The 71342-nt window shown below is 45.5% G+C and overlaps 1 protein-coding gene and 1 long non-coding RNA gene across 6 annotated transcripts; one reads left to right on the forward strand and one right to left on the reverse strand.

Moving 5' to 3' along the window:
- Positions 1-14635: 14635 nt before the first annotated feature.
- LOC127679096 (zinc finger protein 32) lies at positions 14636-41901 on the forward strand. Of its 5 annotated transcripts, XM_052174670.1 has the most exons (6): positions 14636-14737; positions 16497-16635; positions 18094-18858; positions 26773-26790; positions 36234-36248; positions 40419-41851. In XM_052174670.1, exons 2-6 carry the CDS (start codon positions 16566-16568, stop codon positions 41078-41080), a joined length of 1530 nt encoding a protein of 509 aa, XP_052030630.1. In that variant the 5' UTR covers positions 14636-14737; positions 16497-16565; the 3' UTR covers positions 41081-41851. The 5 variants fall into 5 exon arrangements, with proteins under 5 accessions (XP_052030630.1, XP_052030627.1, XP_052030626.1 ...); XM_052174667.1 differs by lacking the exons at positions 26773-26790; positions 36234-36248; positions 40419-41851 and having other exon boundaries at positions 14645-14737; positions 18136-19069; XM_052174666.1 differs by lacking the exons at positions 14636-14737; positions 26773-26790; positions 36234-36248; positions 40419-41851 and adding an exon at positions 14772-14870 and having other exon boundaries at positions 18094-19069.
- A 20108-nt stretch (positions 41902-62009) lies between these two features.
- LOC127679098 (uncharacterized) lies at positions 62010-67147 on the reverse strand. Its single transcript, XR_007976679.1, has 4 exons — positions 66899-67147; positions 66247-66817; positions 64307-64530; positions 62010-63332 (listed from the first exon to the last, which is right to left on the reverse strand). It is a non-coding gene; the product is annotated as an uncharacterized LOC127679098 (long non-coding RNA).
- Positions 67148-71342: the final 4195 nt, after the last annotated feature.

Below are 71342 nucleotides of genomic sequence, written 5' to 3' on the forward strand. Positions count from 1 at the left end.
ATCCAAAACGGCCAGGGGCGGAAGGAGAGGAGCAAGGAGTCAATCTGTCCTCAGGTACGTGAGCTGTGCTGCAAACAGGTGGTGCTCCCTGCTACTGGGAAACCTACCACGCTTTAACCAGATGCTAGCGAGGCAGAGTGGCAGAAGCAGCAACGTGTGGCGTGGGGAGGGGCAAGCTCTCGCGCGCCAATATGGTCACAGTGATGCCAGATTCTGCTAACTCTGAAAACACGGCTAGGGAAGTCAGACATGCTAGGGAGATGACCTCACCCCTACCTAACTGTAAACCAGCGCCTGCCATCTTCCTGCTTTGGTTTCTCTGGTCCTTAGTGGGAAGCACATGACTGGATGCCTCGTAGAGACTGTGTTATAACCACATCATCATTCAGCTCAGCGGTCCTGTAGCAAGAATGCTGGAGATAAAAATGGGAGGTGATGGGCTGGCAGAGGGAGTTACGTGTAACAAGAGCTCCACAGAGGGTCAGTAGGAGGATCAGGCTTCCTGGACCCCACAGCAAACTGCCAGTGTCAGGGAGAAAGGTCAGGGCTGAGACCAAACAATGTTTACAATGCTATAAAAATTGTGGGGCTACTGTCCTTTAAAACCTTACCACTCACCAGGAAATCAGGGAGCGCAGAAATTGGGGTGCCCTGCGTCCTCTCTGGACATTTCTAGTACTCACAGGCATGAAAGGACCAACCAGGTCAAGGTCCCATAGCAAAGTAGGTGTGCCCACAGAAGGTCAGAAAGCCATTGTGCTTGGACTCAGATGGCCCTGTGTCAGGCCTGGGGTCTGGGCAGGGAAGGACAACGTGTGCACACATCAGACACAGTTCTAATACAAAACAATACAAAAAAGAGCAGGCAGAGCCCAGTGTCACATCCCAAAGGCATGAGTTGTAGCACTCAGCAAAGAGTGTCTTTACAGAACAAAGGACAAAGTGACATCATTCATAGCCTCCCATCCCAAACCATGCTCTCCAGGTGTGAGGACAAAGACTTGAAAGATGACGGAAAGATCGAAAGGTTGGTCTGTTCGTTATCCATGCACATATATGACATGAGAGGATGTCTTTATCTTTCCTTTCATGTATGTCTATGTTTGTGTCTCGTAGTCACGTCTGTCTATGTATCTGCGCAAGCCTCCATCTGTAAATAAATGTCTGTGTGCCATGTGTCCCCATGTCTCTGTGTGTCTCTGCACATTTCTACTTCTGTGTGCATCTCTGTCTCTTAAAGTTCACCTGCATATGTCAACATCTCTATGTGCATCTACGTACCCATTTGTCTCCCTGTGCCCATTTGCAGTGGTTTGAATGGGTTTGGCCCCCATAGATTTGTGTGTTGGAATGCTTGGCCACAGGGAGGGGCACTATTAGGAAGTGTGACCTTATTGAAGGAGGTGTGGCCTTGTTGGAGAGTGTGTGTCTCCCTCTGCATGTTTGTCTCTGTGCTCCCTATGTCCTTCTGTCTATGTGAATCTGTTTCTCTGCTAATACGCTTGTCTGAGTACAGCTTGACTGCTTGTATACATCGTCATTACATATCTGTCCCTCTGTGTATCTTTGTCTCTGGAAGGGTCTCCATTTCTGAGTTTCTGTGTGCAAGAGTGTCTCTCTGTCTCTATCTCTGATGTCTCTGTGGGAACTTCGGTAGTTGAGGGAGGGAGAAAGAACTGACAGGGAAGCCTGAGACAGGGTCCACACTGTGGTCTAGCCTCTTCCCACATCTCCTTGGACAGAGTATGGCAGTTCTGCTGCACACACCCCAGCTCCATCATGAAGGTGTGAAGACTGTCTAGGAGTAAGACACAGCAGACAGTTCCCAGAGGGCTGTGCCATCAGTCTCAGGATGGGGGCAGGGAGGAGCAGAGAAGCCAGAGAACCCCTACAGCAGTCCTCCCCCCACCAGCAAAGCATTGGGGTACAGCCCTAAGTTCAAAGTGACTCAGGAGCTGGGCACCACAGACGGTCTAGACAATGCTGGGACTGGGGTGCATGACGTTCATGACAGGAGATCTCAAGACATCGTCCATGGAGGTTTAGAGATGCCCACACTGTCCTTGCCACAGTACATCTCTGCCCATGTCACCCAGGGACTCCAGGGGCCATGGACACCATTCCAGATGCTTTCTCAGCCCTCTGTGAAAGCCCCAAAGGCTGCAAAACATGAGAGAAATAGGCAGGTCAACAGAAGCCTGAAAACACCAAGGCCCAGGAAGAAAACGGTCATCCCAAGGCCCAGGTAGGCACTCTGTGGAACCTGGAACTCCCCTGGCAGAATCCACCCAAAGAGTAAGTGGAGGGTAACCTTAAAGTTTAGCCCAGCATGCCTAATTAATCACCGAATGGAAGAAGTAGCCCTAAGTGGGTTGACTACCACTCTCAGGCACAAAGGAAAAGTTAGTCTAGCTTTAAAATCTTTGCTCCAGGTTGGAGTTAGAATCCAAACTCAAGGGCCTGGGATCTCACTTTTTTTTTCCCCCATGCCCCCTGCAGCTGTAGAGCTGGTCTTGGGCGCTCCCGCAGCGCCACCTGCTGCTGTAAGGGCGAAAAGGCTTCTGGGCTTGGGAAAAGGTTTCAGCCTCCCGAACACTTGCTAGGGAAGCCCCTAAGTGAAGCAAGAAAATCCCGAAGACACCTGGAAATTACCGCTTGCCACACACAGACTCGGACCTGAGCTTACTGAGAAGCCCGGGTACAGATCAGCCAGGTCAACTGTGGGCACCAGGAGCGACCTGCGTCTCAGTCGGGCGATTGCCTACACACAGTCAGAAGCTGGCTCTCTTGGGAACTCCGGGAAGAGGCAAGCTTGTGAAGGGAAACCCAAAATGTTCTACTTGGGTAGAACTACCTCTGAAGAAAGGAAGCAGGGGCAGCAGCTGACGCCACACAACAGGAGACAAAGGGCATAATCGCCACCCAGCCCCAACCTCACCCAGCTACTTCAAAAAGCTACCCTGTGTTAAATTTCAAATTATTTATTAACCATAAAATCAGCTGTGTGATAATTATGGTTGTGGTCTTTGCATCCTAAGAAATGCATTAACTATTCTAAAACAGAGTGGAGCTGCTATAAAGCCTTTGAAATGACCGTCTAAGGTTTTTTGCCTATTTCAGAAATAAAAATCATTGCTTGTTTCTTACTTCAGTAAAAACAAATGAAAATAAAGCTAATTTAAGTCTTGTTTGGTAAGGAAAAAATAAGGAGAAAAAGAAGAGAAAGCAAGAGGGTCATTAGTATGCCCTTATAGAGTGACCATATAGTTCAACATTATTACTGCCATCACTATTAAATTTCATAAATGCAAATCAGAAGAAATTAAGGTGACACAAGAACTGTATGAAATGCAAGACTATGAGTTGAATCATGGAACATAAAATCAACCACATTTAAAAAAAACTAATTAAAAAATTTAAGATTTATTTATTTATTTAGTATATCTAAGTACACTGTAGCTGTCTTCAGACACCCCAGAAGAGGGCGTCAGATCTCATTACGAATGGTTGTGAGTTACCATATGGTTGCTGGAATTTGAACTCAGGACTTTCGGGAGAGCAGTCAGTGCTCTTATCCGCTGAAACATCTCTCTAGCCCCTAATTAAATTTTAATAGCCAGAAATACTAAATACTTAAATATTAGTCTGGTATGTTGTAACAATGTCCTTTGGGGGGGGCTGGATTTGGTTTTTTCAAGACAGGGTTTCTCTGTGTAGCCCTGACTGTCCTGGAACTCACTCTGTAGACCAGGCTGGCCTCGAACTCAGAAATCTGCCTGCCTCTGCCTCCCAGAGTGCTGGGATTACAGGCGTGCGCCACCACCGCCTGCCCGGCAACAATGTCCTTTATGTTACGATTCTGTAAGTGTTTACTATTAGAAGTAAAAGGCATAAATGTTGTGTTGCTTTACAAACCTTTGGTAAGCCTATAATCATTTCCAAAAAAAATGTCTTTTAAGTTAAACAACTGAGCTAGAGAGATGGCTCAGCAGTTAAGAGCACTGGCTGCTCTTCCAGAGGTTGTGAGTTCAATTCCCAGTAACCACATGGTTGCTCACAACCATCTGTAATGGGATCTGACGCCCTCTTGTGGTGTGTCTAATAACATCTACGGTGTACTCACATGCATAAAATAATTCTTTAAAAGAAAAGTTAAACAACCATATTTTAAATAACCTGTCTTTACCAAAGAATTCTTTGACAAAACTGTGGTCCCTATTATTTCCTGCTGCTATAATAAGAACAAGTGACTTCTAAAGTATAGAGATGGATTTGCCTTGTGTCTTCTGGAGGCGGGAAAGTTAAAAGGCCCAGAACTAACACCTGGTGGTTGGCTTCGTGCTGCACCGTAACACGGCAGAGGGCATCACCTGGTTCAAGCTTGCTGACTGGAATCTCTCTTCCTCTTATGAAGCCACTAGGGCCATCATGGCGTCCCACCTTCATGACCTCATCCAATCTCATTTGCCTCATCCAGTTTTTATGATAACTTGACGTGGGGTGGAGTTATTTGGGGAAACGGACACTTAGTTGAGAACATGTCCCCTCCAGTCCGGCCTATGGACAAGCCTGTGGTGCATTTTCTCCATCGATGACTGGTGTGAGAGGGCCTATCCCACAGGGGGTGGTACCACCCCTGAGTGGATGGTCCTGGGTGGTATTAGAAAGCAGGCTGAGCAAGCCAGTAACCAGCATTCCTCCATGGCCTCTGCATCCAGAGTTCCTGCCCCCAGGTTCCTGCCTTGGTCCTGCCAACTTATCAGATGATGAACTACCGAGTAATAAGAGGAAATAAACCCTTGCTTTCCCAAGCTTATTTTGGTAGTAGCAATTTTTTGTTTGGTTGGTTCATTGATTTGTTGGTTGGCTGACTGGCTGGTTGGATGGCTGGTTAGTTGGTTGCTTGTTTGATATTTTTTTGAGACAGAGTTTCTCTGTGAAGTTCTGGCTGTCCTGGAACTTGCTCTATAAACCAGGTGGGTCTAGAACTTGGAGATCAGCCTGCTTCTGCCTCTGAGTAATATGATTAAAGGCATACACCACTACAACCTGACTGATCCTATTTTACCACAAAAAAACAAAAAAATAGAAAAGTAACTAAGCTAGCTTCCAAAGGCCTCAATTTCAAATACCACTAAATTTGACTTTAGGGAATAACTTTCCAACATATGAACTTTGGGAAACATATTCAAATAGTAACAATTGTGCTAATCATTTTGAGGCTCAGCCAGACCTTCATATAACAAAAAGTATACAGACACCTAGCCAAAGGTCCTCCAATCCCACTTCTACAATTCATGTGCAGAGCTATCTTGTGAGCCTCAGAGAAAATCCTGGATCCAAGGGTCTGAACTGAGGTGTCAGGTGTGGGAGAAACTGGCATTTAACAGAATCTGAAGAGCTAAATTGGCTACATCCAAATTTCAGTCATACTGTGTCTTTACTTTTGGCCTTCATACAAAATGGGTGACAGAAATTCAGAGCTCTGTGCTTCACCTTGACCAGTCCCCATAAGGTTCATTTCAAGAGAACGACTCTATCAAAGGGCACTTCCTGTCTGTAAGCCAACCAACACCCAAGTCCATCTTGAAAGGGTCCTAACTGCAGCCCAGCTCGGTGACACCAAGTAGGACTATCAGGTCTGGATGCTAAAGCCAGAAATGGCAGTCTGTCCCATAACCTGGGAAGAGACACAAATGTGGACAACACCCAGTCACCGGCATGTCACACACTTCCACTCCCACGTTTATAAGCAGCTCCAGCAGGAAGCTGGAGAAGAGTGTGTCTAGTTAAAGAGCAGAAACACATAGCAAGAATGAAAACATGTCTGAAGCCTACACAATAGCTTATGACTCAAATAGTCTAGAGAGTTCTAGAGAGACCATCAGTGATGGACACCTGAGGCTCATGAAGGAAAGAGTGTCCTGAGTTACCAAATCAGGTACCAATGAACTCAAACACAAGACGTGTGAAGGAACAGAGAGCGGTGACTTCAGAGAGCCAGAATGTTTGTTGACATGATTTCCAGCCCCAAGGAATAGGTAATAGGTCAAAAGACGCTGGCATGATCTGGGCAGTGGCAGTACATACTTTAATCCCAGTACTCGGAAGGCAGAGGCAGGTGGATCTCTGAATACGAGGCCAGGCTGATCTACAGAGAGAATTCCAGGCCAGACAGGACTATACAGAAAAACCTTGTCTCAAAAAACAAAAGCAAAAAGACACTGGCATGGCCCTAGCCCAGAGGACACGAGCCTTTCCAGGGAATTTCACGGAAGTAAAGGTTTTCCCTTCCAGGTGAGCCCAATGGCCCTAGCTAGTCACTGAGCATGGAAGGCTGAGAAAGCCAACTCTCTCCTAAGCCCTGGACTCTGTGGTGTAAGAAAGTTTGGAATGCTGGAAGGCAGCCTACAGAATGTGCAGCCATTGCTGAGGGGATAGGGGCTCAGCTGTTACCCAGGCTGAGCCTATACTTCTGACAGTGTCGAAACAAACGCAGCCCAGAGGCAGGATGGAAACTGTTCTTATAAATAAACTCTCCCAGGGGAAGAAGAATGGCAAGAGGTGGGCGCTCCTCTTTCCCTGGGCTGGCCATGCCACAGAACCTTCTAGAGCAGCCACTCCATTCACAGGAACTGAGAGTCCTTTCCAAGCCAACTGTTCACTTCAGAAATATAGACCCTGCAGTCTTCATTTCATTAGTACACTTGTTTAAGTTTCCTCCCTGAAAAAAATAATTCTGAATGAGATAGATAGATAGATAGATAGATAGATAGATAGATAGATAGATAGATAGATATTCTGAGATATTCTGAAATATATCTAACCTTTGACAAATATTTGAAAACATCAAATCAGAATTGTAGAGACCAAGGCCAAATATGCACGCTTGCTCCGCCCACTCACACCCTGTGTCAGACACTCCCTTACTTTCACTATTAAGAGAACTACACTTTTGCTACAGCTTTTCTGCATTTTTCTCTATGCTTTGACCCAAAGCACCTGGATATCACATCATACAAGATTTCTAAGACCACATCCAATAAAAGGGACCAGACTTGAACAACCGTAGGCGTGGAAGTGGGATGGGTATGGTGTGACCAGACCCCCACTCACACCCTGCCACTGCCATGATGGGATTCCTCTAAGGCCCCTAAACAAAATGGGAGACCTCGGACCCTGTGAGCTGCACTGTCACTGCTGTTCTGAAGAATGAGCCCAAGGTCCCAATAATCGTGGCCTTGAGCTCTTCTAGATCTGGTTCAGACAGTGCAAGAGGTGGCTAAGGCTTTCAAAACTGGGTTTTCTGGTCTGGGAAACTTATTTTCTGAGGGAGCTAACTGGCCCATAGACACAAATAAGGGTACCATTCTCTGTCTGTTCTCAATACGTGACATCCTTGCGTGAGATGGTGGGGCAATCTCTGTGAGACATCTTGACCTTCGCCCCTCCTCTGCATTCTCACCTGGAAGACACACAGGAGACCCTCCTCACCTCTCCCAGTTCACCGGTACACCACCTCATCAGAGCGAACTGCTAGAAGCCCACCAGGATGCTGGTAATGGCCTCCCTTTTACCCCTGAACCCCTCCCAGGGGTAAAATCCACTAAGCTGGAACGTAACGAGTAGGTGGAGAGAAAGAGGCATTCTCTCCCAAACCGTGTTGTAGAAAGGGAAAACCTCGGAGGAATGGATACAGAAAATGTGGTATATTTACACAATGGAAAACTACTCAGCAATTAGAAACAATGAATTCACAAAACTTTTAGGCAAATGGTTTGATCTGGAAAATATCATCCTAAGTGAGGTAACCCAATCACAAAAGAATACACATGGAATGCAATCTCTGATAAGTGGATATTAATTAGCCCAGAAGCTCTGAATACCCAAGGCACAAATTGCATAACAAATGACTCCCATGAAGAAGTATGGAGAGGGTCCTGATCCTGGAAAGGATTGATCTAGCATGGGAAGGGAATATAAGGACAGAGAAAAAGGAGGGAGGTGATTGGAGAAGGGATGGAGAGAAGAAGGTTTATGGGACATATGGGGAGGGGGGATCCGGGAAAGGGGAAATCATTTGGAATGTAAACAAAGAATATAGAAAATAAAAATATTTAAAAAAAAAAAAAAGAAAGAAAAAGAAAGGGAAAACCTCATAGCATGGCCAACAGGGTCACACCACACAGTCACTGCCAGTGGCGGCTGCCCGCAGGAAAGGCAATGGTGGCCACTGATGGCTATCAGCAATCTTGCAATACAGGGAGCTTAACATCTCCTCTTCCTTTTCCCCCTCTCAGGACCCTCAGTGAGCAGCACGTGGGGCCTCTCTCCTAGTCTCCTCTGGCTTCTATCCCTGTACTGCTCACCTTTCTCTCTCCTCTGTCTTCATTTCTCTCTCCAGCACTTGTGGCAACTTCTGGGTAGGGTATGCTAATATGGCCTGTGTTTGTGTGCCCTGCTGTACTGGCTGGTTTTGTGTGTCAATTTGGCATAAGCTGGAGTTATCACAGAGAAAGGACTCTCCCTTGAGGAAATGCCTCCAGCTGTAAGGCATCTTCTCAATTAGTGATCAAGGGGGAGGGACCAGACACTGTGGGTTGTGTCATCCCTGGGGTGGTGGTCCTGGGTTCTATAAGAAAGCAAGCTGAGGGCTGGAGAGGTGGCTCAGCAGTTAAGAGCACTGACTGCTCTTCCAGAGGTCCTGAGCTCAATTCCCAGCAACCACGTGGTGGTTCACAACCATCTGTAATGGGATCCAATGCCCTCTTCTGATGTGTCTGGAGACAGCTACAGTGTACTCATAAAAGGAAGGAAGGGAGGAAGGAAGGAAGGAAGGAAGGAAGGAAGGAAGGAAGGAAGGAAGGAAGGAAGGAAGGAAGGAAGGAAGGAAGAATGCTGAGTAAGGCAGGAAAAGCAATCCAGTAAGCAGCACCCCTCCATGGCTTCTGCATCAGCTCCTGCCCTGTGTGAGTTCCTGTCCTGACTTCCTTTGGTGATGAACAGCAATGTGGAAGTGTAAGCTGAATAAACCCTTTCCTCCACAACTTGCTTCTTGGTCATGATGTTTTGTGCAGGAATAGAAACCCTGACTACGACACCCTCCACATCACTTCTTTCCCAGCCAAATGTCAGGATCCAAGAAACTTCCAGGCATTCATGCTTTTGCTTCTGCAGAACAGTGAGTTTTCCCACTTGCCCTCACAACCAGTCAGCCTGTGCCCAAGTTTTGAGTCATGAGTCCCTTCTCAAAGTCAGGCTGGTCTACCCGACCAGAAGTTCTGCTTCCACCACCATGGATGGCTCTCAAGTGAAAGTGAGTTTAGCTTTTACAAGTGAGAGCTCCCACCTCAGGAGACGCCTCCCTTATGGTGCTGCTTCAGGCTCCTTTCAAGTGGACAGGGGTCTATCACTAACAGCAGGAGCCTTCTTTGTAGACTCATCCTCTATTCCAACTTGCTCCCAGGATGTAATCTCAAAAACAGATCCTTAAAAAGTGATGATACATGCCTTTAATCCCAGTAATTGGGAGGCAGAGGTGGGCAGATTTCAGTAAGTTTGAAGACAGCCTGGTCTACTCTACAGAGTAAGTTCTAGGACAGCCAGAGCTACCCTGTCTCAAAAAGCAAAGAGAGAGAGAGAGAGAGAAAGAGAGAGAGAGAGAGAGAGAGAGAGAGAGAGAGAGAGAGAGAGAGAGAGAGAAAGAAAATCCTAAAACTGTATACACCCCCAGGCCAGAAATAGTGGCCTCACCGCCTCCATGACAGTCAGCCTTGGGACCATCTGTACAGCCTTATCTGGTCTGTCACAGCCTTTAAAATGCATGTCATTGCTAATCTTAACAGTCTCTCCCTTTCTTCCCCCTCCTCCCGCTTGTCCCTCCCCCTCCTTTGTCTCTCCAAGAAATTATAACCATGTCTCCCAATTTTTTAAAGTACAAGATGCCTTTTGTAGCAAAACCTACAATTACATAAATATTTTTGGTTCTTTATGTGTTTTCTCTGCTTATTTGCTGTCCAAGAGTTTGCATACCTCTAACAAACAAACCCCTACATTTTAACTATCTGTAGACAGGTTGTCTGGTCTTCGATTGCTGTGATAAATACTCTGACAAACACAACTTAAGAAAAGGGCAGGGGACTAGATAGAATGGCTCAAGAGGACTGCCTTACCCGGGTTCAGTACCAACACCCACATGGTAGGTCATGGTACCCATAGGTAGGTCACCCATACGTAATTCCAGTTTCAGAGGATCCGACACCCTTTTCTGACCTCTTCAGGCACTAGGTACACACATGGTAAACAGGCATGCATACAATCAGAGCACCCATATACCTCCCCCGCATACAATCAGAACACCCATATACCTCCCCTGCATACAATCAGAACACCCATATACCTCCCCTGCATACAATCAGAACACCCATATACCTCTCCCGCATACAATCAGAACACCCATATACCTCTCCTGCATACAATCAGAACACCCATATACCTCCCCTGCATACAATCAGAACACCCATATACCTCCCCTGCATACAATCAGAACACCCATATACCTCCCCTGCATACAATCAGAACACCCATATACCTCTCCCACTCCTTAGTTTTTGAGACAGGGTTTTTCTTTATAACCTTGGCTGTCCTGAACTCACCCTGTAGACCAAGCTGGCCCTGAACTCACAGTCTACCTGCCTCTGCCTCCCCAAGTGCTGGCATTAAAGGTATACACTACCACTGCTTAAATAAAAGTTTTTTTTTTAAAGAAAATAAGGACTTGTTTTAGCTGACAGGTTCAGGGAACAGCTCATCACAGCAGGGAAATGATGGCAAAAGGAGCTTGAGGTAGTTGGTGACAGTGCATCCAAAGTCAGGAAACAGATTTGGTAAGTGACACTGCTAGGATGCTCAGCTCAGCGACACTTTATCTTTTCTTTCTTTTTTTTTTTTTTTTTTTTTTTTTTTGGCTTTTTTGTTTGTTTGTTTGTTTCCAGTCCAGTATCCAAGCCAAAGAAGAATGGTGTCACCTGCTTTCAGGGTCCATCCTCCTGCCTCAATGAAGCTAATAAAGATGATCCCTCCTCAGGGGCATGCTGAGAAAGCTAACCCAATCTAAAAACTCCCTCAAACCGTATGTCTGGAGATTTGTCTCCTAGGTGATTCCTATCAGGTCATCACACAGAAAATCTTGTTTGTTACATTATGTCATAAACATAATTTGGATCCAATTGTATTAAAATGTTTATAAATGTTTACTCTGTTATTCTGCCACTTTTTTTGTTGTTTTTGTTTGTTTGTTTGTTTGTTTGTTTTTCGAGACAGGGTTTCTCTGTGTAGCCCTGGCTGTCCTGGAACTCACTCTATAGACCTGCTGGCCTTGAACTTAGAAATTCGCCTGCCTCTGCCTCCCAAGTTCTGGGATTAAAGGCGTGCACCACCACCGCCCAGCTATTCTGCCACTTATTAAAGAAAAAAGTGTGTAAAGGTTGTTAACATTCCAAAGATGAAAACCAATACACTGGTATAAAACTAAAATCCAGCCCTCTATTTAAAACAATGTGCTTCTCTTAAGCTCTGGTCTACAACGAGCAACATTACAAAATGTAAGTTAATGAACAGAGAATTTATCAAGTTTATCAAGATGTGTGCTTATAGTTTTGCTGTTCATCAGGGTTTTAATTACTTGTAATAAGTCTTAACAACTTGGGACTTATTTTATTATTCTATTACTCTCACTCTTCTGACTCTGTGAGCACTATGCATTATGCATGTGGTGCACAGATAGACCAGCAGGCAAAACACTCATACACATAAGTCTTATTTTTTAATAAAAATAAAGAAGCCGGGGGACTCCTGAAAAGTTCCTAAGACTAAGAGAAAACCTCCTAAAGAATATCAGTTTATCTTGACAGAAAAGAAAAGAAAGAAAGGAAAAGAAAAGAAAACAAAGTAGGGGCTGGAGAGATGGCTCAGTGGTTAAGAGCACTGGCTGTTCTTCCAGAGGTCCTGAGTTCAAGTCCTAGCAACTACAGGTGGCTCATGAGCATCTATACTGAGATCTGATGCCTTCTTCTGGTGTGCATGAAGACAGAGCACTCACATACATACATACACACATATATACATACATACATACATACATACATACATACACACATACATACATACATACATACATACATACATACATACATACATACATCTTATAAAAAAGAAAAAGAAAAAATTACTTTGGGGCTACCACCTACATAGTCGTAAACACCCAGCATAACTGAAAGTAAAAGAACCAAGAGCAATATTTTAAGACCAAGAAACCCCTCCCCGACTTATGAAGGACTCCCACCCCTTCTCAGCCATGTCCTCTCTCTAAAAATATGCCCACAGCCTCCTTTCAGTGTATCTCAAAAGATTCTGTTTCTGTGTGTGAGAGAAAGACTCTGGGCAAATCCCCTTCCACACCCATGTCACCAATCCTCTCTAGAGCATGTCACACACCAAGAATGATTGTCTCAATTTACACATAGATAAAACATAAGTCTTCCTTTATATAGACGCCATTTAGTAATTGAGGGAATGCTTTTCTTTGTTTCAATTGGCCCTTTCTTTAGTTAATAGTTGAGTCTCAGTATTTTTATTTACTTGCTTTTGGTGAGTGTTGCTGTTGTTGGCCATATTTCTATTAGCATGTTGTTTCTCTGTCTTATTGACTTGCATGATGTCTGTCATTAGGGTCTTCCCCTTAGCTTTGTCATGTGTCCTCTTCGTTTAGTGGTGTTGGCCACAAAGAGTGTTAGATTTTAACCTTTTCCTTACTCATTTTTGTCCTTGTTATCATGGTTGCAAAAACCCTTTCCTACGCTAAGATTAATTTTTTTTAAGATTTATTTATTAAATGTGAGTACACTGTAGCTGTCTTCAGACACCCCAGAAGAGGGAGTCAGATCTCATTATGGATGGCTGTGAGTGACCATGTAGATGCTGGGATTTGAACTCAGGACCTTCGGAAGAGCAGTCAGTGCTCTTAACCACTGAGCCATCTCTCCATCCCCCTACACTAAGATTATAATCACATTAATTCAATTGTCCTTCTGGGTCTCTTATAGATCTGTGCTTTATTACACATTTGGTCCATGTGGAGAGGATTCTAGCGTAGGAGTTCATTGAGTACTTTCTTCATCCAAAAAGTGAGACTGTCATAATGTCACTTTCTGAATTATCATCCCTTCCCCTAGTGATCTAAAGTACCAGGGAAGGGGACATCTTTAACAAGCATTTAAATCTGCACTGACAGAACTCCCCTCTAGCCCTCACTCGGCACCCCCTTCCTGGTGCAAGTGTCAAGATGCAGGCAGTGGCTGAGGAATCTATGCCCCATTTAAGATCGTGGCAAAGTCTATGTGTCTAGGGACTCTGATCTGTCAACCCCAATCCTAGCCACTCTATCAAATGGATCTGGGCCAGTAAGATGGTGTGTAGGTAACAGCCCCTGCTGCCAAGTCTGATGACCTGTAGGAAGGGGCGAGCCCACTCAAACTAATGATGAGTTCTCCTCCACAGGCACAGTAAGGTACCCCTCACTTACACACACACTAAACAAAAATGGGACCAATTTTTTTTCAAAAAATAAGTGTACTCATATCCCCAAGGCTGTTTAAGAGAATCTTTGCAGATTTATGAAGGAAATATTGTCTCCCTTGACGGCCCCCTCTTCCTAACAACGCTTTGTCAACTGAAACTTTTCCTAATCCCACATCTCATCTCACAGAACAGAGATATCCTGTGAAGTCAAATGTTTAGTCCAATTTGACACATGGAATTCTGGGAAAGGAACAAGGGCACTGCAAGAGGAAACATTTCTTACGATCTCTTTCATTCAATAGAATAACTAAGTCTACTAAGAGAGGACTCTGGAGAAGGCTCACTACCAAAGAAGTCAAGTCAAGGCTCCAGATAATGTCCTTTAGAAAAGCTATTAGAAATGCATATATAAATAAATGCTGTCGATGGAAGTTTAAGACATTTTAAGAGAGATTTTATTTTATGGATGTTTAATAGCATCCATGCCCCTCCCAGGACCAAGGACTCGGCTGTCCAGCTGCTGTGGCTCTCCAGAGGCAGCTCCTTGGAAGAGGGCTACTCTCCAATCTCCTCGGTAACTTTTAGAATATTCAAATCTCAACCCGTGGGTCACACTTCTTCAGTTAGAAAGAAAATGTGTCAACTCGGGGAATACTGTTTCGAGTTCCCTTGGCTCAAAAAGTCTTCCGGGCCCCGCGTAGGTGCCCAGTGGGGTCCTGGAGCTGTTGGTCCTGGACTCCCCACAAGTGAGATCCCCTTTAGTCAGGGTAGTATCTAAACTCCGAAGCCCTACCATGCTTCGTCCATCTTTTGGGTGAAAAAATTTATTACACCGGCCAGAGAGTGTTCCTGATTCTTTGTCCGAAATACTTGGTCCCGATTCCTATAGAGAACCCTGAGTCTTCCGTAGTTTTAAAGTCTTAAGCATCCCCAAGCTTCAACCACCATTCCTCCACGGGACGGCGCTCCCCTCCAACCAGAACCAGCCAACGCTGGGACTGAGTTTCGCGTTTCTACCGCAGCTCCGCCGCGGCGCTTCCCACAGTGCCTCGGGGCGCGCGCGGGCTCCTGGGAGTTGTGGTCCGGCGACGCGCAGCGTTGCAGTGGCTGCTACGGGCTCGGCGCCGGCTTTGTCTGTCTGCGGGCGCGCGCCGCTGCGGTGAGTGAGTGAGGCTAAGGCCGGGTCTGTACGCCCGAGAGAGGGGGCTGTGTCTTGAGCCTGCCGCTCCGGCCAGGGTTCGTGAGCAGGCCAAGCTGGCCGTCCGGGCCAAAATCGCCAGCCGCAGACAAGGGTGCGCTGGTCGGAGAGCGGGTGGGCCGCGGTCTGCTGCGGAAGGGCCCTGCAGCGATGTCGGGGTCCGTGGGAGGCTGGGGCCCCGCGAGCGTGGGAGGGGCCATAGGAAGGTCCAGCTAGGCCAGGAGATGCAGAGTTCACGCCTAGGGAGCTGAGAAGGGAGTGGCGTGGGGGGAATTCATCCTCTCCCAAAGCTCCTAATCGCTCCTTAAAATGCCTCATTAGATTCCCCCCAAACCCTACAGATCACCCTGTCTGTCCTCCAGCCCTTTCTCCTAAAAAAGCACCATTTTAGGGCTTGGATTTGTAGGGCGTGTCTCAAATGTAAGAGATCCCTCACTTTCTGGTTATCTCTTCTTCCCAGAGCTATCTAATAAGATAGTATTAACTTGTTTACTAAGTGAAGAAAGTGGAGTCGGGACTGTTAAATTGCTTTGCTCCAGGTCATACTCCAAGGGAAACAAGGCAAAAATCCAAGTCTGTCAGAGCCTAATTCTGAGCTGTGGTAACATTTCTGATAGGAAAAGCAGCGGTTTTGTGTTGTGAAACCACTCTCTTCCGACGTCTTCAAGAATTTGATTGCTCTGACTTGAACAGGTTCTCCCTTGACAATTTCCTGTTGCCAATTAATTGTCTTGCTATTAGTCAGGGAGAGTCTGGAGACACAACTGAGGCATATTGGCTACCTCTTAGGTGAAGAGATTCAGGTATATGCTGTGCTCACTTATTTTGACTTAACTGTGTTCTCTAGACACTCCAGAGAGCAAAGTCCTGCCCCAGGGAGGACTTGCCATGTGCTTTTCTTTGTGCATGCACAGGGGGCTCTTGTTGGTTTTATTTTTAATCCATAATATCTCGTATTGCTAAGTGAATGCATTTGCAGCATGACAGGGGATCCCTTTATAGCTTGTGTTCCAAGTTGGAAGTGAATCTTTCGTAGATTTCTTATCAGGATATACTGAATGGATAAAAAGGTTAGCTACTTAGTTAATAAAATAGAACATTGTACCATCAGATTGCTAATTCATGAAGCTAGGAGTCCGGCATTTTGATTGGACATACCGAAACAAAGATTATACTGTACCACTACATAAATAAAATATACAGAATCAGGAATTTGATCCTTAAATAAGCATTCCACAGGGTAAGAAAAGTGGTGGTTTGGGTTTAGAGCCTACTAAGATTTGCCAGAAGGTAACAAGACCTTCTTTGTTTGGTCCTTGTAACTTCAGGGAAACTGGAAAGAGGGGCTGGAGCTCTTCCTTCATAACACCAGTCAGGAAGGTTGAAGTGCTGACTACTTAGGCTTAAGGGATAAAATGGACAATGGCCTGGGAAATAGAGGATCCCCAACTTCATGTCAAGGGCAAATACAAACAGAAGCAGCCCTTACCTGGGGACTAACAGTAGGAACCCCTGTTTCTCTGCTGTCTGTCTTCCTCTGCCTCTTTGCTCCAAGATTTTCTGTTTCAGTCAGTCCTGCTATCCTCAGTCCTCTTTGCGGTGACATTACCTCAGTCAGTTTGGGTTTCCTGTGTTCACACTCCAAATTGATCTCACCACTCAGGTCTGCCCTTTACTGCTCATTTTCTGGTCTGGTTTATTTATTTTTTGTGTCCCTCAGGTACTCCGACCAGCCCATGGAAGACTCATATGAAGAGGCTGTGAGCAACGCCATCGAGCAGGAGTGGAGATGTTTGGGTTTCCCACAGCTACCCTGCTGGACTGTCATGGAAGATATGCCCAGAATGTAGCATTTTTCAGTGAGTGAGTCAGCTGGTTGCTGGGATGACTTCAGAGTCTCTATAAGAAGAGGCATTCATTTGGGGATGCTCACAGCTCTTCAGGTTGCAGGAAAAGCCTGCAAGCAGGAATTGGAAGTGATAATCAATACAAAGCAAGAAAACAGTGTGAAGCTGGGCAGTGGTGGTGCACGCCTTTAATCCCCCCCCCCCCCCACACACACACACACACTTACGAAGCAGAGGCAGGGGGATCTCTATGAGTTAGAGGCTAGCGTGAATGAGTTCTAGCACAGCCAGAGCTATATAGAGAAACCCTGTCTTGGGGGGAAAGAAAAAAAAGGAAAAAACAAGTTGATATGGAGGTGATCTTGAGGTTGTCTCAGGTTGAATGAGAACCTTTAACTCTCAGCTCTAACACTGAATAAGAGACAGCTAGAGAAAAATGGAAGAGCATGAGGGCTTGGTCAGTTCTACTGTAGCTTAACAGACCGGAAATAATGTGGATTTTAAAAGAAGGAATTCCAGTCCTGTTTGCATTATTAAAGAAGTTCCTTACGCTTTAGGCTTTTCATGTGTACAGTGGAACAGACAGTAAGCTGCATCTTGTAAGAATTCAAGGCACAGACAGAAAATATCTGAAATTATACTGATTATTTTCTGAGATCATAAACGACTGTTGGAGAGCAGACAGGGATTGGGTGACTGTCATGAAGCCAGTGCAGTGTGAGCCTGGGGGCTTCTCACTGGATTGGTCTCTCCTTTGCCTGGCTTTGCTTGTTTTAAAGGAGTGCTTTTAAGGTTTTAAAGCTTTAGTCCCTTCCTAGTCTGCCTCCGCACCTGTTTGGGAGTCAGCTAAAACTTAGGTAAAAGGTTATGTGTGATTCTCTGTATAATTTTCTTAATTTTATGAGCCCTTTGTTTTGTTTTGTCTTTTTGGACCAGGCTTTCTCTGTAACCCTGGCTGTTCTAGAACTCATTTTGTAGATCAGACTGACCTTGAACTCACAGAGATCTGCCTCTACCTCACTGGAATCAAAGGTGTGCACTACCTCCGCCTGGCCTTATGAGCCTTTGTTTGTTTGTTTGTTTGTTTGTTTGTTTGTTTATAAAATAATCTTATTAGGGCTGGAGAGATAGATGGCTTAGTGGATAGCTCTGGCTGTTCTTTCAGAGGACCCAGGTTCAATCCCAAGCACTCCCTCCAAAAACATTAATAATAATAATAATAATGTCTACCTCCCAAGAATTTGACAGGCTCCATTAAATTTAAGGCTGTGCACAGCTATGGAGCATGCTCATGTTTGAATCCCAGATTAATAGTTATGTGATCTCCCCATGCTCCTAGTTTCTTATCTCCAGCAATCTTGGGATGGTTTTCACGATTCAGTTGTGTAGACAGAGTTCATAGGACAGCACCTGGCACATAAGAAGCCCTCTAAGGATTATGTTTCTCTTCTCCCTGTTCTTCTCACTCAGCATATTGGTGCATCTTACATGACTTCCCTCTCATTTTACCAGATGTGATGACAGAAGCCCACAAGTATGATCCTTCAGAAGCCACAGGATCCTCAAGCTGGGATTTCCAGAGTTCTTTCAGAAGAGAGAAGCTGGAACAAAAGTCCCCAGATTCTAAGGCACTCCAGGAAGACTCGCCTGGAGTGAGACAGAAGGTCTATGATTGCCAGGAATGTGGGAAGTCTTTCCGGCAGAAAGGTAGTCTAACATTGCACGAGAGAATCCACACTGGTCAGAAGCCCTTTGAGTGCACCCAGTGTGGAAAGAGCTTCAGGGCCAAAGGCAATCTAGTTACACATCAGAGAATACACACAGGAGAGAAGCCCTATGAGTGCAAAGAGTGTGGAAAAAGCTTTAGTCAGCGCGGCAGCCTAGCTGTGCACGAGAGACTCCACACCGGACAGAAACCCTATGAATGTGCCATTTGCCAGAGAAGCTTCAGGAATCAAAGTAACCTTGCTGTTCACCGAAGAGTTCACAGTGGTGAGAAGCCCTATAGATGTGACCAGTGTGGAAAAGCTTTCAGTCAGAAAGGAAGCTTAATTGTGCACATCAGAGTTCACACGGGTCTCAAGCCCTATGCGTGTTCCCACTGCAGGAAGAGCTTCCACACCAGGGGGAATTGTATTCTGCATGGAAAAATCCACACAGGAGAGACACCCTATCTCTGTGGCCAATGTGGAAAAAGTTTCACTCAGAGAGGGAGCCTGGCTGTGCACCAACGAAGCTGCTCACAGAGGCTCACTCTGTAATCACTCTCCTCAAAGGAAATTCTTCTTACAGATTAAGAGTACAAAACCCTCAGTAATCAAGAATTTTATCCAGTGTCATAGGGTAAGTGGAAGTTCTTTCAGAAGGACCAGCATTTGATAGGGCAAACTGACTTTTTCCCTTTCCCCCAAATGAATATGAAAAATAAATGTCCTGTTTATCATTATCAGCTATTTTTCATAATTTCTTTATTTTGATATAATTTCCTGAAGCATACTCAGTAACCTCTCCTGTCACAATTGACCTTTTTCTTAGTATAGCAGATACAGATTTTAGATTTATAGTCAATACCATAAGCCTTTTTAAAAAATTATCTTCTGGGCTAGAAAGATGGCTAAACCACTAAAGAACAAGCTCACAATGAGAAAAAGTTTTTAATCTCAAGGTCCTTTCCTTCTATACACATTCAATTTAATCTGCACTCAAGACTACTGGGTGGGATCCAAGGGATAAATCTGTTTTAGTAATCTTTTTATTGAACCTAAATAATGAGTCATCGCAGTAATGTAACGAACCACCAGTATCCATAGCAGAGGCCCCAGCCTTACAAAACAAGTTTCCCTTACAAGGTTGCAAAGGTTTGGAATATGCACATAGAGATTTGCTTCAGTCCTGTAATTCACTATCTGACTGACTAAGAATCGTGTACTTGTATGTTACTTTCCCTTAAGGGAAGTCCACACTCCCTGAGAAACACAGTGTTCTTCTCTTAAAGTAACTCCTTTGGAGACAGCAGCAAAGTCTTGAGATTGGGAAACCTGGGAAGAAAGGACTGACTTGTCGTTGTAACTGAGCCTCTACAGTAATGAAGTTCCACTTGGAGCAGTGCCATGCTTCTCCTACACACTGACAATTTGGAAACATAACTCCCTCTGAATTCTATTTTAACCTCTGCGAAATGAAATTTGGAGAAAATGGAGAGAGGAGGGGCTGGTTTTTGTGGGGAGATTTTTGTTATCTAACCTGAAGTCACTATAATTCTTCCTGCTGAGCATTTTGTGACTAGCTGATGAATGAATGACATAGGAAAGTTTTCACATTAAGGCACTGTCTGAGAGTTACTATGGCTACCATGAAACACCATGACCAAAAGCAAGTTGGGGAGGAGAGGGTTTATTATCAAAGGAAGTCAGGGCAAGAACTCAAGCAGGCTAAGAAGCTGGAGACAGGAGCTGATGCAGAAGCAATGGAGGAGTGCTCATTCTGCTTTCTTATAGACCCCAGGATCACCAGCCAGGGATTGTGGGCCGCCCTCCCCCACAGTGGGCTGGGCCCTCCCCATCAATTACTAATTAAAATACTTTACATGCCTGCCTACAACCCAGTCTTCTGGAGGCATTTTCTTGATGGAGGTTCCCTCTTCTCAGATGACTTTAGCTTGTATTAAGCTGGCATACAATCATCCAGCACAGGTACTGTTCTGTTCTTGGTAGAAAAATCTTATAAACTGTAGCCTCCTTAATCTCAAAAAACTCATGATAGCAAATTATCATCTACAGGGGTAAAATATGTCAAAGGTCTTTGGACAATCACTCAATGGATTTGATTGGTGATAAAGAGTACTTATATAGGAATACTTACGTAACATTGAAGATGTATACAAAACTAACATTCCCATTTTTTTTTGTTTTTAAGATTTATTTATGTAGTATGTATACAGCATTCTGCCTGCATGTGTGCCCGCAGGCCAGAAGAGGGCACCAGATATCATTATAAATGGTTATGTGCCACCATGTGGTTGCTGGGAATTGAACTCAGGACCCTTGGAAGAGCAGTCAGTGTTCTTAACCTCTGAGCCATCTCTCTAGTCCAACATTCCCTTTTTTTTTTTCTTTTTTTTTTCTTTTTTTTTTTTTTTGGTTTTTTGAGACAGGGTTTCTCTGTATAGCCCTGGCTGTCCTGGAACTCACTCTGTAGACCAGGCTGGCCTCGAACTCAGAAATCTGCCTGCTCTGCCTCCCAAGTGCTGGGATTAAAGGCATGCACCATGACCACTGCCCGGCTCAACAATGTTCCCATTCTTAATGACTACACACTAGAAATAAATTAGAAATTTAAAAACTAGAATACAGGCTAAAGAGATAGTTCAGAAGTTAAGAGTACTGTCTAGGGCTGGAGAGATGACTCTCCAGTGGGTAAAAGCACTGACTACTCTTCCAAAGGTCCTAAGTTCAAATCCCAGCCCCCACATGGTGGCTCACAACCATCCCTAAAGAGATCTGATGTCCTCTTCTGGTGTGAAGACAGCTACAATCTACTTACAAAATAAATAAATAAATCTTAGAGAGAGAGAGAGAGAGGAGGAGGAGTGTTTGCTCTCTTTCAGAGGTCCTGAGTTCAATTCTTCTGGCAAGCAGGCATACATGCAAGCAGACTGCTGTCTACATAATAAATAAATACATCTTAAAAAAAAGAAAAAAGTAGAGGTTAATCCCAGCACTTGGGAGGCAGAGGCAGGCAGATTTCTGAGTTTGAGGCCAGCCTGGTCTACAGAGTGAGTTCCAGGACAGAAAAAAAATGGGAAAAAAAAAAGTAGAGAAAAAAACTGGAATACTTATGTGGTGGAAGTAAATCCAACAATAAAATATAAATTAACAAAACATGGACAATATTATGGATAAATCCTGCATTAACAGAATCTGAACATATATATAAAATGTATGACTCCCCTTGTGTTTCTTCATAGAACAGGTAGAACTGATTCTTGGCTTGAAAAGTCAGGAGAGAACTTTATGAAGTAAAAAAACAAAAAAAAAACAAAAAATGTCCTAAACCCTCAAGTAGTATATGCATGAGTCTATATAATCATTACCATCTACTAAAATCACAGTTAAGATCTGTACTTGTAAAGTACACCACAGTAACAATCAGGCACTTTTAACATTGCACACAAGTTCTTTGTCATTCATTCTTGAAAAGATAGTATCTGTGTCACCTCTACACAGGCTGATAAGTTAATAGAAAACGGAAACAATGCTGCCTTACAAAGATAGGCATAAAAAGCCCTTTCAAGGTCTGCAAAGTGTGCCTGCATCTTTGGGAATACTTGCTCTATGGGAAATAAGTTACCAGTTACCACGTTAAAAAAATAAATAAATAAAAAATAAAAAAGAAGCCACTGGGGGGCTGGAGAGATGGCTCGGTAGTCAAGAGCTCTGTCTGCTCTTCCAGAGGTCATGAGTTCAATTCCCAGGAACCACATGGTGGCTCACAACCATCTGTAATGGGATCTGATGCCCTCTTCTGGTGTGTCAGCAATAGGATGCTCATACAACATTAAATAAATAAATCTTGAGAAAAAAAGAAAGCCACCATAATGTACAAGCTCCAGGTATTCTCCAGTTGATAGGCTCAGCTCAACAGACAGCATCAACCCTCTTCATTTTGTTTCTCCTGCTGTGATAAAATACTCTGAAAAAAGCAAGTTGGGGAAGACAGCATATTTTGGTTTGCAGTTCTGTATCCAGGAGGATGCAGCCAAAGGAGTTCCAGAGTGGTCTAGTTCTTAACCACTGAGCCATCTCTCCAGCCCCAATACTCATTTTCTTTGTTTGTGTCAACACTCACTACCTAGCCCTGGCTATCTTAGAACACACTATGTAGACCTGGCTGGCCTCAAACTTACAAAGATCTACCTGCCTGCTTCTGTGCACTGGGATTAAAGTGTGCCCAATTAGAATATTCAGTTTCTGATTGGGGGGTTGTTTTCTTTTGGGGGGACTTCTGCCACCTTTTTAAAATTTCTCAAGACACGGTTTCTCTGTGTAGCCCTGGCTGTCTTGGAACTCACTCTGTACACCAGGCTGACCTCGAACTCAGAGATTCGCCTGCCTTTGCCTCCCAAATGTTGGGATTAAAGGCAGGCACCACCACCATATAGCAAATATTCATTTTTCTATCTGCTGAAACAATACTACAAACCAAATGAGTTGAGACAACAATGATGCAGTTATCTGAGAGTTCTGGAGGCTAGAAATCTGAAGATAAAGTATCTTCAGGGTGACAGTCCCTCCAAAGCATACAGAGTATAGAAATCTCCAACTCCTGTTGGTTGCTAGTAATCTTTGGTGTTCCTTAACCAGCCACAGGATTTCCATTTCTACTTTTATGGTCTTATGGCCTATGTCTCTTTGTCTCTTCTTACATAATATCATCAGTCCTGTTGGATTAAGGACCTCTTACTCCAGTCAGGCCTCATCTTAGCTAATTACATCAACAAAGACTATTATTAATAAGCAGGTCACTGAGCCATTACACTTACAGCATGTTTGCCATAGTACTGGAAACATCCTTTGAAGAAAAGCAAATACATCTAACATAATGGATTTACAAATATTGTTTAAGGCCATCGGAAAACTTGGTAGAAATCAGAGTTTTCAGGCCCTGTCTGACACCTGCTAAAAAAAGTAATCGGTCAGGGAAAAGGAAAGGAAGGGACAGCAGTCTGTTTAAATATGCCTAGTTTACCAACTGCATATTTGACTCCAATCCCGCAGGCCTCTTTATGCAAATATAAACCTCCCTGGGGGATAAAACAAGCAGCAGGCAGCCCAGGAGTCCCTGCCTATTACACATGGCATCAGGAGAAAACACGTCTTTTTCCATGATCGTTTCCTGATTATTGGACTTTCTCTTCAAGATGCAATGCCACAGTTCAACATTAGTAGTAAAAGTGTGATTGCTGCAGCCAGGTGGTGCTGGCGGTGGCAGCGGCGGCAGCGCTAATCCCAGTACTTGGGAAGCAGAGGCAGGCTGATTTCTGAGTTCGAGGCCAGCCTGTTGTCTCGAAAAAACAACAACAACAACAAAAAAAAAAAAGGGTGACTTCTGACCTAATGTTTTATGATTTGGATTTTGGCGGGTTTTGGGTTTGGTTATCGTTTTTTTAGTTTTGCCTGGGGGGGCAGGTGTTGGTTGGTTGGTTTGGGGTTTTGGTTAGCTGGTTGGTTGATTTTTTGAGACAGGGTTTCTCTGTGTAGCCCTGGCTGTCCTGGAACTAGCTCTGTAGACCAGGCTAGTGGCAAACTTGGAAATTTACCTGCCTCTGCCTATTGGGTGATGGGATTAAAGGCGTGCACCAGCTTAGGACTCCCAGCTAAGATTTGGATATTTTTTAATGTTCAGTTATAAGTGGGTCAAAGGGAGTCCCTACCTTTGGGATGCATTTCTAGCATTCTAATACTAGCACTCTAATAGAAGGGTGTTTAAACAATGCTTGATCCTCCCTTGGCTAAGTGCTGTTGTTTAAGTGGAGACAGTTGGTGCTGGTTTGTGGTAGGAGGAGTCTGAGGTACTCAGCTGCTCTCCTGTGGTCTCTGACTCCACAGATGTGGTCAGAGGGTCAAAGGTTCAGTGGGAGCCAAATATTTTCTAGTACTATGGGATTTCGTATGGTGATTGTACTGCATTCTAGATTGTGTTGGTAGTGTAGTTGTTTTTACAATAATAATTCTGCCGATGCATGCAACATGCTAGATCTTTCCACCTTCTTATGTTTTCTTCAGGATCTTAAAGTTCTTATTGTTGAGATCTCTTCTCCTTGGCTAGGTTTTTCTCCTGGGTATTCTTTGAAGCTGATAAGAATTTGGCTTTTCCCTGATCTGTTCCCCTGTACATTGTTGGTATATAGAAAAGTATTGATTCTGTATCCTATTGCTGGATGAAAGTGTTTATCAATCCTAGGAATTTTCTGATGGATACTTAGGGTCCTGTCGTTTCCAAGCAGTTACTTCAATTTCTTCCTCTGGTGTCCCTTCTTTATCCTTCCTCCATGTTGCTTTATCTAAACTTAGAGCACTGTATCGAGAGGGGGGACTGGACACCCCTGTGTCCTTTCTGATATTAGAAGACATGCTTTCAGTTTTGGTGGGCGATCTTAGCAAGAATTCCACAGCCAATTTTTTTTAAGATTTATTTATTATTATATGTAAGAACACTGTAGCTGTCTTCAGACACTCCAGAAGAGGGCATCAGATCTTGTTATGGATGATTGTGAGCCACCATGTGGTTGCTGGGATTTGAACTCAGGACTTCAGAAGAGCAGTCGGTGCTCTTAACCACTGAGCCATCTCTCCAGCCCGCCAAAGCCAATTTTTGACTGGATTGTTTGCTTTCTTGGTATTTAGTTTTTCAGTTCTTTGTATAGTCTACATATTAGTCCTCTGTGATATGTGTAGCTGGCAAAGCTTTCCTCCCTCACCATTGGGTGCCTCTTCATTCAGTTAACTGTTAGGTGGATAAAACCTTTTTTTTTAAGACTTAGTTATTTACTTTGTTTAATGTATGTGAGTTGATGTCATTATTGAATCTTCTCATCTCTGTTGAAGATGGTGGGGACAGTAAGAAGGGCTGCCATGGCTGTTTGGGAACATGCTCCCACTTGGAGTGTACCGACAGCAGATGAAAAATTCCCCAACTAGCAACCCACCTAGGATAACAGTGAGGTCTACCAAGGCCAAGGGCGGGGTCTTTGAAACTTGATCATGAAGATTAGATTATCAAGGATGAATCAGTGCTTGATCCCAGAATATGAACAAAACCTTTCATGTACTACAGGGAAAGAGGAAGGCCTCCAAGGTCCAGGAGAGTCTGGGGATCAGATGAGAAAAGACTTTGGGTCAGAGCAGTGGGTCTCAATCCTCCTAATGCTGTGACCCTTTAATACAGTTCCTCATGTGGTAATCCCCAACCGTAAAATTATTTCACTGCTATTTCATAGCAATAATGTTGCTGCTGTTGTGAACTGTGATGTGAAGAGCCTCTAGGTTAGACGTGAAGGGTCCCTGGGACAAGGGACGCTGAAATTACTCTGTAACTTACAGACAGTAAATCATAATGAGAAAGTACAGAAGGTCTGAGGATGGATCTGGAGGAAAAGGAAAGTACTTTTCTAACAAACCTTAGGGTTTCATGCTCTTCTCTACCCTCACCTGAACAAGGAAAATAAATGTCTCCTGTCCTCTTACACCGCAGTTACATATTTAACATGAAAACATCTTTGGTTCTGTGGGTATTTTCTTCCTGCCTTTTCTTTCATACAAAGAGTATTCTGCTCAAGTTCATTGGTAATACACCAAACTCTGGCTAAAGTGTAAACTTTAAGTCCAAATGGGCAGAAGATTTTTCTGGAGGCATGCAATAGAAGAAACCTTGGATGTTGCAAGTAGGTATACAGGTGATCATATTTGCTATGATATGTCAGGAATATAATTTGCCTTAAACTCTTGCCTAGGAAAATGAAATAATAACTAGGAGAGGGAGAGAGAAAAAAAGAGAGAGTCGTTGAGAAGGATTAAGAATGAGGTCTTTATATTTTTGGTAGAAAGTGTTAAAAAGACGAGACTGTTTTAGATAGTGGTGGGATTTTTATCCTAGGAATTTAAAACAGAAGATGAAGACAGAGGCATGAAAGTCCATCACAGAAGGTCTGAGCTAGCTGCACAAGGCTTATGGAAATGAGACTGTAGCTGTCTTCAGACCCATCAGAAGAGGGCATCGGATCCCATTACAGATAGTTGTGAGCCACCATGTGGGTGCTGGGAAGAGCAGTCGGTGCTCTTAACCTCTGAGCCATCTCTCCAGCCCTGAAAATGAGACAAGGGTGATATATGTTAGATGATTAAAGGTTATTAAAAATCCCTAAAGCAGCCGGGCGGTGGTAGCACAACGCCTGTAATCCCAGCACTCCGGGAGGCAGAGGCAGGCCCTCAAGGTCAGTCATTCCAGGGAATGATAGGGGCTAACTGATCCTGCCTCCTGATCAGAGAAACCCCAAAACTCTCCAGCAAGGCTGCATCTTATAAAAAGAGGGGAAGTGCTGGGGATCTCAGAGTGTGTATGCTACAAGACAAAGTTACAATGCGATGGGAGTTCACACCATCTCTAAACGTCCGAAGGGCTTGGCACTTGCCAAAGGACATTTTAAAAGGATTTGTTTTAATTAGAAACAAACCCCATAGCAGGGCGGTGGTGGTACACACCTGTAATCCCAGCACTCTGGGAGGCAGAGGCAGGTGGACTTTAGCCTGGTCTAACAGAGTGAGTTCCAGGACAGCCCGAGCTATACAGAGAAACACTGTCTCGAAAAAACAAAAAAATTCAAAGGAAAGAAAGAAAGAATGAGAGAGAGAGAACAAAAAAGAGAGAAAGAAAGAAAGAAAGAAAGAAAGAAAGAAAGAAAGAAAGAAAGAAAGAAAGAAAAAGAAAAGAAACAAACCCCATAAGAGAGACCCCATGAACTGAGACCCTTTCAAAGTAACCAAGAGCACTTCTCAGAACCTCCTAAGGTAGAAAGCTGGAAGCATTGACTTTGTCTATGGAAACCCCTCCTGTGGGTAGAGGCCGTCCTCCACCTAGCCGCAACAGCTGACAGGATTGTCTTAGGGTAGTTGGGACACAATTAGGCCTTGTAGAAAATACAGACTTATTACTGGGTGATGGTAGCACACACCTTTAATCTCAGTACCCTGTGAGTTCGAGGCCATCCTGGTCTACAGAGCAAGTTTCTGGACAGTCCAAAGAGGAGAAACCTCTCCCGGAAAAACAAACAAACAAAAAAGGAAAAGAGATTAAATTAGACTCAGATCATAAAGGTCACCTTATCACTAGCAATCTAAAAGACCTCATGGAAGCATTAGACGTCAAGTGGGACTATCACACTCCTTGAGAACCTCCCTTCTCTGGCAAAAATTCATCAGGCCTTTAAATGACAAATTACTAAATTAATTCTAGAGACTAAATTGCCTGGGCCAACGTGCCTGCTTATAGCTTTGCTCAGAATCTGCACAGCCCTCAAAAGGACTTAGACTCTCCCCTTATGAAATGTTATATGTGCCAGGCAGTGGTTGACACGCCTTTCTGAGTTCAAGGACAGCCAGGGCTACACAGAGAAGAAAAAAGAAAAAGAAAAAGAAATACTATATGCATTGCAGTGCCAGGGAAGGGCCGCTGATCTCCACCAAGGAAACCAGATATGGCTTTAAAAAACAAAAAAGGATTTATTTATTTATTTTATGTATATCACTACACTGCAGTGTGTCAGAAGAGGGCATCAAATCCTATTACAGGGTGATTGTGAGCCACCATGTGGTGCTGGGAATTGAACTCAGGACCTCTGGAAAAGCAGTCAGTGCTCTTAGCCGCTGAGCCATCTCTCCAGCCCTAAATATTGGGTTCTTGGGAAGCTTCACTGTGTTCTCTCTTAGTTCACAAGGCCTTCCTTCTCACTCAGACTCCACTCGAATGCCCAGCCCAGCCTTTCCAGCCTAGAGAATAAGTTGTGATAAAAAGCTGGAAAGAAAACAAATTAGAAGTCCAGCATGCTGGGGTCCCCCATTACCATGATAGAGAGGGACCCAAGTGAGCTTGCAGGCCTGATTTAAATCACATGAGGGAATTCCGGGGTAGGTGACCTCTGTGTTAAAATGTTGGGTCCATCTCTAGAGACATTCCATTACCTGGGTGTGGGGCCTGGGGCCTTGCTGGGGAGGTCTGGAAACTGCTGCTGAAGAAGTAGCTGGGGAAGTCTGGAAACTGCGGCCGACATTGTCCTTGCCTCAGGCCATGGGGCAGCTTCTGAGGCCTGGACTTGCCTGGAGACAAGGATTTTATTTGAAAAAAAAAAAAGATGTGTGTCTTTTGCAGAAAGGACTGGCCCACCTTCAATGTGGGTTGGCCTAAAGAAGGAACTTATGACCTCCCTATGATCTATAGTGTTAAGGACTTGTCTATGGAAAGCCCAGTCACCTGGACCAGGTTACCTATTAGCCATCAGGCAGGCCCTGGTGGAAGAGCCTCCTTCCTGATTAAAACCCTTCTTTCCTCTCCCTACCAGTCGTTGCGGTGACAGCAGAGAAAAAGGAGAGAGGGCCCTAGGCCATCAGCTCCCTGGTATCCCACCCCGCCCCACTCTGGAAATTTTGAAGAGGAAATTCTCTCTCCACCCCGACCTTACAAGCCATCAGGAAGTCCTGTTGGGGAGGGAGGAGCAGTGGGAGAGGAGCTAAGGCAGGAGGAGCTGGAGAACCGGCAGAAACACAGCCTCCAGAGGCAGGGTCTACGGCTCTTCCCTTGCGGACAGTTGCCCCCTCCGACTCACAGGGAAGGCAACAGTTTGTTCACTGGCCTTTCTCCAGAGTGACCTCTACAACTGGAAGTTCCAAAATCTCAAATTCTCAGAAAGCCTGCAAAACTTACTGATTTGTTAGAGTGTTCTTTTCATGCATTAGCCTTCATGGGATGATGGTTACCAGCTACTCCAGATCCTCTTAACCACTGAGGAAAGAAAGGATCCTGACTGAGGTCTAGAAATTGGTTCTGGGCTCAGAAGGGGCACCAACTACAAACCCCGACTTCATCAACGGGGAATGAGGGGTTCCCCTTCACCCAGACTGACTGGGACTTCAACACAGTGCCAGACTCTAACGGGGGGGGGGGTCTCCGGGTGGCCCACAAATTTGTCCAAAGTGAGCCAGATACAGCAGGAACAGAACGAGTCACCAGGAGCCTTCCTGAAACAGCTGCTAGAAGTTTCCTGAACTTTCACACCCTTCAACCCAGAAGCCAAGGAATACCAGTCGGCGGTAAATATGGTCTTTGTCCACCAGGCGGCGCCGGGCGTTTGTCTTAAGTTGCAAAGACTAGAAGGTTTCAAAGGTTGCTGGTGCTAGAACTCACAGCAAAGACAGAGAAGGTGTGTAGCAATAAAGAAGCTCCGGAGGATAAACCGATAACGGGATTGGCTAAGATTGGCACAATCGGTGGTGGTGCACGCCTTTAATCCCAGCACTTGGAAGGCAGAGGCAGGCGGATTTCTGAGTTTGAGGCCAGCCTGGTCTACTGAGCAAGTTCCAAGACAGCCAGGGCTATACAGAGAAACCTGTCTGGAAAAACAAAAAACAAAACAAAAAACAATTAAAGAAGGTGGCATTTGGAAATATAAATTTAAAAAAAAGGGAGGATGAAGTCAGGATTACAGAGAGATCAGATCAGGTGCCTGGTGTAAGAAGGTAGAACATTGGGAAAGTGAATGCCCCAAGCGGAACCACCACCTCCCCCCACGGAAGCTAAGGTGCTGGAGCTAGAGGAGATGGGCGATTAGGGGAGACAGGGCTCAGCGCCCCTAAACATGAAGGGGAACCCTGGTGGGTGCAGGGGCACAACACTCCTTCCTAAAACAACCTCAATCATTATCTCAAAGACAGGCCTGTGTATAGGGGCAACGGGGATGGACCATATTCATGGACTACAATCCAAGATTGGTCGATTCGGGAAAGGGACGGGTAGCTCAGTCTTTCTCATGTGTTCATGGGTATCTCGCTCTCTCATGGTCATCCCGAATGCCGGTACCCCTTGCTAGAGAGAGACTTACTGACTAAAGTGGAAGCCCATATCCACATCAGTACAACTGGGGTCTCTGTGACCAATTGGGAAGGAAAATCCATACACGTCCTCACCATGGCCTTGGTAGATGAGTACAAACTGTTCACAGACTCCCCCGCCCCCCATCTCCCAACTCTTGGGAAAGGAGAGAAGCAGGGGAGATCCCAGAAGCCCACAAACTGTTTAACCTGCCCTTAAGGTAGCATGTAAGCAGTCGCAGTCTCACTATGACTTGGCTTACCATATAGTCAGCTTTTATGACCTAAGCTGATGCATAGCTCCATATGTACTGTTCCGTGCCTCAGAGGAGTGTGTGGTGTGGTGTGTGTGTGTGTGTGTGTGTGTGTGTTGGGAACATTCACTGAAAGCAGCCATAAACAATGAACATCCTATAGACGTTGGAATCAACATGTGGACATAGGTTGGTAGCGTCTATTCATGGATGTGAATGGCATTCCAGGGCAGTAAAGTAACTTCTTTCCTTGTAAAGCTCTGTCAAAGGTTTCTGTAGAAAAGGATTCCTCCTTCATTTCTCATACCATGTTTTCTGTGCTGCTCAGTAAATACAGAGCACAATTGTGTCCTTTGTTGGAGACAGACACAGATCAGATACACACAATAGACAAGCAACATTGTCCGACAACAGAAGCCAACAGATCATAAACACAAAGACAGACAAGCTACAGACCACAAACTATAGACCGATAGAAGGCAGATGAAGAGAAGCAGAGACTTCAAAGTTGGGCTAAGGGCACACGTGCTAAGCCTAACCCCTGCCTTTTAGACATGTAAGAATAACTGAATCCGGAACCTGCTACACCCAAGGCTGCACCTGATAACCTGAACCCGGGGACATCACTCTCTCAAGATTACCAGAAACGGGACTAGAATCCCAGGACTCCCACTGGACAGTGCAGGAGCAGAGACCAGGCGCAGTGCTCTGCTCTGCACATCCTCAGGACTGCTGGAGACACTGGAGAGACACCACCTTGATCTGCCCTACAACTGGACCATCTGCCTCCCAGATTCTGACTCTCAAACCGTGAGAGACTGGACCGGACTTCAGCTAAGATTTGTCGCACAGGTAAGCAGCTTTGGGGGGATAGGCTTAGGACAAATAAGAGTGTGAACCTTGTGTGACAACCCCCTCAGCATAATAAAATATAAATAATAAACAAATAATAATAAAATAAAACTGTTTTACCAATTACAAGGTCCAAAAGGAAGTCTTTTTTTTTATTCCTTAATGTGGTATCGATACATTTTGCTGCCTTCTCTGAGGTTTCTTTAAAACATAATTAATGCAATTAGCAATGTGAGTAAATATGAACTCTACCTTACATAAGAAAAAAAATTTCAGTCGGGCGGTGGTGGTGCACGCCTGTAATTCCAGCACTCTGGGAGGCAGAGGCAGGCAGATTTCTGAGTTCAAGGCCAACCTGGTCTACAGAGTGAGCTCCAGGACAGCCAGGGCTACACAGAGAAACCCTGTCTCGAAAAAAAACGAAAAAGCCAAAATAAATAAATAAATAAATGCAACAGAAAACCTTATAGAAATTAGTGCAAGTCAGGCGGTGGTGGCACACGCCTTTAATTCCAGCACTTGGGAGGCAGAGGCAGGCAGATTTCTGAGTTCGAGGCCAGCCTGGTCTACAAAGTGATTTCCAGGACAGCCAGGGCTACACAGAGAAACCTTGTCTCAGGGGGAAAAAAAAAGAAAGAAAGAAATTAGTGCAGAATATTCCTATCATGAACCTGGAGAAACAAAATAATAGGAAAGATACAATACAATTAATATTAAGTCAGGCATGGTGACTCGAGCCTTTAATCTCAGAGCTCCAGAGGCAGAGGCAGGCAGATTTCTAAGTTCCAGACCAGCCTGGTCTACAGAGAGTCCAGGACAGTCATGGCTACACAGAGAAACCCTGTCTCAAAAAACCACACACAACAGAAAAAGTAATAAGTAATTGTTGACAATATATAATAAAGTATTGTTATTTTAAAAACAGACACAGAGCTGGGAAGATACATCAGTCAGTAAAGTTCTTGCTTAACATAGATTCTGATCCCCAAATCAAGGTGAAGAAAGCTAGTATGGGGGCGTGCACTTGTAAGGCACTAGGAAAGTAGGGACAAGAGTCAGCCTAGCCAAGTGGATGCGTTATCAGGCCAATGATAGACCCTGTCTTAAAAATATGACTCCTAAACTATACCTAAGAATTATGTAAGCTTTTTATCCCAGCCCTCAAAAGGGAGAGGCAAACAGATTTCTGTGAGTTCCAGGCCAGCCTGATCTACAAAGTTGAATTCCAGTGAGAAAGGAAGAAAATTGACCAATAGGTTGAAGTGGAAGGGATGGGTAAGACAGATAAACCCTTTCCTCCCCAGGCTGTTTTTGTCTTAATATTGTGTCACAGCCACAGAAAGCAAACTAAAACAGAGTTGGAAAGAGGGAAGGGAGGAAGAAAATTTAAGTAAATACAGCACCTATATATGAAATTCTAAGGAAATATCTTGTTTTTTCATAGTTCTCTACTTGTACAAACTGGCATTTAAGTTGGAAAGTCAGGACTCTCAGGTTGATTTGAACATCATAGAAATAAAAATTATCAGGGCTGGAGAGATGGCTCAGAGGCTAAGAGCACTGGCTGCTCTTCTGAAGGTCCTGAGTTCAAATTCCAGCAACCACATGTTAGTTTACAACCATCTGGAATGGGATCTGACACCCTCTTCTGGGGTGTCTGAAGACAGCTACAGTGTACTTACATATAACAAATAAATCTTTGGAGGAAAAAATAAAAATTATCAAGAGAACATGCACCTTGGATTCCTAGAAAGTGGAAATTGATACCATAAATTTTATGTTTAAGTGTTATAATCTATTTTTATAATCTGAAAGCACAACACCTAATTTAAGCATTACAAATAGCACTGACTTTTAAAACTGTAGGCCTTTCCTAGCCCCATTCTGTTACTAGTTTCTGCTATGAAATACCTAAGACCCTCTGAGCAGAACAAAGTTCAGGACAACTGTTAACAGTGTGTCCAACCTTCTGCGACACACACCGCTGTCATTTACAAAGGCCACATTCAAAAGAGCCAGTGGGCTGTTCAGGTTAGTGCACCTGCCAGCCAGTCCTGCCAGACTGAGCTCAATTCCCAGGACCCACGGAGCAGAAAGAAGGAGCTGACTCCTGCAAGTTGTCCTCCGACTGCCACACCCGTGGTGGCAAGGGTGTCCACACACATACAGAGCAAAATATATGAACAGAAAATATTTGTAAAAAGAACTGTGTAATTAAATTGCAAAAATAGTCTCAGGTTTGAGGTTTATGAGTTTTGTGACGGGCTTTCACAACTTTCCTGGGGCACATGTGGCCTCAGAATGGACGTGCATGTCACAGGTTTACCTAAAGAGCCTTTTAGGAGATGATTGCACACACTCAAAAAGCACTCTGAAATCCTTTTGGTAAGTGAAACTTAACTACATATAATGCTATCTATTCCTCAGGAGTTTGGCGACATTTTCTTCCAGATTTGATGGCACCAATTTATTTTTAGGGGAGATCTATTCTATGTTTAAAATTCCTTTTGGGGAGTTCACTGATCTATTAAATCAACCTTATGATCCACTTTTTTAGTTTAGTTTCGTTTTGTTTTGCTTTAGTTTGTTTTTTGTTTGTTTGTTTAGATCTTTATATCCAAAAACATTATTGGTGATTTTTAAAAAATATTCTGTTTTAGGCTGGAGAGATGGCTCAGCTGTTAAAAGCAATGAATTTTCTTCCTGAGGTACAGAGTTCAATATCCCAGCTTATAACCATCTGTAATGAGATTTGATGTCATCTTCTGGTGTGTGTGAAGACAGGGACAGTGTACTCATATACAAAAAATAAATAAATCTTTAAAAGAAATTCTGCTTTTAAGTTTGTGTGTGTAGGTTTGTACACCTGAGGCCAGAAGAGGGTGTTGGGTTCACTGTAGTTAGAATTACAGGCGTTGGTGACCTGCACAAACCTATCTGGAAACTGTACTCCAAAGATAAGAACATGGAATATCCAATGATCGATTCTTTTCTTTCACTTTTAAATTTTGACACGGGCTTCTCGAACTCATAAGCCTCCTTTCTCAGCCTTCCTAGGGATGGGATTACATGCTGTGGTTACTTATACTACACTAGTCACTTAAAGTGGTTAATAACAGCTTCAGAATATTTTTAAGGTTAAAGACAATTTTATAATGGTTATTTACTCTCCAGCACCACCAAAACAAGTAAAAGACACCTTGGGGAGTATTATGAAACTGTATGTGTCTGCAACGAAAAGACTGAACAACAATTTGATCCATACAGGGCCAGCCACAACCACAAATTTGGGGTTCACAAAAGCAGCGGTGGCCCCCTCGTCACCGGAAGTGAGCTCGGAAGTAGCGCTTCCCTGCCCGCGGTCTGCTGGGACTTGTAGTTCAAGTCCTCGAAGATGCTCCGGAGTCTTGCGTTACCAGGTGTGGGTTCTACCTGCACAAGAGGTGAGCAGGGCTGGGCTGCCCCAGGGGTGGGCAGCGGTGACCTGGTCCAGACGAGGGCGCATCGCTACTCGGAGCCAGGCTCAAAGGCTGGGAAGGCGCCCTGCAGGTGCGGTCCCACATGTTAGCAGCCGCGGTCCCCCCAGTTACACCCCGTGAACAAGGCCACCCTCACGGAGGGCCAGGCCCCTGCAGCAGAGCAAACCGAGAGTCCCCCAAGAGACACGAGGGGGTACTAAGGTTTCCGCTACATAGGATCCCCTCTGCATCCCATAGGACTCCCCTCTGCATCCTAGAAATCAGTCAGATTTCTGAGAATAAGGTTTGGCGAGGGATAATGGGTAGTTGTACTACACGCAGTGAGAAGATGCACACAACCTGAGAACACCTACTCCAGAACTTCATCAATACAGACATAGGCTAGTCTGAGGAGACGGGCATGTCAGAACTACCTTTCGAAGAATCTGCCCTTCCCAGAGAATATGACCGTGCTCCAGGTGACTTGGAGTTTCTTTCAACAAAAATGCCTCATCTCTGAGCTAGATACAGCTTTCTTAGAAGAAAGGTACCTTGTGATCTTTCTCTTTATTGTCAAGCTTCTTGTGAGTTTGGTATGTTATACAAGGGAACAAGAGTGTTTGGGACATTAAAATATTATGAGTCTAGCAAACGGTATCAACGGGTTCAGCATAGGGTCTGCTGACCCTGAAGTTCACGCTAGTTCTCACTACACTGCCTTGCCACCTTGTGGAGTCCTCCCCAAAGCGTACAACCAAGCTCCTCTGAAAGGCTCGATGGAGCATTTTTGCCCTGTAGACTGGAAGTCAGCTTCTTCTATCAGACATTTCACTTTTGAATGTTACACAAGTTATCTCGTTGTTAAGACCAAAATATCTTGGGTAATAAAATATACCCAAGGATTTTGTAAGGAGCAAAGATTTGTCTGCTTACAGTTCAGTCCTTTTAGTATATCATTACTTGACTCAATTTTGGACCTGTGAAACAGAGTTTGGTTCACCTCATGTGGGAAAGACTTGGATCCCAATATCATCTTTAAGGGCACGTCCCCAGGGACCTCAATTCTTCCTACTAGGTCTACCTCTTAAGGATTTCACCTCCCCACAACCTCAGAGGTGTCAGAGGTTAGGAACAAAGCCTTTAGAAAACCAAGATCAGCCGGGCGGTGGGCACGCCTGTAATCCCAGCACTCTGGGAGGCAGAGGCAGGCAGATTTCTGAGTTCGAGGCCAGCCTGGTCTACCGAGTGAGTTCCAGGACAGCCAGGGCTATACAGAGAAACCCTGTCTCAAAAGAAACCAAATCCAAAAAAAACAAAACAAACAAACAAACAAAAAAATCAATGTTAAAAAAAGAAAAAAGAAAAACCAAGATCAAAACTGTAGCCCATTGGAGATCGTTCAGAGTTAGCATATATATGCTCAGTCTAATGCTAAGTGGGAAAACAAGATTATAACCCGAAGCTTTTCTTCAAAGAAATCTTCTTGGTGAGCAGATTTTCTGTAACCATCATACATATGACTGATAATTGAATTGAGAGATTCCTGGGAACTAGTGAAGCACACTTCTTCCTGAGTCTCTAAAGGTGTTTCCAGAGAGTACTGGATCATGAGGCTCTAGCCTCAGGAATGGTTTCATTGTGGATTCAAACCTTGAGACTATCAGAGGGTGGTCGAACTCTGGAAGGCGGAGCCTGGTGGAGGAGGCGGTCCCTGGGTGGAGGAGGCGGTCCCGGGGCTGAAGCCTAGCCTCGCGAGGCTTGCTTAGCCTGGCTCTTGCCTGCTCTTCTGCCCCACTTTATGCCTGCCATTAGCTGAAGAGCATGTTTCCCACAATGCTCCACCATGATAGGGGTCTAAAACCATGACTCAAATAAATCTCTCTTTATGTTGTCCATTTGGGTCTTTAGTTACAGCTACGAGAAAGCAAGTGTCATGTGTAGTAACAGTGATCATTGTTCGCTGTGAAAGAGAAGGACATAAGGAATTTAAATAGCTGCTCGGTAGCCACAAAGTCATGCTTGAAAAGGTGCGTCAAACCATGTGGTGGTTTTTAAAACTTCCGATTCCTAGCCCTGCTGGAAAGAAAGGTCCTCTTTCATTCTCCCGATCTCTGTGCACCCAGTGTTACTGTGAAATATCTCCACATATGCTTTTTTTTGGGGGGGGGGGTTGTTTGTTTTTTGTTGTTTGTTCTTTTTTCAAGACAGGGTTTCTCTGTATAGCCCTAACTGTCTGGAGCTCACTCTGTAGACCAGGCTGGCCTCGAACTCAGAAATCCGCCTGCTACTGCCTCCCAGAGTGCTGGGATTACAGGCGTGCACCACCACCGCCTGGCTTCCACACATGCTTAATGCCAGTGATTCTAATGGGAGGTGAGATGAGTTGCCTAACTAGATCTCTTATGCTCTGATTGCCCTCTGTCCTTTTTTTTGGATTTGGTTTTTTTCAAGACAGGGTTTCTCTGTATAGCCCCGGCTGTCCTGGAACTCACTCTGTAGACCAGGCTGGCCTTGAACTCAGAAATCTGCCTGCCTCTGTCTCCCAGAGTGCTGGGATTACAGACGTGCGCCACCACCGCCCGGCACCCTGTCCTCCTTCATCAACATGTTTGCATATTTAGTTATAATAAATTTTACAATTGCCAAACAGTTGCCAGGCGGTGGTAGCACACTACTTAATTCCAACCCTTGGGAGCTTGGGCAGGCAAACCTCTGTGAGTTCAGGCCAGCCTGATCTAGAGAGTGAGTTCTAGGCTAGGCAGGGCTACATAGAGATTGATACCCTATCTTGAGAGAGAGAGAGAGAAGAAAGAGAGAGAGAGAGAGAGAGAGAGAGAGAGAGAGAGAGAGAGAGAGAGGAGGGAGGGCACTGGTAGTCGACTTCACGCATTCTTCAGATTTTTGTTTTCTCCATAAACCCACAGCAGAAAGTCACCTCAAACCTGACATCGGGGTGGACAGAGCTTTCCTCGCTCTGGTGCTCGTGTTTCATGCCACTGAAGAACTGTGACTATGCTGAAGAGAAGGGCAGCAGACCCAGAAGTAAACCTCGAATTTTCTAGATCCAGGCCATTCTTCATAAGTAAGTAGCACATCCAGGAGTGGTAGCAAATGTCTATCATCCCAGCACTCAGATGTCGGGATAATCACAAGTTCAAGGCCAGTCTGAGCTGTATAATAAGACCCTGTCTTGAAAGAGAGGGAGGGAGATAATTATTCCGGATCTAAGCTAGATTCCTTCTCTTCTCCCTCTTCTTAATGGGATGATATCTCCGTACCCTCAAACTCATGGATTAAAGTTATCGGCCTACCTCCACCTCCCAGGTAGCTGGAAATACAGGTACGTGCCTCCATGCTTAGTTTAAGCTGAATTTAACAAGGAAGGGGTGGTTCTTAACATCTCCAGCAGCAACGATCAGATCTTTTATTATTTGGCAAATACAGTCAAATAGAAAAAGAAAGTCTTTACACAGAGGACCTGTGAGCTCCCTCGGGGCACTGAGAGACTGGAAAATACTGAGGACTTCACGAAGATGACCGTGTGTAAGGCCATGGTTCCGCACGTGTCCTTCCCTCCCCATCTGTCAGTTCCAGGATGGTTATTTATTCAACAGAAATAATATTTATTCAATAGAAATAAGATTTCTATTGAACAGAATTTATTCAATAGAAAGATTTCTATTTTGTGTCTTATAGCGCTAACAATTGTGAAAGTAGCACACCGACTGAATGGGCACTGAGTCAAAAATAAAGTGACATGTGATGAGATGTGTGACCTGTGGCGAGGTACAAGACTCATGGTCTTTCACAATAGTAAATACATATCTATATTCAGCTCTGCTTAAAAGCAGAGAAGCAATTTCTGTCTTGTGAACACAGGTCACAGGTTCCCCTCTTGAGGACAACCCAAAAGATATAAATGAAAGCACAAACTAAGGCCTGAGGCTGCAGGACAATGCTAGAGTATTTGACTAGCTCCTTGGTTCAATCCATAACACCACAAGGAGGAAAGGAAAGGAAGGGAAGGGAGGGGAGGGGAGGGCAGGGGAAGGGGAGGGGAGGGGAGGGGAAGGGAAGGAAAGGGAAGGAAAAAGGAAAGGAAAGGAAAGGAAAAAAAGGAAAGGAAAGGAAAGGAAAAGGAAAAGGATACTTCAAGCCAGGGGGTGGTGGCGCACACCTGTAATCCCAGCACTCTGGGAGGCAGAGGCAGGTGGATTTCTGAGTTCAAGGCCAGCCTGGTCTACAGAGTGAGTTCCAGGACAGCCAGGGCTATACAGAGAAACCCTGTCTCATGAAAGAAAGAAAGAAAGAAAGAAAGAAAGAAAGAAAGAAAGAAAGAAAGAAAGAAAGAAAGAAAGAAAGAAAGAAAGAAAGAAAGAAAGAAAGAAAGGAGAAGAGAAGAGAAGAGAAGAGAAAAGGAAGCTAGCTAAGTTCTGAGCTACCAAGTGCCCAGGCCTTAGGTCCTCCTAGTCTAGAATCCTTTGCTCTTCTCACTAAATTCTCAAATTCTCTGTTTTCTAGGAGAATCAAACCAAATTCTGTGGAGAATCTTCAAGAGAAAGGCCTTCAGGAGTCTGGAGAGCTGACTCAGAAACCGAGAGCACCCCTGGCTCTTGTAAGTTCAGTTCCCAGCACCACGTGGTGACTCATCACCCATCACTCCAGTTCTAGGAGATCCAAGGCCCTCTTTCACCTCCACCAGCACCAGACAGGCATGAGTCGCGCAGACATCCTTGCAGGCAAAACACTTAGGAAATAAAAATCTTTAAAGTGAGAGAAAGAGAAAAGACTTCGGAATTTTTTTCTAGTGGCTAATTTTGGAAGACATGGTCAGTCAGAAGCTGGAAGTTGAGTTTAAACGCTGAATCTTCAAGAAGTACACACAGATACTGAAATTGATTGCTGTCAAAAATGGCGAGAAGTGTCTTGCCATATTTCCAAAAACCACAAATTGCGATGACTCTTTAAAGTTATTTCACAAACATTGAAAGTGAAAAAAAAAAATTATCTTTGAAATCCCAAGCCAAATGGCCAGACAGGACTCCTCTGAGAAGTTGTGTAAGGAGCCTCAGGTGGGGAGGGGGGAGTTCTCTCTAACTTAAGAAAGAGGGAAAGAAAAGGAATAGGGGGGATTGTCATTCCATACACCACTGTTCAGAGAATCGTCAAGTCAAGCTTCCAACTGATGCAACAGAACTGTCACCTCCAGCGTTCTCTGCTGAGACGACTCGCCAAAATGTCCAGTGCAAAGACTCTTTAGTCGTCTTTGACTGTAACAGTAAAGACATTTTTAGATGGAAGTCACCCTTAGTCACTTGGAGTCTTCCAAGAGACCACACAGAGGAATCCTGGAACTGGAGAATCCCAGGAGATGCTTATAACCAACCCAGACGGTCATCTCTTCAAGAAAATCCCCCCTTCAGAGCAGCTATACACACGTGATCGGTGAGGTGAGGACCACATTCAGAACGCAGAAGTAATGCGTCATCAGAGAGACCACCTGAAAGAAAAGGCCTGCGGGAGTGGGGGTGAGCATTGTGGGCGGGGCTTCAGCTGATCTGGGCGTTGTGGGAGGGGCTTCAGCTGATCTGCGCATTGTGGGAGGGGCTTCACCAGGCGCTCAAGTCTCTTTCTGCATCAAGCAGTCCGCATGGATGAGAAACCTTACAAATGTGACAAGTGCGGGAAGGGCTTCACCAGGAGCTCAAGTCTGCTTGTCCACCATTCGGTCCATACAGGCGAGAAGCCTTTCAAGTGTGACAGGTGTGGGAAGGGCTTCAGCCAGAGTTCAAAGCTACTCATCCACCAGAGAGTCCACACTGGTGAGAAGCCGTATGAGTGTGAGGAGTGTGGTATGAGCTTCAGCCAGCGATCAAACCTGCACATTCACCAACGTGTCCACACGGGAGAGAGGCCCTACCGGTGCGGGGAGTGTGGGAAAGGCTTCAGCCAGAGCTCAAACCTCCACATCCACCGGTGCACCCACACCGGAGAGAAGCCCTACCAGTGCTATGAATGTGGGAAAGGCTTCAGTCAGAGTTCAGACCTTCGAATCCACCTCAGAGTCCACACTGGGGAAAAGCCCTACCACTGTGGCAAGTGTGGGAAGGGCTTCAGCCAGAGCTCCAAACTCCTCATCCATCAGAGAGTCCACACAGGAGAGAAGCCGTATGAATGCAGCAGATGTGGAAAAGGCTTCAGCCAGAGCTCGAACCTCCACATCCACCAGCGGGTTCACAGGAAGGAGCTTCCTTAAAAAACATGAGCCCACTCAGGAGTTCAGAATACATTTATTGTAAAAGATAAATATTTTTCACGGCTGAGTATGCACATCAGAGGTAGCATGCTTGCCTAGCACGGATAAGACCCTGAGTTTGAGCCCTGGTACCCCACACAGTTTCCATCTTACTACTTTGTGCATGTAGGAATGTGTGTTCATGCAGAGAGAGTGCATGTGCTGTGCTGGTGTGTGCATGCATGTGTGCACGTGTGTGGAGGTCCGAGGACATCTCAGGTGCGCAGATGCTTATCACATTCTTGTGTGAGACTGGGGATCTGTCTGTCACTCATGGTATAGAATGTCAGCAAGTAAGCTAGACCAGAGTCCCATGGATCCAGCTGTCTCCCCTTCCCAGCTCACCATGGCTAGGATTACAGGTGTGTGCCACCACACCCAACTTTTTATGTGGATTCTGTCTCAAGCTTGCTAGACAAGAGCTTTGCTGACTGAACTATCTGCTAGGGCCCCAGTTTATTACGTTCAACTCTTACCTTTGTCTTCCTCAAAGGAAAGAAACAGTAAGGGTTATTTCAATATAGCCCCTCACAGAAGAAATTAGTCGGAGTCCCCAGCACATTTTATGTTATACGGTGAATGGATTACACTGGTTCCTCATATGGGTAGAGTGTATAATGCAGTTCTGCCAGTGTTGTTAGACGTGTATTCCACAATTCTACCTGCAAGAGCTCTGTATTTTTCCAAGCACAGCACGGCTCCCTTCGTTCGTCTTCTCTGAGAAATTGGAATTCATGTTTCCTCTGAAATTATGTGCCTTGTTTTCCATGTTTCTTTTAAGTCCTAAATAGCTCTTTAAACTGTGACCATACAGTGTGTCCATTCGAGAGTGGGTGGGGGAGCTGGAGGCATAACAGGCGTGGTGACCTGCTGTGTTTAGTACAGAAGTGTGCACCAGTTCATGCTCACACTATCAAAGTGCTTTCCCACACACTACTGTGGTGGAAAGTCCACTCAGCCCCTCCTCTCAGGCAGCTGTGCAGGCATGTAAATAATTAGTTTTTACCAAGGGAAGTTAGTTTGGGGATACTTCCATAGTAAAAACAATGGAGAAATCCCGAATCAACATAGCCAAAATAGTTAGGGGAGTAAAGCTAGCCTGGGTGCTACAGAGAATAGATGATCCGGCGGAAGAGCTGAGACAGCTGCAGACACAGTACCCGGGGAACATGTGACAGCCAATCAGAGGCTTCAGAAACCACAGTAAGGCTTGATAAATTAAAATGGACTAGCAGAGCCGGGCAGTGGTGGCTCACGCCTGTAATCACAGCACTCTGGGAGGCAGAGGCAGGAGGATTTCTGATTTCCAGGACAGCCTGGTCTACAGAGTGAGTTCCAGGACAGCCAGGGCTACACAGAGAAACCCTGCCCCGCCCCCAAAAAATGACTAGCAGAGCTGGGGGGGTGCCCCATCCCCAGCTTTAATCCCGGCACTTGGGAGACAGAAACAAGAAGATCTCTGAGTTCAAGGCCAGCCTGGTCTACAGAGTGAGTCCCAAGACAGACAAAGCTACACAGAGAAACTCTGGGGGGATTGGGAGGGAAGGAAAAATTTTTGAGTAATGGAGAAACTACTAAAGAATTTGCCTTTGTTAAGCAGGTCTAATCTATTTTCAGGAAAGTCCTAAAATGATAGAAAATGTTTGCTTATAAAACTACAGCAGTAATGAGAACAAGAGGAAGATAATCATCAAAAGAGATCTCAGCAAGAACTGACTCAGATTTCTGAGATTGAGGCTAGCCTAGTCCAACAGGTGAGTTAGTTCCAGGACAGCTGGGGCTACACAGAGAAACCCTATCTTGAAAAACAAACAAACAGAGGCTAGAGAGATGGCTCAGCGGTTGAGAGCACTGACTGCTCTTCCAAAGGTCCTGAGTTCAAATGCCAGCAACCACATGGTGGCTCACAACCATCCGTAATGAAATCTGATGCCTTCTTCTGGGGTGTCTGAAGTCAGCTATGGTGTACTTACATAATAAATAAATAATTTTAAAAAAAAGAAAAGCAAACAAATAGACTAACTCCCAGGCTAGGAAGGTGGTTGGGTGGGCATTCTGTCAGTACAGAAGCAGGTACATCTTTTGCCACTCACATACAGGGTTAAGGAAAAGAAAGATCTGTTTTGGTTTCAGGCCAAAAAGTGCTTAATGAAACAAAGGCTAGTGTCTTAGTCAGGGTTTCTATTCCTGCACAAACATGACCAAGAAGCAAGTTGGGGAGGAAAGGATTTATTCAGCTTACACTTCCACGTTGCTGTTCATCACCAAAAGGAAGTCAGGACTGGAACTCGAGCAGGTCAGGAAGCAGGAGCTGTTGCAGAGGCCCTGGAGGGATGTTACTTACTGGCTTGCTTCCCCTGGCTTGCTCAAATTGCTTCTTATAGAACCCAAGACTGCCAGCCCAGAAATGGTACCACTTACAAGGGGCCCTCCCGCCTTGGTCACTAATTGAGAAAATGCCCCACATCTGGATCTCATTGATGCACTTCCTGAAATGAAGCTCCTTTCTCTGTGATAACTCCCGCCTGTGACAAGTTGCCACACAAAGCTAGGCAGTACAGCTGGGAATGAAGCATGCTGGGAAAGCCATGACATGAATAACCAAAGCTATGTGGGACATTCCCTTTGTGTACACATGGGCTATTTTCACCAGCTGCTCTATAGAACCAGCCAGAACTTAGCCTCCAGTGAAAGCTCTGAGGCATAACTGGAGATGCTTCTGGCTTTGGGGATCCAATGGTAGAGCAGCTCTCTAGCTCTAACGTACATAAAGCTTCACTGCTGATACAGGAGTGCAGGCACGTTTCCAGTTAGAGCTATTTCCCTAGTCTGAAGTAACTGGCTGGCACAAATGGAAGGATATGAGTGGCTTACCTAACCCTGTCCATTAACTGGATTCATCAGTATGTGCACAACAGTCCACTAAGGAACATCATACTATGTATCTTCTTTTTTTTAAGATTTATTTATTTATATGAATACACTGTAGCTGTCTTCAGATACACCAGAAGAGATCGCATTACAGATGGTTAAAAGCTACCAAATAGTTGCTAGAAATTGAACTCAGGACCTCTGGAAGAGCAGTCGGTGCTCTTAACTGCTGAGCCATCTCTCCAGCCCCATACTATATATTTTCAAGTCTGTGTATCATATATTAGAAAACAAATATCTAGGGGGCTGGAGTGATGGCACTGACTGCTCTTCCAGAGGTCCTGAGTTCAAATTCCAGCAACCACATGGTGGCTCACAACCATCCATAACAACATCTGACTCCCTCTTCTGGGGTGTCTGAAGACAGCTACAGTGTACTTACATACAATAAATAAATAAATCTTTTAAAAAAGAAAAGAAAAATATCTTTTAAAAATTTAAATGAAGGGGGCAGTTAGTGACTCAGTCATGCCTGAAAACCTGAGTTTACTTCCTAGAACTCCCAGGGTAGAAGGAGAGGACCAACTCCCCAAAGTTGCCCTCTGACCCGCCATATACCATGTGGCGTGCATATACACACCAAATAAAAATGTAACCTAAGTTTTTAAAAATGAAAACCATCACCGGGCAGTGGTGGCGCACACCTGTAATCCCAGCACGCTGGGAGGCAGAGGCAGGCGGATTTCTGAGTTCGAGGCCAGCCTGGTCTACAAAGTGAGCTCCAGGACAGCCAGGGCTATACAGAGAAACCCTGTCTCAGAAAAAAAAATAAATAAAATAAAAAAAAAAAAAAAGAAAACCATCAAGTTCAAGGCCAGCCTGGTCTACAGAGTGAGTTCCAGGGGAGCCAGGGCTACACAGAGAAACCCTGTCTCAAAAAAACAAACCAAAAAAAAAAAAAAGGAAAAAGGAGAAAAATGAAAACCAGAAAACCATCTAAGATACATTCTCTTTGGAACTGAAGAATCAAACAGCACCTGACTCCTAAGTGAGCAACAGGCTAAAGAGAAAGAAAAAAGAAGAATTTGTAAATATTTTTTAATTGAATGACTATTAGAATTAGAGACTCCTGTTAAGACAATGCTTAGAGGAAAAGCATTGTGGTGCTTAATGTGTATCTCAGATCAGGAGAAATTTCAAAATGGTCTAAACTCCCAAAGAAACTAGAAAAGGCCAGGCGTGGTAAAGACTTTGCCCATTTCAAAAGAAAAGGCACGCTTAACACAAAGCAAAGAGAAGACAATAAAGGTAGGAGCATAAAATTAATGAACTAGCAGATGGACGAACAGAAAATACAGAACTACAATGGAGACAGGAATGAGAAAGAAGCACTGCATGTCCGGCAGTTATTAAGGGGATATAGGAAGTTTAGCCTCAAGTTCACAGCTTAGGTAAGACTTTCTGTTAAAGGCATATACTAACAAATCAATCAAAATACCTTAAATAGCCGGGCAGTAATGGCGTGTACCTTTAATCCCAGCACTTGCGAGGCAGAGGCAGGCAGATTTCTGAGTTTGAGGCCAGCCTGGTCTACAGAGTGAGTTCCAGGACAGCCAGGGCTACACAGAGAAACCCTATCTCAGGGGGGGGGGGGGGAGGACCCAAAACCTTAAATAGCCATCTCTTTTTTAAAAATACACCAACTGGTGCTGGAGAGAGAACTTAGCAGTTAAGACTACTTGTTCCTCTTGCAGAGGACCAAAGTTTATTTCCCAGGACCCACACTGTAGTTCAAAACCATTTGTACTGGCTGGTTTTGTGTGTCAACTTGACACAGGCTGGAGTTATCACAGAGAAAGGAGCTTCAGTTGGGGAAGTGCCTCCATGAGATCCAGCTGTGGGGCATTTTCTCAATTAGTGATCAAGTGGGGAGGGCCCCTTGTGGGTGGTACCACCTTTGGGCTGGTGCTCTTGGGTTCTATAAGAGAGCAGGCTGAGCAAGCCAGAGGAAGCAAGCCAGTAAGAAACATCCCACCATGGCCTCTGCATCAGCTCCTGCTTCCTGACCTGCTTGAGTTCCAGTCCTGACTTCCTTTAGTGATGAACTGCAACATGGAAGTGTAAGCTCAATAAACCCTTTCCTCCCCAACTTGCTTCTTGGTCATGATGTTTGTGCAGGAATAGAAACCCTGACTAAGACACCATCTGTGAGACTGTCACAGGGACTCCAATGCCCCTTCTGATTTCCATGGGCTCTAAGAATGCATGTGGTAGACATACATATATGCAAGAAAAAATGTAAAATGAACAAATATAACAACAAATATTAGTGCATTTACTTATTTTGCATGCATTTGGGGATTCAAATGCTGACTTGCACAGATGGAAGTCAGAAGGCGCTGTTCTAGATTTCCATCCCGCTCCAGAGAGTGGACTCAGGTCCTTCACTGTTAGTAACACCCCTACTTGCTGAGGCTTCTTGACAACCCTTGAGTAGCTATCTCAGTAGCCCTACTGAATTGGATTTGTAGCTGATAACATTTTTTAAAAAAAATATTTATTTATTATATGTAAGTACACTGTAGCTATCTTTAGATGCCAGAAGAGGGAGTCAGATCTCCTTACGGATGGTTGTGAGCCACCATGTGGATGCTGGGATTTGAACTCATGACCTTTGGAAGAGCAGTCAGTGCTCCTACCCGCTGAACCATCTCTCCAGCCCAGCTGATAACATTTTTTTAAAGAAAAGTCATGGCCTAGATGCTGCAAGTACTACCAACCATTTAAGAATGATGCAATATGGCCTGGAGAGATGGCTTAGCTGTTCAAAGCATTTGCTGCTCCTTCAGAAGACCTGGAGTTGATTTCCAGCATCCACATGGTAGCTCACAACCATCTCTAACTCAAGGGATCTGACAGCCTCTTCTGGCTTCCTTGGGCGCCAGGCATGAACTTGGTACACAGGCATGCTTGCGGGGAAACACCCATACACACATTAAAAAGGGTTTTTGTTTTATGTTAAAGATACATGTTGGGGGTGCTTTTAATCTCAGTCCGTAGGTCTGTTACACAGAGGAACCCTGCCCTGTCTTGAAAAACAAAAAAGAAAGATACAAATCTACACAGAATCTCCCAAGAAGAATCCCTTCCTAATCCATTTGTGAGATCAGTATGACGCAGTAACAAAGACCACAACGACATCACAAGGAAACTATATGAATATCTCTCAAACATAAAGCATATATCTAGTTGTTAAGAATAGTAACTTGAAGCTGGGCGGTGGTGGCGCACGCCTGTAATCCCAGCACTCTGGGAGGCAGAGGCAGGCAGATTTCTGAGTTCGAGGCCAGCCTGGTCTACAAAGTGAGTTCCAGGACAACCAGGGCTACACAGAGAAACCCTGTCTCAAAAAACCATAAAACAAAAGAATAGTAACTTGGGAGCTTAAGAGCACATGCTGCTCCCCTGAAGACCTGAGTCCCATTCCTAGCAGCACCCACATCAGGCAACTCACAACTGCCTGTAACCCCAGCTCCGGGGTGTGTGTGTGTGTGTGTGTGTGTGTGTGTGTGTGTGTGAATCTGACACCTCTGACCTCTGTGGGCCCTGCATTCATGTGCACGTACACTCCCATACACACAATTCAAAGTAATAAAAATAGCCCAGTGGTGGTGCAAGCCTTTAATCAATGCCCCTCAGGGGGCCAAGGCAGGCTGGAATCTTTGTAAGTTCAAGGCTAGCCTGGTCTATAGAATGAGTTGCAGAATACCCAAAGCTAAACAGAAACCCTGTCTCAAGAGAGAGAGAGAAGGGGGAGGAGGAAGAGGAGGAAGAAGAGGAAGAGGAGGGAGGAGGAAGAGGAGGAGGAGAGGGAGGGAGGGAAGGATGGAGGGAGGAAGGAAGGAAGGAAGAATTATATTTTTAACATATAGTAAGTTGAAAACAGCAATCTTACAGATGTGATCCCCACCCACAATGCCAGCACTTTTTAGGCAGAGCTAGGAAGATCCTGGCCTTGTCTATGTAACAAGAACTTCTCAATAAAAACCCAAAGGAGCACAGCAATCTCTACAGCATAATAATGTGTCATGGTGAAGTAACTGAGGTCTGCCCTGGAAATGTAAGGGAGCTTTGCCAGTGAGAAAGCAGTGAGGTGTGGGTGGAGAGGAGGCTAAGGAGTGGATGGCTCAGCAGTTAAGCACACCTGCTGCTCTCACAGAGAGCCCAGGTTCAGTTCAAAGCACCCACACGGCAGCGCACAACCGTCCACTAAGTCCAGCTACAGGAGACCTGAACCTCTCCTGGCATCGCGGGCACCAGGCATGCACACAGTGCACAAATATATATGCAGACAAATCAGTAATACACACAATATAAACCACAGGACAAAAAAGAGTAGGACTGGGGATAAAGGTCAGTGGGTAGAGTTTTGTGTGTGTGAGACCAAGGGTGTGGTCACCACCTTGAAAGAGAAAGAAGGAAGGAAGGAAGGGAAGGAGGGAGGGAGAGAGGGACGGAAGGGAGGTGAATTCTATGGGAGATGACAGACAAACTGTCTCTGTGATCTGGTGAAGCAGGCAGGATAAGGGGGGAAGGATTATTACAAAGAGAACCTTAGGGAGTTCACCCAGGAGCAATGTAACAGCTGAAAAGGAGAAAGAAAAGAAAGGTGGGAAAGAGCCCCAGGCATCCTTCTGGCTTGGGGTTGATAAGCATAAGCCTTGTCCGAAAGGTAAGGCAGGCAGCTCTGTGGAGAGAGTACTAAACCACAGCACAAGCTCAGAGGCCTCAAATTCACTTGCAGGTTCTGAAAAGCTAGAGATTCACCGATGGGCAGATCAGGGAGAGTAGCCCAATCTTGACAATGTATATGACTTGGAAGACAGTGGCCAGGCTCCACCTTGAAAAGAAACCTATTGTTTAAATCTGGGTAATTGTGGAGTCCAGAAAACAATAAATACACAAATCAGGAAGCCTGAATTTAACCTCCCACAGCCCCAGGAGGTGGTTTGGTGAGCAGGATGACCAAATGCTTCCAAGTCACAAAAGGCAGGTGTGTGAAGTTAGGTCAGTGAGTGAAGTGACTGGGAAAGGTAGTTCCGCCCTAGGTAACCAGGAGCAGCGCTCAGTTGAGAGTGAGGTCTGCTCACCCTGAACCTGAGGTCAGCAGGCACCATCACCCTCAGAAGCCACCTAACACGTATTCGAGCATTCGATGCTGTGGGGGGGGGGGCGGGGGGGGGTCCAAGCACTGTGGGCCCCTGAGGACTGTTTAAGACCCACAGCTGCATCTAGCAAGGTGGTTGATACTTAGCAGGTTTTGCAGATATGAAGCCAGGCCTGTACAGATCTTCATGCTGTCTTTACTGCCCGGTCTCGCAACACACCTGAGAGGCACTGTGTAGTCGCAACACACCTGAGAGGCACTGTGTAGTCACAACACACCTGAGAGGCACTGTGTAGCTAGAGAATTAGCCACACCATAGGCCGTATGAGCCAGGAGCTCTTGGGAGAATAGGAGAACCTACTCAGCCCACACACAAAGGTACAGCTAGTGTCGCTCCGTTATTAAAGAAAGGAGACTACCAAAATACAAACAGCTCTCCTGGTCACTGGACACTTCTCCAAACAGGCATAAACTATAAGAAAGACAAGAGCCCTGAGAGTCAAAAAAGGGTTAAAAAATAAAACCCCAGATTGACCCCAATTAAAGATAGTGGGTGATTGTAATGCTTGGCTTACGTCACAAAGATGGTCATTTCACTATTCCACTTATACCAAGTATCCAAATGCCCAAGATATACAGGAACCACATCACTCAAACCGCAGCACTTCACGCGCCCGTGAACTGACAGGATTATTATTGTGAAAATGGCTACCCCACCAAAAGCTATCCATAGATTCAGTGCAATCCACATCAAAATTCCAATGCACTTCTCCACAGAAATTGAAAACAATTCTAAATTTCATATGAGAATGCAAAAGACTCAGGAGAAGCAAAGCAATCCGAAGTTTAAAAAAAAAAAATTAGCAGCCTCTGAGCTGGGCACGGTGGCACATATCTTTAATCCCAGTATGGGGAGGGAAAAGGTGGCCCTCTGTGCCCTCAAGGACAGTCTATCTACAAAAGGCATTTCCAGGGCTGTTACACAGAGAAACCCTGTCTAGAAAAAAAACACCCCCGACCCAAAACATTAACAACCTGGAGGTGTGCCCTCTGACCTCCACTTGCCTCCCATGACACATATGCACCTCCCCACACATGTACACAGTCATGCATATGAAACAGGGTTTCTCTGTGTAGCCTGGAAAATGTGATTTTTAATAATTAAATGGCCGTGTGGCATGTCTCATGCCTATAGCCCTGGCTATTCAGGAGACTGAGACAGGAGGGTCATTTGAGTGAATCAGAGTGTCTGCTCTGCACTACATTCTACATCAATATCGTGACCTCCCTGGAGGGAGTGGGGACAGGTCAGGAAAATTAATAAAATCAAAACTCTGAAGAAAGAAATTGAGGCAGAAGTACAAAAGGGAAAGACTCCCTATGCTCATTTGCAAAAGAATCAATATTGTGAAAATCCTACCAAAAGTCATCTACAGGCTTAATACGATCCTAGTCAGGACTCCACAGAAAAACGAAACAAAATAAAACTGTGCCCTTCCCAGCCTTGAGTAGGCAGAACAGACCTTGAGCAAGGTGGAGCCAGCCAGCTAGGTGGCACGTGCAACTTCCTACAGGACTTAGAAGAATAGACTGCCCACTGACTTGCTTTGCAACAGAATCCAGCTGAAACAAAGGATGGGGCTGTGAGCTTTCCCTATAAAACACACGGCTGAGTATTAAACTTGGGAGACTTGATCAGAACCTTGTCTTAGCTTCATCCTCCTCTCGCCCCTCCCACCCCCATGCCCTCCTTTTCATTTCCAGCCCCTTTCAGGTAAATCCAGTTTGTCCATGGCCACTGTTTACTGATGCAGCCAGCGAGAGGGCTCAGTTGGTAACTGAGTACAGCAGGAGCAGGAGGACCTGGGTTCCATTGAAAGGATAGAAAATACAGCCTAACACTCTAATGACCCCAAGAAGTCAGAAGTTTAAAATGTTATCTCTCTCCAAAGAAGCTCTAACTCCAGCCTTCTAAGAAGCCCCAAACACTTCATATTCCAGAGCCTGCTCTTTGTTAGAAACTAGGTAAAAGGTCGCATTCCAGAGCCCGCCCTTTGTTAAGAGCTGGGCAAAAAGGCCTTGAATCCTGGCCCCATAAGGTAAATGGAAATGAGCTAATTATCTGCTTATCTTGCTTCTGTAAACTGCTTAGGCCATTACCCCCACCCAGGAGTTCACGCAGCTATAGAGGCTGCTGTGTACATAAATAAAAATAATTGCTTTAATAAATTGGTTGCTTTAATTAATTTGGCCAAGATGATTTGAGTCAGTGGTCTTTCTCCTTCCATCTTTGGAAATAACACTTTCCCAGCAGAATTGGAGGAGGGCCCTTCTAAGAGGTTACATGTGTGTGTGTGTTTGTGTGTGTGTTTCCTGTATTCTCAGTTGTATTGCAGATGTCTCTGTCTAGCTAGGTCTGCGCCTACCCTACATACTCTTAACCATTAAAAATATGCATATCAGCTAGGCTGCACACACACGTTTAATCCCTGGGCCTCTTTTTTTTTTTTTTTTTTTTAATTTGACGTCAGCCTGATTTACAAAGTGAGTTCTAGGACAGCCAGAACTTCACAGGGAAGCACTTTCTCGGTTGTTTTTTTGATTTTTCGAGACAAGGTTTCTCTGTGCAGCCCTGGCTGCCCTGGAACTCATTCTGTAGACCAGGCTGGTCTCGAACTCACAAATCTGCCTGCCTCTGCCTCCTAAGTGCTGGGATTACAGGCGTGCACAGCCACAGCCGGGCTAGGGAAGCCCTTTCTCAAACAACAAATAAATGTGCAATTCTGTAGGCATTAGTTTTCTGCCTTGACTAGTTAATCCTTTTTATTTTGGTGTAAATTTTTTAATTGTCAATTCTTATCTCTACTCTCAAACTGATGAAAAAAAAACTTTTTAAAATTTATTTTTATTTTTATTTTTTATTTATTTATTTTTTTTCTATACAAGGTGTCTCCTGGCTATCCTGGAACTCTGTAGACCAGGCTGGCCTCAACTCAGAAATCCACCTACCTCTGCCTCCCAAGTGCTGGGATTAAAGGCTTGCACCATCACAGTCTGGCTTGATGACATTTTTTATTGCTTTAAATCTACCTATTGACTTAGAATGGTCACATTGATATTAACTAACAATTCATGAACACTTAGTCTTGTTGTTTTTCTTCTGTTTTCTTTCGAGCCAGGGTCTCTCTCTACATAGCCCTGGCTGTCCTGGAGCTCACTTTGTAGACCAGGCTGTCTTGAACTCACAGAAATACTCCTTCCTCTGCCTCCCAAATGCTGGAATCAAAGGCACGCGCTGCACTTAAGTATAATTTAATTTTTCTCAGCAATGTTGGTCATCTATGGGGATTTTTTTTTTCTATTTTGGCATACAAAAGTTATTTGTATTTGAGTATATTAGTATGTGGAAATTTAGGTAGTTATGGTATATTGAATTTGTATCAGGTGACCTTATTTGTTCAGATATTTTATGTACAGATTATTTTAGATTTTTGTTTTTTAAAGGATTTACTTGGTTTATGTGTATGGATGTTTTGCGAGTGTCCTGGAACTGGAGTTATAGAGGTAGTGAGCCATCATGTTGGTCCTGGAACCAAATCTGAGTTCTCTGCTGGAACAGCTAGTGTTCTTAGACTAAGCCAGCTTACCAGCCCAGAGAGTTTTAGTTTTTGAGATAGGATGTTACCACATGTATTTGAGAAGGTTCAGTAAAGAAGGGGTAAGGGTTTTGTTTTTGTTTTTGGACAGCAGAAAGAAAATATCCAGAGGCATCTGGAAGAGTCCAGAGCTGAGAGAAGAGAAAGCAGACAGGACATGGCCAGGGTTAGGGAAGTGGGAAGACAGGAGAGAATAGTGGAGGATCATGGAGAGAGAGATGAGGGTGGACAAATTATGCAGATTATAGCATAATGATAATAGCTGGGGGAGAGAGCTGGAGAGATGGCTCAGTGGTTAAGAATACCGACTGCTCTTTCGAAGGTCCTGAGTTCAAATCCCAGCAACCACATGGTGGCTCACGACCATCCGTAATAAGATCTGACTCCCTCTTCTGGGGTGTCTGAAGACAGCTACAATGTACTTACATAAAATAAATAAATAAATCTTAAAAAAAAAAGAAGACAATACAAAAATTAAAAAAAATAAAATAGCTGGGGGAGAGTCTCCTTTTGGGGACCAAAGCCTTTCACGAATTCCTGAGGGATGCTGGGGGTTTTTGTTTTGTTTGCTTTTGTTTTTCAAGACAGGGTTTCTCTGTGTAGCCTAGGCTGTCCTCTATAGACCAGGATGGCCTTGAACTCACAGATATCTGCCTGCCTCTGCCTCATGAGTGCTAGGATTAAAGACTTGTGCCATCACACCTGGCTTCTTTCTTCTTTACTTTTTTAATTCATTCATTCTCTCTCTCTCTCTCTCTCTCTCTCTCTCTCTCTCTCTCTCTCTCTGTGTGTGTGTGTGTGTGTGTGTGTGTGTGTGTGTGTGTAGTCAGGTTCTGGAGATCATACTCAGGTCATCAGGATTGATGGCAAGCACCTTTACATGCTGTGCCATCTCTCCAATCCTTGTTCTCCACTAATTATTCCTTAACTACTTTTCTTCTTTCTTTCTTTCTTTCTTTCTTTCTTTCTTTCTTTCTTTTTTCTTTTTTTTTTTTTTTTTGGTTTTTTTTCGAGACAGGGTTTCTCTGTATAGCCCTGGCTGTCCTGGAACTCACTCTGTAGACCAGGCTGGCCTCGAACTCAGAAATCTGCCTGCCTCTACCTCCGAAGTGCTGGGATTAAAGGTGTGCACCACCACGCTCAGCTATTCCTTAACTTCTTATACAAATTCGCCAGGAAATGTATCTGGCATCTACAGTTTCTTTTTTGTAATTTATTATCATTCCCATTTTTGAAACTGTCTTATGTGTCCCTCCATAGTCTGTAGATAACTGAACTTCCGACCCTCCCTGCCTCTTTCCCTCTGGGTGCTTGGATCTGACATGCCTCACCAAGCCAGAGCTACATTCTTAGCCTTCTTTAGAGTTACAGACTTAACTACTCGATGTTTGAGTTTCTCCTTTAGAACATAGGTGTGGCTGTTTCTTCCTAGGGACACCATTTGTCATCCCTAGATAGGTGAAAGGTGTTGCTTGTTCAGCGATCAAGTATGACTTTTACAGAGTTCACATGACCTCAGTCACACTGAAGGTTTTTTTTTTTTTTTTAGATTTATTTATTTATTATATATGGGTACACTGTAGCTGTCTTCAGACACACCAGAAGAAGGAGTCAGATCTCATTACGGATGGTTGTGAGCCACCATATGGTTGCTGGGATTTGAACTCAGGACCTTCGGAAGAACAGTCAATGCTCTTAAGGTTTTTTATAGTTAGTCTTGCTTCCTGTGTCTGTGTGACGATGAACCAGAGGTCAGCAGCATAGGAGGGACTAAAAGCCTTAGCTTTGACCCGTTCCTTAATATTTCAGAAGATATCAGAGGTAACTTCCAGCCTCTGTCATTTTGCATATGACCTTCTAGCCCATTGATTACTTTTTCTTTTGATTCTTTTCCTTGACTTCCAGGGTGCCAAGTGCTCTTTAAGGTCCTTCCTCCTTATCACCAGGTCTGCCCTTCTCTTCCCATGTCTGAATGCTTGTATGATCTGTTAGCACTTCCTGTCTTGTCTCCAGTCTCTGTCGCAGCCTCCTCTCTCTCTCTCTGTGCAGTGTGCTCTGTTCTAATCAGTCCTCCCTGATCTTTCTTGGTGATCTCTCCACTTGTGCTCCATCCATTCTGGCTGCATATCCTCTTGAATGGTCAGAAGACCCACACCATGTGATCAAACCTTGTCTGTTGGCCTCTGTCGCCCAAGCCCACACTTTCTCTTCTTTAACATCTCTTTCCACCATGTGGGCTTGGGACAACTTCACCCTGGGAGCCATCTCACCTGCAGCTGGCTTTACCTTGTTTTTGTTCTCACTGTCATGGTGATAGAGGCCCAGACATTTCTGTATGATTCACAGTCTACAGGGCTCTGATCCCTTGATTTCCTCTGTGCTGTAGCAGAAACAGGAAAAGGACTTGGACAGGGGCAGTTCCAGTTAATTTCTCCATGTGGCAATACATCCACATTCAGCTATTAACTCTGTACCATTAGGGACTCCGTGGTCTTCTTTAGTTACAAATATGATTTTCTCCTTGATGAGTATAGCAGAAAACAAAAGGATGTCAGTAATCCCAGCTACTTGGCAGACTGAGGCAGGAGGATTGACAGTTCAAGGTCTTGCCTAGGTGTAAGGCTTTTCCTGCTGTTCACATCCCTCTGACTTTCCAGAGGAGAATTGGTATCAACCATTGCGGACTTGCTTCTTTTTTCTTTTCAACACAGTTTCACGTTGTACTGCTAATTGCACATGCATTCACTGTGGCTCAGGCTTACTTCATTGATTAAGTTGTTCTTTCTTATCCTTTTAAAATTGAAATTGGGTCTTTAGCATGTATCACTTCTGTACATTTGAATCTGTTTCTGGACTTTCTCTTCAGATGATTCTCTTCTCTTTACCCTCCCCCCCCCCACTTCTTTCCCCTCCTTCCAAACACCTTTCTTTCTTCTCTCCAGTTCCATCTCCTTCCCTTTCACCACTCCTCCCCTTCCCTTCCACCACTCCTCCCCTTCCCTTCCACCACTCCTCCCCTTCCCTTTCACCACTCCTCCCCTTTCCTTTCACCACTCCTCCCCTTCCCTTTCACCACTCCTCCCCATTCCCTCCCCCACACACACACACCTTTTCTCTCTGACATCATCTCACCGTGTAGTCCTGCTTGGTACCTGGAACTTACTGTACAAACCAAGCTGCTTTTGAACCTGGTCACTCTCCTGCCTCTGTCTCTTTTGTAGTAAATAGCGACTGTAGTTCTGGTCATACTGCACTCACAGTTAACATCTGTGGTCTTCTTGCCTTCTTGCCTTGCCTAGGTGTAAGGCTTTTCCTGCTGTTCACATCACTCTGATGTTCCAGAGGAGAATTGATATCAGCCATTGGGTTTCTTTCTGTTTTCTTTGAGACACTGTCTCACTGTGTTAATCGATGAAGTAAGCCTGGCCCACATAGTAACTGCTGTGCAATTAGAATACAGTGAAACCGGGTCTAAAAGAAAAAAGAAAGAAACCCACGACTTCTCGGAGTTGACTTTCAGGCAGGGTAAAACATTGGACTTTACTTTCCCTGTGCTATTTGTTGAAGACATGTCTTTTTATCGATGAGTTATTTTTGGGATCATTGCAAAAAGCCTGGTGGCTGTTGCTGTGTAGACATACGTGAAGTGAGTTTTGTCTTTTGTTTCATTGATCTACATGTCCACTTTTATATCAGTACTATGCTATCTTTTGTACCTTAGCTCTATAACTTCAAATCAGGTATAGTGCCACTTCCAACATTATTGTCTTATTTGTATTTAATTTAGTTTGAGTATGGATGTGCTTATGAGTGTGCTCGCAAATGTATGTGAGGTGAGTATAAATGTGAGTCAATGTAGGACTGATGAGTATTGCTTTTTTCTTATTTTTTTGGGACAGGGTCACTTTTGAACTGAGTGCTTACTGATCCTACTAGACTGGCTGTCCGGAAGGCCCAGAGATCTGTGTGCCTCACCTCCCCAGAGCCGGGATCACAGGCACGTACTGCTGCACCCAGCTCTTATTGTTCACACGTAGGTGGGAGAAAATGTAAGACCCCCAAGAACTGAGGGCGCCCCAGCGCCCCATGCCTCAGAAGGCGACACCCATGAGAAACGCTCTTAATGCAATTAGCAGGTGGATTTTTATTCCAGAGGCTCTGGGGTCCACAGTCCCAGAGCAGGGCTAGAGGACTGTGGGCCCTGAGTGCAGAATTGGGACAGCTTTTATAAGTTTACAACAAAGCCAGCAAATCACAAACCAATCATTCCTTAGCATCGAGAGCCTGCGTAGTGCGAGCCAATCAATTTGTACCACTCCATAGTTTTTAGGCCAATCAGTTTAAATTATCAGAGCCTGCGCTCTGTGGACCAATTAGTTTCCTATTTTCTTGTCTCCTTAAAGTAGGGTTCAGGGCCAGCATTGAATGTGAGGAACACAAGGATTTGAAACGTGTCTTCCTTGGTTTATAACCTTGTTCTGTGATATAAAACATTTTATCAAATCGTTATCACATTAAGCATGGAATTTTAGATGACCTGAATCTGTCATCCCGGACCAGTCACTCCTAAGTAGCTCGAGAAAACTCCCTCTCTGCATTAACACCGTAAGAGAGGAATAGGAGCACAGTGTGAAGGGGCCCGCGTTCTCCTCGCTACCCTACGGCGTGACATTTACGCTCCCGTACAGCTCCTCTCACAGTCCCGAGAACTAGAATACATTTTACCGGATTAGTAATTTGACTGGATCACTTCCGGGAGCCTGCTGAGGGAACTTCCGGTATCCGGTTCGACCCAGCAAGTTTAGTAGCTCGCACTAGGTCTGGCGTCCTCCATTATTATGAAGTATGACGCAAAAGCCCAGAGACACCACAAAACCCAAAATACAAGCGCCTCAAGGTAGAGGAGACCCCACAGCGGAGGCAAGGCGGCAGGATGCGCGCTGTTCCGGCCCCGCGCAGCTTCCCGAAGCCCCTGGAGGCGCGTGCGCCTTGCCCACGGGCCTTTGTGCGACAGGGCCTGGGCTGCTGGTTGCGCGGCGCGCCCTCTCCGAGGCGCCAAACTGCGATCCCGCGCTTCCTTCCGCCGAACTTGCACTGCGCGTGCGCAAGAGCGTCGTTGCGCGTCGTTTTGCGTCCCCGGTGCCGCTCGCTAGGGGGCGAGCGTGCCCTCCCGCCAATGGTGTTTAAAGCGCTGTGCGTGCGCAGCAACAGCCGCGCCCAGGTTCCGAGGGACGCGTGCAGCCCCCGGGACGAAAATCAGAGTGACAGCCGTGTTCTAACAGGAGTGGGACCACGTGGCGCTGGAGAGCGCGGCGGAAGTAGTAGTGGTGACAGTGACATGCTGCGTAGCAGAACTGCGCAACAGAAATGAGAGAGTGGCTAGAGTGCTCGCCCGGCGCTCGCGAGGCCCTTGGGTTCCCTTCCCAGCGCCTCAAGGTAAAAGCATGGAGGAGGGAGTGACTCAGCCTCTTCTCCCTAGGTGACTTTTACGAAAACGGGAAGAACGGAACCACACAAGCTTCGGAAGGCGCATGCGCGCCGGAGCTGCTCCTTTTCCCTGGTTGGACGCGGGAAGGCGAGATGAATCGTTCGGCCAGGGTTGTCGCTCCTTCTGCGTCGGCCCTAACCGCCGCGGTCAGATCCGTCCGGATCAGATCCGGAAATGGAACCAGGGCACAGTACGCAGTTTCTTTTCCTACCGATGGCCGCGAGCGAGGTCTTTGTACAAAAACAAATAAATAACCTTCAGAACTCAAAGAAAAAAGAAAGGTATGACTGTTCTCAGAAAACAATACCAACATTTCTTAGCCAGGGCTTGGAGCAGAGCTTGCCAAGAATCTGCAAGACCCTGAGTCCGATTCCATAAAGTAAAAAAAATTAATAAGTGCTAGAGTTTGAAAAAGGTAACAGTATTAAGATAGAAACCCAAGTTAGCAAATCATCCACGAAAATTTCCAAGCACCCATAAATGTTTCTTGTGCTAGACAGGCACTGTATACCAATAACAATTTGGTATTCATTAGCTTTGAATATGAGGTCAGCCTGGAGTACACAGACCATTTTGAATATGAAAACATTAAGAAATTGAGTATTTGGAACTTAGAAACATAACATTTAAATATTCACTTTTTTTTTAATTTGCACAATTCAGACTCCCATATAGGACTACTGTTGTCATACAGGGAGTTCTGGTTATTTTGGTGTAGTCAGCCCCAGTGGAACAACATGACCTAGGTTTTTCGTTACTGGAGTACATGCATTGTGAATAAGCACAGAAGTGCACACACTCTTAGCTCTGCCGTCTACAATCCCCGATGAGTGAGAACCAGGCACACCATTTGTTTCAAAGTGTTGCTGGTCATTGTGTTACCAAATTCAGAGAGAGAAAAGTATGGGTTTGTGAGCTGGCCCCAGTGACAAACTGCTGTGGTTACGACAACTTGGGAACTCTTGACGACACCAGACACTTGCCTGAACCTGTGCACTAAATCTATAGCATAGCTTCTAGCACCAATAAATGTGTCTAAAAGATAGCTGTGGCCCCCTCTAAAAATAGCAGCCATAAGCTTGAGTTGTGACTTAACATGAAGATGAGATATAGTGAAAGTGTGTTTAATGCCATTTATATTTTTTGCCTAAGAGAATTACAAATTGTTCTGGAGACAGTTCAGTTCTTCACAGTGCTTGCTGTGCAAGTATGAAGCCCGAATTAGACTCCTCAGCACCCATTTAAAAGATGCCAAAGAGATGCACACTGTAATCTCAGTGTGGGGAGAGCAGAGGCAGAGGGGTCCCTGGGGGCCTGCAGGACAGCTACTTGAGCCCAACCCACTGGCCTATACAGACATACAGTGGGAGGGGCAGTGAGTGCAGGTCTGAGAGACTGTTTAGAAAGCTCTGCTTGCACAGAGCGCCCTAGGCTGGCCTGTGGGAGCTTAGGTGGTAGTGGGTGGGCTGGTGCCCCAACTGTTGTAAAACTTACCCTAAATAATAAAGGTGATCCGGTGTGCAAACATTATGCAAACAATGTGCTTTACATTGAATTGCCAGCTGCAGGTTTCTTCCTTTTGTTATGATAAAATATTGCAACAAAGGCAACTTAAGGGTAGACTGTTCTTTTTCTAGCTCACAGTTCTGGGTAATTCATAGTCCATTATACAGATCCAAATTGATTGATTTATTGTACAGAAAAAGCTTAAGGTGAAAGGGTTTCCTGTTCCTCAAAAGCAGCTGCCTGGGTAAACATTTCCCCAAGGTCAGCACACAAAAACTGCTGAGGCAATCTGCCAGGCAGGTCACACACACCTTATTCCCAACACTCTGAAGGCTGAAGCAGCCAGATCCCTGAGTTCAAGGCCAGCCTGGTCTACTGCTGAGTTCCAGAGAAACCCTATCTCAAAAAAGGAACAAAAGTTGATCCTGGGGCTGGAGAGATGGCTCAGTGGGAAAGAGCACGGACTGCTCTTCCAAAGGTCATGAGTTCAAATCCCAGCACCCACATGGTGGCTCACAACCATCCGTAAAGAGATCTGACACCCTCTTCTGGTGTCTGAAGACAGCTACAGTGTACTTACATATAATAAATAAATAAATCTTTAAAAAAAAAAAAGTCACTCAAAAAAAAAAGTTGATTATGCACACCCATCCATTAATCTCTGCTTGAATACTGTAGATCTAACGTGATTATCTGCCTCCCAGTGACTCTCCCCGCCAAGAGCCTCTCCAGAAGGCAACACTTATACAAGTTTCCAGTTTGTTGCTGGGAGTGAGCCCAGACGACCGGTCTGGGTAAGGTGGGACAGCTCTAGGAAGCTTGTTTGATTCGTTGTTGTTGTTGCTTGTTTTTCGAGACAGGGTTTCTCGGTGTAGCCCTGGCTGTCCTGGAAACCACTCTGTAGACTTCCACTGAGAAATTTGCCTGCCTCTGCCTCCCAAGTGCTGGGATTTAAGGTGTGGGCCACCACTGCCTGGCCTGTTTGAAACTGCCTCCAGCTTCTGATCCTCCACTTCAGGAGGTGCAGGGATCAGGATCAGGTTTTACTACCTCAGGGTTTTGCAACTGGTTTTCCTCAGACTTGTACCTCTTACATAGTTTTCCCTTTTATGATTCTCCTTTGCATCATAAGACAGAATCTCCTTTTTTTTTTTTTTTTTTAGATTTGCTTTATTTGCATTTCAAATGGTATCCCCTTTCCTCATTACCCCTTGGAAAAGCCCCATCCCATCCTCCCACCCTTGCTTACCAATCTCCCTCCTTTGCATTTTTATAGTATAATAAATCAAAGCCTTGAGTAGGACTAAGTCTGGTTTAATTTAAAAAGAGAAAGAGACAAAGACATACCAGGCTTCGGTGATGCACACCTTTGATGCCCACACTGAAGAGGCAGAGTGATTTCCGGGCTCAAGGCCCAACCAGGCCTATGGAGTGAATTCTGGGACCGCTAATGCTACACAGGGAGATTCTGTCTTGAAAAACTGCACATTCGGGGAGAGGGGACAAGTTAGGGGATTTTTGGGGGGAGGGGAAACCAGAAAGGGGACGACATTGAAAATGTAAATTTCTAGCGAGGCGGTGGTGGTGGCACACGCCTTTAATCCCAGCCCAGCATTTGGGAGGCAGAGGCAGGTGGATTTGTTTGTTTTGTTCCCCCCCCCCCCCCAGAGGCCAGCCAGGACTACAGAGAGAGTTCCAGGACAGCCGGGGCTACACAGAGAAACCCTGTCTCAAAAAACCAAAAAAAAAAAAAAAAAAAAAAAGAAAAGAAAATGTAAATTTCTTTCTTCTCTCTCCTCCTCCTTTTTTTTGTCATACCTCGAACTGACTTTAGAGTCCAAGCTGGCCTCGAATTCACAGAGGTTCATCTGCCTCTGCCTCCTGAGTGCTAGGATTAAACGTGTGTGCTACCATGCCTAGCAAGACAGCGTTTTAAAATAAATCTAGGTTAACTCCAAACTCATGATTCCCCTGCAACCACCTCCCAAATGCTGTGACTGTAGATCTGTACCACCACATTTAGCTAATAAGTTTATTAACACAAGCTTTAAAGCCAGGAGGTACTATACTGGTGCATGCACAAGCCTTTAATCCTAGCACTCCAGAGGCAGTGTTGGTTTCTGTGCAAAAGTCCTGTCTGCTCGCCGCGCTCGCCACAGGGATGCGGTGGAGCCGTGGGCCGCAATGAGATACACCAGGCCAAACAGTTCAACGTGGGACTTTATTTAAGATAGGGAAGGGGTAGCAGGCAGGAAGGAAGGAGAGAAAGAGAGAAGAGAAAAAGAGACCAGGGAAGAAGCGCTGCCCGGTTATATACCGGTGGTGATTTAATTACAGGTAAAGGTAGGCTCTGGAATTCTGGGTAAACAGCAACTGTTGCCTTGGCAACAGACCTATACATTGTCTTAATTGTCGCTTGTATGGCGTCACAAGCTTTGCAGGCCTTGGGTATCTACAGGCAGAGGCAGATGGATCTCTATGAGTTTGAGGCCAGCCTGGTCTACAGAGCCAGGACAGCCAGGGCTACACAGAAAACAGAAAAACAGTCTACAGAGTGGTCCACAGAGTCTTCCAGGACAGCCAGGGCTATACAGAGAAACGCTGTCTCGAAAAACCAGAAATAAAGTCAGGTGGGTGGTGGTGCTCGCCTTTAATCCCAGCACTCTGGGAGGCAGAGGCAGACGGATTTCTGAGTTTGAGGCCAGCCTGGTCTACAGAGTGAGCTCCAGGACTGCCAGGGCTACACAGAGAAACCCTGTCTCAAAAAAACCAAAATAAATAAATAAATAAATAAATACAGATGAGCTTTAACTTTGAATCCTATATATTATAGTGCCCGCCTGCCAGGCAAGATGCCGATGGGCACAGTAGTGGCAAGACAGTTATGGGGTTAGCCAACTGCTTCTTCATTAGATTTGAGGCCGGTCCTAAAAAAGAGAGTACAAATCTGGTACAATAAATGTGGCCAAGAGCCCTTACATGGCGGCAGGGGTGGTGGGGGAGTGGAGTGTGGGGCGCGCTTAGTGGGGATGCTATTGCTGTTTTAGTAACTGGTCCTAATGTGGCATCAAATTCCCTTCTAAATGTTTATGTTCATGCCCATAGAATAGTGCTGCTTTCCGGACTTGTCAGAGAAAAGGCCTCTTGCTGTGGGTGGCGGTGGCCGTCCATGTCAACACCTCCCAAGGCTCAGGGAGCACCGGAAGACATGGAAAGATGAGAGCAAGGCGGTGAGAAGCGCTGTAGAACACCGTCTCCCGGGCAGGACGCGACCACTGAACTCCTAATCTCTCAGCAACTGAGAAGACGTAAGTAAGTAAGACCTGCAGAAGATTGGGCCCATCAGCATTCCGTCATGGATGGGTAAGGATCAGAAAGCTTGCGCATGTGTTGTGTTTCTCTCTGTCTCTCTGTCTCTTCGCTCGCTCGCTCTCCCGCTCTCTCTCGCTGTCTCTCGCCCTCTTGTTCCAGCGCCATATGCCTGCCTGCTGCGTGCTCCTGCTTTGTTGGTCATGGGCTTACTCTCTGGAAATGTAAGCACCCAATAAATTGTTTAGTCTTTAAGTTGCCTTTACATTTTCTTCACAGCAATAGAATAGTAGTAACAAGACACACATGTACATACATACAGACGTACACACATAAACGATCTTGCAACTATTAGTGAAAAGTAGAAATCATCACTTTTTAAAAAAATATGGATCGAATAACGTTAATTTGTAAAAAGCACATACTTTTCGAATGTCCTCACTAGAACACAGTGTAAAATACTTCTCACAATGTAGATTAACCTACATGTAGAACTGCAAAGCAATATCTGCAAACTATAAGTGAAGATGTCAAAAGACCTTTTAAGGCACCAAAAATGCTGAAAAAGAATGGGGGAAAGGATTTTATCCGTGTGTAGTGAGCCCCACTGTGGGAAGCGGCTGACGACAGTTGCTTGGCTACCCTGTACAGAGTTAGACTGAACTAAGCCGGTTCTTACCAAGCCGGCTTTACAGTGGGAGCTATTTTGACTAATGCTGCTCTCCTGTGCCGCTCGCTCGCTTTAACACCAACCCATTTTAGCTCTGCTTGACTTACGTTCCAAAGAAGCTTGCTCACTTCCTTTTTTTTTCCTTTTCTTTAATTTTTGAGACAGTGAGTCTCCATGTAGTTAATCCTAGCTGTCCCGAAGTTCACTCTGTAGTCCAGGCTGGCCTTGAACTCAGATCCACCCACCTCTGCCTCCTCAGTGCTGGGGATAAAGGCATGTGCCACCATGCCCCTCTATCATTTCTTCTGACACAGAGTTCAGATAAAGATGAACTGAATGCTTGATGTTTTTAGTTTTCCAGTTCTGCAGAAACTGGGTTGAGAATCTGCAACCTGAGTAACCCTGCTATCTGAAATGAGTTTTTAAAATGGGAGAAATATAAGGAAAGTTTGTTCCAAAGATCCTAGATACCAGGCAACAAAGAGTATCCCTTGGAAGCCAGAAACAAAGATGAACTCACCTGTGCCCAACTCAAGGCCTTGAGAAGTAGAAACTGTGCTCCCCGGGCTGCTGGGGGCCGCAGCTCGGATGATTCTGACACAGGTGTAGACTTTAGAGCTCACACATTCGGATGGAGAAAGTTGATGAGAGGACTCCACAGATCTCCACAAAGTCTGTGCTGGTAGTGGGTGCAGTAATCTCACTCTTGGGAGATACAGGAGCTCAGGGTCCTCCATCATCAGTCTCCACCGGGAGGGGAAGGGGAGGGAGGGGGTGCGTCAAGGCCAACCACTGACATGAAAGCATTTTTTTTTTTAAATAAACAGTAAAAAATTAAAACATCTCAGGGCATGGTGGTACACCCTTTTAATCCCAGCACTTGGGAGGCAGAGGCAGGTGGATTTCTGAGTTCGAGGCCAGCCTGATCTACAGAGTGAGTTCCAGGACAACCAGGGCTACAGAGAGAGATCCTGTCTTGAAAAACAACTGCAACAAAAAACACATACAAACCAACAAAAAGCACTCCTCCCCAGAAGACTCTACTACTGAGCCCCCCCCCCCAGGTCAGGTCACAACAAAGAATTATTCCATTGGTGGAATAATTAGCCCAAGATAAAGTACTGTCACAGATCTATCTAACAAATCACATAAAGGAGGCCAAATAGAACATGTTGTTTTCAAGGAACTTAATTATATCCCCCAAATAAAGTGGAAGATGTATAGGAATTTAAAAAAATATCCAGCATCCAATAAAAGATTATCGAACCAAGTGTGGTAGGCCCCCCAGTAATCCCAGCAAGAGGCAGGGGGTCACCCGGGCACAAGCAAAACTTCATTACTAGAGGTTGGGGAAATGACTTGGTGTTTAAGACCAGAGTTCAGATCCCAGGACTCATGTAACAAACCGGGTGTCCTGAACATGCATATAACCCCAGCTCCCAGTGGAGCAAAGACAGGAAGTTATTTGAGTTTAAAGAAAAGAAAGGAGGGGAGAGCCACAGGTTCTGGTAAAGACCCTGATCCCAAGAACAGGCGGAGGGTGATAGAGACCACCCTCTTCTGGTCTCCACCCAGACTAGAAGATCACGTAGACAGACACATAAACAGAGAGGACAGGTGGGAGGAGGGGGGAGAGAGGGCTCAGCAGTTAGGTGCATTTGCTGTTCTTGCAGAGGACCTGAGTTTGGTTCCCAGAACCCACACAATGGCTCTCTAACTCCAGACTCAGAGGATAAGATGCCTCTGGCAATCTTTCCTGGTACCAGACACACAGGTGGTAGACAAACATACGTACATGTAAAACACTCGTAATCATAAAATAAAAACTCTAAAAGAGAGAACGTGTGTGAACATGAAGTGGTGTCTACACTAATGGATGCATTTGTTGTTGTTTTAAAACAGGGTTTCTAGCCGGGTGGTGGTGGTGCACGCCTGTAACCCCAACACTCTGGGAGGCAGAGGCAGGTAGATTTCTGAGTTCGAGGCCAGCCTGGTCTACAGAGTGAGTTTCAGGACAGCCAGGGCTACACAGAGAAACCCTGTCTCAGAAGAAAAAAAACAAATCCAAAAAAAAAAAAAAAAAAAAACCCAAAACAAAACAAAAACACAAACCAAAAAAAGGACAGGATTACTTTGTGTAGCCCCGGCTGTCCTGGGACTCTGTAGATCAGGCTGGCCTTGAACTCATGAGATCTGCCTGCCTCTCTCCGGAGTGCTGGGATTAAAGGCAAGTGACACTAACTTCTGGCAGCTACAGCTACAGCTGGAAATTGTGTCTTCATTTGACTTTGGTGGGAGTGGAGGCAGGCAAACTCTCCTTACATAGCCCCGTCAGCTCTCAAATTCACCATCCTCCTGCCTTGGCCTTCTCAACGCTGGCATTACAGGGGTGCTGCTGCTCCACCTGAGCGGAAGTGGGAGGAAGGGGGCAGGTAGGGAGCTCTGGAAATGAAAGCCTACCCCGGTTTTCATTCCCCTCAGCCTCTGGCAGCTGCAGGCAGGAACAGCAGGCAGGCAGAAGCAGCTGCAGTTACGGCAATCTTACCGTCTCCGTGCAGACTTTCCTTACCAGGACCCTCGACCTTGGTCATCCGCATCACAGCCGCCCTGTACTGAGGTAGCTCTGGAACCCGGGTGGCACCTGCACACCTGCAGGGTCTGACGTGACCAGGTAGGTCTTATCACTTCTCAGCTTTCTTGTCTCTGGTTTCCTTTTTTTTTTTTTTAAATCCTGCCCTGGCCTCTTAAATTGTTTAGCTATGTCTTTAGTTGACAGATATCCTGTGCCTCAGTGGTGACAACTCAGGATACATCTCTCTGCTGGGACTGCATCTGCAGCCCTGATGTGAGCCTTCACTCCGGACCCAGAGGGCTTGGAGAAGGGCGGGGTCCAGCATCACCTCCCCACCATGGACACTGCTAGGAGAGGCTCGCAGGCCTCCCAAGCTTCTTCAGCAATTAAATGGCAGTTGCCGTGTCTTCTCTGAGCTTGGAAACTTGGCACTGGTGACAAACTGGGACACTTGAGAGCCTAGCAGCAGACAGAGGCAGACATCAGGATCCTCTTACGTTGGAAGCACTGGCTGCCTCTGAGCTGAGGGAGGAGGCTCACCCAGCTGAGCTTTGTAGAAGCCTGGAATAGAGGTGGGAAGCCAGGCACGGATTGTTGGCACGGCCCAGGAGGCTGCCAGGACCTCTTCAGCCCTGAAGCCGGAACACAGGCCCTCTTTGGCCATCTAACTGCCACCCCCAGCTCCCTCAAGCCTTCAGGCCGGCACCGCTCCGCTGCCTGCCTCCGCTGTCCTTGCAGACCAGCTCGCGGCTGTCTCTTCCTTAGTGAGTGTTATCAGTGTAACACAGGCTTCGGAAGACAAGCAGACAAAGACCTCCTGGGAGGAGGGGCCATTATCAGGCTCGACCTTGCAACATCTGGGAGACACACAAAAGAATTTCTCCCAGGCCACTCATTTTATCCCACCCTGCACGCACACAAAGAAGAAATGAGGAGGCCAAAGAAATTAATAACCCCAAAGTACACACTGAGCCCAAAGTATACAACAAACTTGGCAGGCCATGCACACTCGAGCATGCCTGTAGGCCTGTCCTTCAGGAGATGGAGGGTAAGTACCTTCATCTTCCAGGCAAGTCAGGCAAGCACTGGAGATCCTGTCTCAAAAAGAAAGTATTCGATAAAGCAGAGCCAAAGGACTTTTTTTTTTATCTTTAATTATATGCATGTATTAGCAGAGGCCATGGTCTAGAACTTGAGTTATGGGCACCTGACATGTTGCTTGGGACTTGAACTCCGGTCCTCTAAAGGAGAAAGAAAGCTCTTAACTGCTGAGCCCCCTCTCTGGGGCCCCCAATGGACATTAAAAACAGAAAAGAACTAGGAGTTAATGAAAAGTGCAGAACACAAGTTGCTTGTATTGGAGTGAAGTGAGTAATAAATTTCGGAAGTGAGTAATAAATTTGGAGATTTTTCCTGAGGATCAAATGCAGGTGGTCGGTTCCTCTTGGTCACAAGTGCTTTTACCAGCTGAGCCATCATCCCACCAGCCCTGGAATTTTTTTTTCTCCCGTTTTTTGAGACAGGATTTCTCTGTGTAGTCCTGGCTGTCCTGGAATTCACTCTGTAGACCAGGCTGGCCTCGAACTCAGAAATCCACCTGCCTCTGCCTCCCAAATGCTGGGATTACAGGTGTGCGCCACCACACCCGGCTGGAATTTTGTTTTAAGATTTTTAAAATCTGTCTCTGTGTGTATGTGCCCCAGGATGCCAGAAGGGCGTGAGATCCCTGGAGCTGGAGTTAGGGGGCTCTCGTCAGTCCATGGTGGGTACTGGGATCTGTGCCCACCCCAGTAGGTCAAGAACTCCTCACATGGGACTCTCTCCAGCTCCAGGGTTTTGTCTGTGAAGACAGAGTCTCACTGTGTAGCTCAGGTTGGCCTCAAGCTCATGATGTAGCCCAGGATGGACATGAACTCCTGATCCTCCACAGAAGCCTCTGGAGTGCTATGCTTCCTGGTGTGCACCATTATACCTAGCTTAGAAATAAAACATCGTCAGCCAGGCAGTGGTGGCGCACGCCTGTAATCCCAGCACTCTGGGAGGCAGAGGCAGGCAGATTTCTGAGTTCAAGGCCAGTCTGGTCTACAGAGTGAGTTCCAGGACAGCCAGGGCTATACAGAGAAACCCTGTCTCAAAAAAACCAAATCCAAAATAAATAAATAAGTAAATAAATAAATAAATAAAAATAAAATATTGTCAAAGAAAGTTCATAGATTTCAAAGCATCCCCTCAGGAGGAAGAAAGGAAAAGATGGGGCTGGAGGAGGCTCAGGACCCCCCCCCACTTTCAATTCCCTGAACCCTCCCACGTGGCTCACACTCATCCATAACTCTGAGCCTCTTCCGACCTTCTCAGGCACCACATGTACCTACACATAACATGCAGGCAAAAACCAGTCACACAAGAAATAATCTCTAGGCAGAGGAAGTGTGACAAAGTGGGGCATCAGTTGGATTTGGGTTTTGGTTTTGAGACGGGGTTTCCCAATGTACTCCTGGCTGCCCTTGACTTCACTCTATACACTGGTCTGGCCTTCAACTCAAATCCATGGGCCTCTGCCTCCCCAATGCTGGAACTAAAGGTATGGGCCTCCATGCCTGGCCAAGAGGACTAGTTTTTAACAGCCTTATGCAAATTTGTGTTGCCTAAAACAGAACACTGACAACAACAACAAACCTATAGGCTAGGGATTGCTCACTAGGAAGGCCACTTGTTGTGCAAACCAGAGAACCTGTGTTCCAATTCCAGGTACCCTTTAAAAGCTGTGCGTGGTTCTACAGCTTTGGGAACAGTGCCGAGCAGACCCCTGGAGCACACTGGCCGGCCAGCCGCCATAAAACTGCAAGATTCAAGTTCTCTGAGATCTGGTCTCAAGGGAGGAGGGCAGAGCTAGAGCACCCAACATTCTCACGGGGCCACCCTGTGCACACCACAGCGAGCCTATAAAGAGCTCGCTCCCACTACTGTTTAATACCCCTGAGGGCGTCCTGAGAAGTACCGACCTCGCCCTCACTAGTCTATGGCCATAGTATGTCCGCTAGACTTCTGCGGGAAAGCTTTCTCCTAACTTTCCTCCTCTCCTCTCTCCAAGGCGGGCAAACACAGCGTTGTCTCGCTGGGACCAATTACCTCTCCCTCTGCCAGGACTCGGCGGGACTACAAATCCCACACCTGCAGTCCAGACCCCACGGGCACAGTTCTCGGCCCACCCGATTGGACGCCCTGACCTCAGGCTCTCAGTGCTCCTAGTCACACCCGGAACCTCACTCGCTCTCAGACAGAGCACCTAGAGGAACTTGGCAGCTATAACTGAGGAGGTTGAGGCTTGTTTACTGTCACCGTGGAAACGCCCAGGAGCCGGCTCCCGCTGGGGCCTGGCCCACAATTCCCTTGTGTGCAGAGCCTAGGGAAGCCCGGTGATCTCTACCTCTGCTCAGCCCTCCCCACCCCCACCCCCCAAGCGCTTGGGATCAGAAGCAAGGAACTGGGTTTTGCTGGATCAAAGTGGTAAGGTAGGAAGGCATCGAGAGGCTGAGGCAGGAGGATCAGAACTGGCTATCGTAGCCAGTAAGTCTCTATCTCTGAGAGAAGTAAACGAAATCGGGAGAAACTCAGTGGTGGAGAATGCACTTAGCATTCTTTTTTTGTTTGGTTGGTTTTTCGAGACCGGGTTTCTCTGTGTAGCCCTGGCTGTCCTGGAACTCACTCTGTAGACCAGGCTGGCCTCGAACTCAGAAATCCGCCTGCCTCTGCCTCCCAGAGTGCTGGAATTACAGGCGTGCACCACCACCGCCCGGCTGGACATTTTTTTTTTTTTTAAAGAGTGGTTTGCAGGGCTTGTTTGCCCATACAGTTTAGGAACACCAGCCCGGGCACCCCACACACACAGTGGGCGGGGCCTCCCACATCACTCATTAGTCAAGACAATGCCTGCTCTCAGAAATGCCCACAGGCCCATCTGAGGAAAGCAACTCCTCAGTTGAGATTTCTTCTTGCCAAAGTAACTCTAGTTTGCTTGAGGTAGACCAAAACTAGCCAGGGTAGGTGAGTTGTGAACCAAGGTCTCATTGTGTCATGTAGGCTGGCCTTAGTCCTAACCAGTTCCCCTGGCTTAGCCTCCTGGGTGTGAGATGACTGTGTCCCGCTTACCAGTCACATTTCTTTCTTGTCCTTACTGCTTGATTTGTGTTTGTGTGTTTTTGAGACAAAGTCTCTGTTATGTAGTCTGGCTGTCCTGCAACTCCCTATGTAGACCAGGCTGGCCTCCAACTTAGGGAGATCGTCCTGCCTCTGTCTGTAGACTTGTACATAGGCCATCACACCCAATCTTATTTTCTGGGGATTTTGTTTGCTTCCCGTTTTTGATTTTTGTGATGGAGATAGAACCCAGGGCCCTGCACATGCTTAGCTGGGTGCTCTATTTGTTTGTTTATTTTTATGTATATTGATGTTTTGCTTGCATGTATGCCTGTGTGAGGGTGTCCAATCCCCTGGAACTGGAGTTGCAGACAGTCATGAGCTGCCACATGGGTGCTAAGAATCGAACCCTGGTCCTCTGGAAGAATATCCACTGCTCTTAATTGCTGAGCCACCTCTCCAGCCCCCAGGTAAGTGCTCTAATATTGAGCTAAATCCTCAACCTGAAAGTTAGCTACATTTAAAAGTAAATGAGTAGGGGCTGCAAAGAGAGCTCAGCCGCTTAAGATTGCTGGCTGCTCTTCCAGAGGACCTGGGCTCAACTCCTAACACCCACATGTTGACTCACAAAGATCCGTAACTCCGGCCCAGGGGATCTAATGTGCTCTTCTGGTCTCACAAGGCACCAGGCATACACAGGGTGTACAAACATACATGTAGGCAAAATGCTTATACTCATGCAATAAAAATATTTTCAAAAAAATATCTGTATAGGTAAAAAATATTCCATTAGCCATTAGGGAAATGTAAATGAAACAGAGCAAGTCAGATCGTCACTTTGACGCAA

Source organism: Apodemus sylvaticus, chromosome 2, assembly GCF_947179515.1.
Source record: "Apodemus sylvaticus chromosome 2, mApoSyl1.1, whole genome shotgun sequence".
Taxonomy (NCBI): Eukaryota; Metazoa; Chordata; class Mammalia; order Rodentia; family Muridae; genus Apodemus; species Apodemus sylvaticus.

Excerpts from the sequence above, each read along its gene's own strand:
- LOC127679096 (XM_052174670.1), top strand. The coding sequence starts at position 16,566 with ATGTTTGGGTTTCCCACAGCTACCCTGCTGGACTGTCATGGAAGATAT. Across the intron at positions 16,636-18,093 it reads CCAGAATGTAGCATTTTTCA|CATATTGGTGCATCTTACAT; the intron begins GTGAGTGAGTCA and ends CTTCTCACTCAG.